The 72,089-nt window shown below is 38.9% G+C and overlaps 1 pseudogene; it reads right to left on the bottom strand.

Annotated features, from left to right (window-relative positions):
* Positions 1-42,890: 42,890 nt before the first annotated feature.
* Positions 42,891-46,886, bottom strand: LOC117407199 (uncharacterized protein K02A2.6-like; annotated as a pseudogene).
* Positions 46,887-72,089: the final 25,203 nt, after the last annotated feature.

Here is a 72,089-nt window from a genome sequence, read left to right as displayed (position 1 = left end):
TTCCTCAATGTTCCACAGACGATCTATTTATGAAAGGATTAGCTGAAACATCTAACCCGAGGTTTTAAAATCAGTTTTCTTACCACTCATTGGCTTTATCAGTATTATTAATACAAATGCTGAGTTTGGTTCTTCATTTGTTTTTTAATGCTATTCAGGATATGCAAATATTTCACATAGAATGACCCTGGTACCTGTTCTGTGCATCTGATAGCAGCTGGACCACTCGAAGGAGTTTAAACAAGAAGTGATTGGGAATTGTAAACTTGGTTGTATTTCCGGAAGGAGAATCTGGCCAATAATCCATGCAACAGGGCAGCAGTGTGGAGTAGTGGTTAGGGCTCTGGACTCTTGACCGGAGGGTCGTGGGTTCAATCCCAGGTGGGGGACACTGCTGCTGTACCCTTGAGCAAGGTACTTTACCTAGATTGCTCCAGTAAAAACCCAACTGTATCTATGGGTAATTGTATGTAATAGTAATGTGTAAAAAGGATGTAATTGTATGTAATAATAATGTGTAAAAAGAATGTAATTGTATGTCAAAATAATGTGATATCTTGTAACAATTGTATGTCGCCCTGGATAAGGACGTCTGCTTAGAAATAAATAATAATAATAATTTCCAAGCGTCAGCATAAACACTCTTTGTGGCTTGCATTCATGTTGCTTCTTTTTGTTTTGGCCTCTCAATCACTAGGGACACATAGGCGCGCGGAGAGGTCAAAATGGGGAGACGACCATTTTAGAGCCTGGAGGAAGGGCTACCCTCAGCCATGGATTCCCTAAGGTTTCCTCCTACCATCGCAATTCAAAGTAAGTAGGGTTTTTTTTCCTTACCTGAGTGCTGAGGCTTTCATTTTAGTCTGCAGGGTACCTGGTCAGGCTGGAGAGACTGGGCTCGTCTTTCGGTGCAGTCGTGCTCCGGGGCCGGGCCCTGTGTTGCTTACCTTCACTATCATTTCATATTGCCAATGTGCTCTCGGCCGTTGTTTATCATTCATTTTAATCCATGTACCACTCATGGCTCGACAGCTTCGTCTTTTGGGGGAGGGTGGCCCATAGCCACTCTCTATCTGTGGCACCAGGATTGCATGATATCGTTTGTGTATTCGCCTGGTCGGCCAGCATTGCGGGTAGCTGTCGAGCTCCCAGGGATGGGGCCTCAGGCCAAATCTATTCTCCATGGTTGTTGTGTTAGCTATTCGAATATGGTTCATTGTAGCCACTCATGGTTTGGTGGCTTTGTCTTTTTGGGGAAAGGTGGCCCATAGCCACTTTCTATCCACGGCACCAGGATTGCATGATAACGTTTGTGTATTCGCTTGGCTGGCCATTAGAGCATTTTTTCTGAATGGAAAAAACACCAATTAACCACCCAAAACAATAAGAAACAACCTAATACTGCATTCATGTGGATTCCCCTGCCGACCTGTTATGTCGCAATCCTAAAATTGTAGGTCATGCTAAACTTTTGGCTAGAGCTGTACAGTATTCCGGATACAGCCTGGCTACCGTAGCTAATGTTGACTGAAATTGCTAGAAGAATTGTATCCTTAACATTTAGTTTTTCCACAATTGCCCTTAATAGATTTATAAGTCTAGTTGCTTCTGATAGGATCCAATGGGAATATTACTTATAATAATATTATGAATGATTATTATCCAGATAAGATTAAAATCCCCAAATCCCATTGCCTATTCTTCTCCACTTCAAATCTCAATAACTCTGCACCATATTTTTAATTTAATTGGATGTGCTGTACAGTAAACATATTTGCATTTTACTGCTTCTTTTCTGAACCTGTCTAAACCAGGGGTGTTAAACCCCCAGTCATTATCCATCCCCAGTTGTTCTGCTTGTATTAAGATGTCCCAATCTACAGTAGTGTAGTGCAGTTTTTTAGATTGGCTGTACACTGTAACATAGAGTACGACACAATAGGCTTACAATAAAGTTAAACAGCTCTAATGTGGTCTTATAAAGTCAACTTTCACATGAACACCTTGGCATCAAAAAAACTGCATTAAGCCGTCTTAAAGTCTGCTAAAAAAAATCCCTCCAGAGGGCCTCAGAAGGCTCTTGATGAGCAACGAGCCTTGGTGTGGATCGCTGCCAAGAACTTATGCAATCCATATGCTCCAGACTGCAGGAAAAGACTGAGGCCAAATGAGGACACACAAGATATTCGGAGTTCACACAAGGGTTCACTGTAGACTCATGAGGAACTATTTAAATATCATTTAGAAAAGAACAAAATGACAAATGATTGATATAGTATTTCCTCAGTCTTGATTCTATATGAGTTAGTTTAAAATCTATGTGAGTTAGTCATCTATTGTCTATTGTTTGATTGTCACGGTACATATGAGTCGAGTTTTGAAACACGCAATAACCCTGTCTTGCAGTCAGTTAAGGTAAGGTTAAGGTTGCTTTTTATTTAGATCATTGTATTGTTTGTTACTCTATATATATTTCCTTTTTTGACAAAAAATGCAATAAAGGCAGTAGGTTTGCTGTATTAGTTTTGAAGTTTGCAGGATAATATCATTTTAGCAGCACAAAAATAGCAAGAAACCACTCAGATCAATAATGTAGCGTCATGCAACTATGACGCTAAGTTATTTTGTCCTAGTTTTATACCATTACAATTATTCCTTTGAGAACATTTGCCTTAGCATTTGCACTACAAAGTCCCCATAGTCCCTACTTTATGGATCAACAACATAGGGGACAAAAAAAGATCCAATTTATTCAAAGAAGAGGTACAGCACAATTACACAGCAAGTTGAGCTTCCCCTTATAATAATGTCCTACCATTTGCCATTAGCAAACACATTACATTATATCAACAGTATCTATATTAACCATCATTTTGTTTATTTCTGTCTATGTGTACATCCTTCATGTCTACTCTTCTGGGCATGAGAGTGACGTGTGGGAAGACTGCAGGTGGCTTTGTCAGCACCAGTGCAACAGCTGTGTGTGGGGAGCGCATCAGGATTTTCAGCACCCACTGTAGAATATCTATTATATTTGGATATCTCCCCCACTTTGTATTCTGTTTCTGTTTGGTCTAATGAAATTAATTTTGGACTTATGCCAAACAAAAACAGCAGCCCAATTACCCCCTGTGTTTCTTCCCAATTTAGAAACTCCAGTTATGTTCCTCACTGGAGGAACTGGACAGTGGATGCTATCAAGCTACTGGCCCCTAGAAGACCCTTGCTAGCCCTGAAGGTGTACACAAATATATTTAAACTGTATACAACCAGCCACTTAGGTGCAGGATGGAGAAGATAAATGATTGTTACTTTGACATTTCAGTATTTGTATGGATTGGAAATGATTTCCAATGAATAGATGAAAAAATAGCCTTTTGCTCATTATTGTAGTATTCATAGGATCCTGTTGTCTGTATACTCTTTCTTTTGAAGTTACACTAATCTGCATCTTTCCATACACTCTCTGTAGATGACTGCTGCACCATGAAAGTATTCTATTTGTGTGCCACACAACCCTGCAGGATAAATACTAAATACCTTTTTTTCACAGTGATTTTCTAAAAAGGAAATGAATACCAAAAAAAGAGGCTATTTCACATGACATGTTGTTTAATATCGTGCTTTTGCCTTTTTTTCTAATATGTTTAATGTCCTATTTTGTGCCTTCATCATTAGTCTCTATTGATGAAAACTGTGATGGGAGTTGTAGGTATCTCCAAACTGCACTGTTAGTTATAAAAGATAGTTCCCATTTTCTATACAAATATTTTGGTTGCTATCTGTATTCAGTGTTTTGAATACAGGGGTTTATTGTAATGATCGAAACATTTTGCTGTTTGTAGTACCGTTAATAAGAGTTAATAAGAGGGTCAACATATCCCTCCTGGGGGAAAACAGTTGAATGGTGATTGTATATAGAACAGACACTGTTTAAAATAGACCTCTGATTTGAATAATATTGCCTCATGGTGTGCCTGCTTTCATAATAGTTTAGTGTTCACACCCTGCATAAACAATGCTGTCTGCAGCAGGGTGATGTTCTTCCAAGTTTCTTGTTGTTCTGCACAACCACATGAGACATCTGCACTGGGGTTAAAAGGAAATCTTTAAAGTAAATTAGAAATCCATGCCACAACACGGTCAAAAGGATGTTAGACCAAGATACGTGATGTGAAGTGAGGAGGGTGCAAATTGTTTAGATTGAGCTGGACAGATATGTGACCATTCCTCAAGAATTACCCCCTCTACTTACTTCTGGAAAGTCGTGTGTGGACATCCAGTAAGGTCCATTAACCAGTATGGCCCACTTACCAGTTACCACTTTTGAAAATGACAGGGGATAGCACTCTGTGGCAGCGATTGGGGGCCCTAAGCAAGCATATAACTCCTGTTAGGTCATCCTTGCATTGGCTGCCTGTCAATGGATTCTGGTCTTTTAATTATTCCATAAACAAGGCTACATTCAACGGGTGACAAAGCATTCTGCAGTTATGCACCAAGATTGTGGAATGGTCTTCCTGGGGTGATCAAACACTCTGAGACTTTGGATATTTTTAAATCACGTCTTAAAACGTACTATTATATACTAGCAATTCCTAATGTTTCCAAACAGTTTTGGAAAATTATCTGGAGTTTATTTGCAGTTAGAAAAGGTGGAGCAAATTTTGCACTAGAGGTAAAAGCTCCTGTATATCTTTCTCTACTTAATAACATTATTCTGACTGTGTTCTTATACAGAGCAGAACTGCAACAACACTTCCAACTGATTTGTTGTACTATACTACTAATCAGATATATGGAAACCTCCTTTCAACAGCAGAGAATTTCCATTTAAAGACAAGTCTAACTTGCTTTCTGTATTCAGCTTGCTTACATTTAGATAGGCTATCAAAATAGGTTGAATACACCGAGTTCAATTGTTATTCATAGTCCCACGAGTTACACAGAGATCTCAGTTTTTCCATATCAGTGCAATGAAACATCATTTTTATGATTTTAATTTATTAATAGTCAGACATCTGGAGAGTTAATATTACTCGCGGCCAATCCTGTTAAAACAGAAAAAAGCAAGAAAGAACCCAATGGGAAGATTCACATTGAGACTATAAAATTCCTGTTTTATTAGAACGCTCGCTGTGTCTCCCTAGAAAGTCTGACGCCCCAGGTTAAGAAACTCTGATGTACAAAAAAATACATAGCCTATTTTTAAATGAGTACAACAATAACAAATGCAAAGTTCTGTTTATAAAATAAAAAAATAAATCTCCCTGACTCTGGGCCCTCTTGAACGTCCTGAGGCCCAAAGCAATTGCTTAGTCTGCTTATGCCTAGCACCACCACTGACAGCACTGCCTGTTTTACTCTTCTATGGTTCTCTGAGAACCAATGTAACAAGGGCATTGTCTGGGCATGCACACCGCACCACTGCATCATACAACACTGCCTGTTACACAAGGGACAGTGTATTTCACATGTTGAACGTCTTTCTAATGTTTGGTCCACCCCCTTTATATTCTCTGGTACAGTATTTTCTACTATGAAGCAACATTATATCTGTCATTGGATATAATACATGGGCTGATTAATGGATTTTACTATTACCTTTCAATTAGTCTTGTTAAACAAAGAACCTCCTTTAGGTATTAGGTACTGCTTATTGAGAAGCTGAAATGTGTTCTGTCTGCTACCATGGAAACATAGCCGCTAACAATCACAGATTTAGATTTATTTTGTCCAAACTTGTTCACTTCACAACCAGATAAAACAAAACCAAATGCATCAAGTGGTTTTGAGCTTATGTATGGAGCAGACAGAAGTGGAATGACTCAACCAATCCCTTTCCCATGCTACTGTACCAGAAAAAAAAACAAAAAAAAATATCAACAACAACACAGATTGTAGGTCTTTAGTGTGAAATGCAGAGTTTTCATTTAGGATATAACAGCAGGCAATTTTCTCTGCATCCCCACAGTCTGCTGAGGTGCCATGTTTCTAAATATATGAGGCATTAAGGGGGAATTGAGGAAGAGATACAAGGCAGATTGTAGCAGGACCGAAGCCCTGCACATGAAAAGTGAGCTTTTGTGTGTGCTTTTGTAAATAATTGTTGTGTATATTTGTGTAAATATTTAATGGAGAACCTGATTCTCCGTCTGGAGATCCTACCTGCTGTGTTTGGTTGCTGGGAAAAGCAACTGGTGATTGACCAGCTCCCATCACTAACCAGCAGGTGGGTGTGTTCCAGCGGAGAATCAGGTATCAAAGGGCCCCGGTTGTACACCTCAGGGCTGCTGCAAGGCCATGCCAAACACCTAAAGATCAACCACGCTACCCAGACTATGCTAAGATCTTCAACAGCGAAAGTCCTCTGATCACTGCGTGATTAACCAGGATTGGAGCTTTGCAAAAGAAGCCAACTCCTTCAACCACAGTGTGTTTAACCAGGATTGAAGGTATGGTGAAAGAGGGAACCGACACCGCTGATCACTGGGTGTGGGGCTTGTTTATTAATAAGGATTAGTTCGGGGATGATAGAGCCTGTTTAAAAGTATAGTGGTGTACAAGCGGGACCTCCATTTATTAGCGGAGTAGCGCTAGCCATATTGACGGCAACTTTTATTTCATAGTTTGTTTTTGTACAGGTCTCTGTGTGTATGTAAATAAAACCTAGGTGTCTGTCTGCAGGGTGTGTCAAGAAAAAACAATCTTGCTCCAGTCTGTCTCCTGTCAATCAGCGAATACCCACACCCCTCTTTCACTGTTAGACAGACCTTCAAATAGGACAGGTGCAAATGGAGCCTTAGGGAATGGCAGATGGGGAGAGCATATGTGGGAGACAAGTTGGCATAGATAGCGGTGACCAAACAGGAACAGCCAGATTTTGTTTCTCTAGCAGCACTTAAAAACATAAGAACATAAGAAAGTTTACAAACGAGAGGAGGCCATTCAGCCCATCTTGCTCGTTTGGTTGTTAGTAGCTTATTGATCCCAGAATATTGATCCCTTGCATACACAGACACTTGTACTATATTCTGTACCCTTTCTGCTTTTGTTACATCTGCCATTAGCTGCTCACAGACAGAATCTTAACCAGAAGGCAATAGCCAAAAAAAGTGCACAAGTTATATCATTCTTGAAAAGCAAATTATGGACTTCAAAGCTCAAAACAAGAATTGGTTGTTCCTCCTACTAACACAATCCACCAGTTTGGGAAAGCATTTTTCAATATAGTACATGGAAAGTCAACATTCAGTATGATTTATGAAATGTACTTAGTTGTGCAAAGCTTGTGCAAATGTTAATTTAACATAATCAGTTTTGCATGTGCAGTTTTCTTCCTCATCAGTACATGCTTGTTTTTTGATTTGTAAAAGTACCTGACTGAAAGGCGTGCATAAAACAAGTTTGGAAGCATTTATTGTTGTTGTAAAAATGTGTTAATAGCGTGATTTTTAAAGGCAGTCTCTAGTTTGTTTGAATAGTTTTTGTGAATGACATGTGAATTGGAAATCAATAAGGCGATGCCTTGACACCTAAACAGGTGTACATTGTATTAAAATATGCCAATTTATTTTGTCAATACCTTTGTGAATTACCACTGCCCACAACTATTAACTATCTATACATCTTGCCCAAAGTGTTTAGACCAGTCTAATTTATTTCAATTGTTTGAAAGAAAAAAAACGTTTATATCACAACCATCTGCAAAAGACTAATTAAACATTTGTGACAGGTTGGCCGAGTAGTGATGATGACGTTCCCAGACCAGACAGCCTGACACACCTTTTTTATTCAGAAAAATAATGAAATAGAAAGATTGTACACAAACACAGCTCACAGAGCCAAAAATAAAAGTTAAAACAAAAACAGGTCACAAACTCAAAACTGACACGCAAACAAATACTGTGCTGGTCTGCCCAGCACAAATAGAAATTACTTTTCTTTTTACTTTATTTTTAATTTTTTCCCGTCTTTCTCACACACACGTTCCACGTGAGGAATAGTTGGCATCCTGCAAATTTTGGGACAGTATTGGGACACCCTTTTTTGGAGGGAAATGTATAGAAGTGTTGATAGTTAGATACTGTACATTTTATTCTAATCAGCCTATTCTTTTAAAACAAAATTTTGAAGAAAAAAAATACCTTGATAGGATAGGTTTCTATGTGAGTCAATTGAACTTTGATATTAATTACTGCTTAGATTTCTGATGATGACATATAACAACATATGCGACTGACTTTTGTAAATTACCTTTTGTGTCAGTGTTTAGGAAATATTGAAAAAAGAAATCCTGCTAAATCCAGAATACAGTACTAACCTTGACACACCTGTCTGCATTACAACATATACAGTGGAAATAAAGTCTGATAAATAAGATTGGCTCAAAACTGACAAGATTTTGCCTTTCTTCTTTATCAGTCAGCACATTAAATCTAATTTTCTATATAAAGTATGCAAGTGGGATCAATCTATTACTTGAAAGCCTTCTTTTTTGTATAATAGTAATTTCCTGAGGAAGTTGTGGAATAATCAAAGTTCATTAAAGGCTCTGCGTGGAAGCCGAACTGTCTGCAGTCTGGACAAGCACTGGAATACAGAAAACTTTAATGATAGATAATAAATGTAATTTTGGTCATATTTTATTTATAACACCCTTATAAACAATAAATAATATTTGAATTCAAAGTATGAGTTATATCTTTGAAGTTGTTAATGCAGTTTGATATTTGGTTGTTTTTGGTTTTGTAAAAAACGTAAGCGGTCTGTTCCATTACGAGAATCTTAACTAGCTGCCCAGCTGCATTAGGAGGGCTGATGGGACAAAGGGATTATTTGGATCAGAAATTCTTGGAATATTGATTTCCAGGACAGAGGTGTATTGTCCAAAACAGAGGATACTTGTCCATGCTGGGATTTGGAGACCTTCTGGAGTGATGTGTACCAATTATTTTTCTTGGCTGGCTTATGGTTATTTCTTAAAACCCTTTTATGTTAAAATAAAGTTGCTGTTTTAAAAAGCTTGTTTGAAAGCATGTGAGGATATTGAAATGAAGCAACTTTGTTCTTAAGGGAAGGAATTCAGATAAGCCCTGAGCCATATGTTTTATAGTATTTCCTCTCATGGCTTTTTTCCCCTGGCATCATTATTTGTGCTTTAAAGATAGGGAAGGATGAATGCTCAACATATCTGTTTGTAAAATTATCAATTAACTTATAGTATATACATTTTAGCTATCACCTTTATTACATAAGTGTATTTCTGCTTCTGAAACCAAAGACAATCAGTATTAGGGGAAATACTGATTATTGGGGGATATCCCACCATTAAAAAATTATAATGTTTTTATTGTATTGAGGTGTTTTCATTTACTGCTCCCTGGTTAGAAGTACAAAGGCAAAACTTAAATTTCTGAGAGGGGAAAAAACTATTTTAACAATATAAAACTAGCAAGAAACTTCAAATCAATATAACAACTGCTAATATATGCTGCTATGTTGTTTTGTTTTGGTTAATTCTGAAATCAATATTTAGCTTTCAAAACAGGGGCTTAATTGTGTTTAGTGTTTGTAAAAGGATAAAACAAAGATTAAGAAAATTAATACTCTGTACAGCAGAGTATTATTTACAGTGCGTAGTATTAAAAAAGGTTATGAGCTAAAAGAAAAAAAGACGACCCCTATAGACAAAAGACATGTAGCGTACAAGATGAGCTCAACAAGCCCAGCCTGTAACTGTATGTCAAACAGTCCTGCTCTGATCACTCCGTATTGGATTTCAGCTTGACTCATGTAGGCTGGAATCAACAAGACCTGGAGCCGGATCTTGGTGGTTCTTACTGACTCACACACTCATCAGGAAGATGCAATGACGTCTAGAATTAAAGTTCTCACAAGTCACATTGTGACTAATGCAGAGAAAAGTGTTCCAATTATTTTTAATTTGTACTGAATATTTGAGGTGGTGAGTGTTATCCATTACCTGCCAAAACAAATATAACATCAGAGACTCTTCTGTGGCTTTGTACTGTAGGCAGAAAGTATTCACTTTTAAAGAATAGTTATCAACTTTTGACTATTTTTCCTTTGACACCTTTTCTAAATATTATATATATATATATATATATATATATATATATATATATATATATATATATATATATATATATATATTCAACTTGTAGATTTGGTTAGTGTCCCAGAGTCACATACTGTAGAAAACAGAAAACCGGTTTAAACTTGCATTCATGAACTGCAAATTTTGAAAAATAAAAAGAGGCAGCATTTTCATAAAATAAGTTGAAACTATTTTGTATTTATTTAAACCGTTTGCCTTGCAGGGTCAACATGACAGCTTAGCAACATGTGCCAGGCATCCCTATTGTTGGTGTAAGTAAATATAGTGATTTATCTGACAACTTCTAATGGTGATGGTTCAACGTTATTTTTTTATACAACAAAGAGCTAACTCTTTGTACAGCAGAGTACAGTATACTACACAACACACCCATAAGTCAAAAAAACCTATAAGAAAGTAGAAAAATGTTTCAGCTTGTGCCTGCAACACAGGTGATATTTTACAATACATACAGTATATTATAGTTTAAAACATGTCCTTGGAATAACATTCAGTTATTCCAACAGACTAATGTAGGTGTATTTCCCTTGTGATGCAATAATAGTAATAACCTTGATTACCTCTTTTAGACATTTTTCAATTTTGATGGTTTATACAACAAGCCTAAATGGGTTATGGGAAGTCAATAGACCACTCTCTCAATTTTCTCTCCCTTCTGGCACACAGGCTCTCTCAGGCTCTTTCCCTTTTAAAAATTGACCCAAACACAGGAACTTGAATTTTTACAGCGCGGTCGCGCTAATTTTCTTTTATTATTAAACACACACAAAAAATAAACAAATGTAAACAAAAACTTAGCTCCACTTCGGAGTGCTAACTAAACTTCAGGAACACCCTGTCTAACACGGGACAGCTAAGCTGTTTCCCTGTCCTTACACAAAAAACACAGTTTAGCCAAAATCGTACACACAGTACCTTTTTTTTTTCCTTCCTTTTACCGACAGAATCGGGCTCTTCACACAGCAGCAGCCCTGAGCAGACTGACTGCTCTCCTTAAGTACCCTGCACCTGGCTCTAATTTACAATGATAGCCAGGTGCAGGTGATAATTAACAACAATTAACAATTAACTTAGGGTTTTTCAGTCCATGTCCTTCTGGGAGGTGTAGTCCTGTTTTCTCCACGGACTACACTTTCTTTCAATATATAAATATACTGTATATAAATTTAGTAGTCAGAAATTGTTTTGATCATTTTCTCTCAAATTTGGAATTATTTTTAGGCTCAGCTCACCGCTACCACCCCCCACGTTGACACGGGAGCGGCAAAGACGAACACACTCTGTCCTCCAAAGCGTGTGCCATCAGCCGACCGCTTCTTTTACACACTGCAGGACCATCATGCAGCCACCTCAGAGCTACAGCGTTGGAGGACAACGCAGCTCTGGGCAGCTTACAGGCGCCCGGCCAGACCACAGGGGTCGCTGGTGCGCAGTGAGCCAAGGACACCCTGGCCGACCTAAGCTCCCCCCCCCCCCAACCGGCGGCACTCGGCTAATCGTGCACCACCCCCTGGGAACTCCTGTCCACGGTTGGCAGGGGAATAGCCTGGACTCGAATCGGCGACATCCAGGCTATAGGGCGCATCCTGCACTCCACACAGAGCGTCTTTACCGGATGCGCCACGTGGGAGCCCTGAAAATATATTTGAATTTTTTTTTTAAACTATGTTAAAACTAAAGTAGACATTGAATCATGTTGACAGTCTTGTTGACAGCTATTATTATTATTATTATTATTATTATTTATTTCTTAGCAGACGCCCTTATCCAGGGCGACTTACAATCGTAGGCAAAAACATTTCAAGCGTTACAATACAAGTAATACAATAAGAGCAAGAAATACAATAATTTTTGTTCAAGTAAAGTACAAGTTTGACAAACCACAATTCAATAATACAGCAGGTAATAGTGATAGTTACATCAGGATATGATTAAATAGTGATAGTTACATCAGGATGTGATTAAATACAAAGTACTACAGGTTAAAAACTTGGCAGATTACAGTATTCTGAAGTACAGGAGTAAATGCAGTAAAATAGGGGCTGATAAGAGCAAAATAAAGCACATTTACATGAAGGGTGATAGTGTCCCAGGATACAAACAGAGGAGTTCTACAGGTGCTCTTTGAAGAGGTGAGTCTTAAGGAGGCGCCGGAATGTGGTCAGGGACTGGGCAGTCCTGACATCTGTAGGAAGGTCATTCCACCACTGCGGAGCAAGGGTGGAGAAGGAGCGGGCTTTGGAGGCAGGGGAGCGTAGCGGTGGTAGAGCTAGTCTTCTAGTGCAGGCGGAGCGGAGAGGTCGAGTGGGGGTGTAGGGAGAGATGAGGGTCTGGAGGTAGCTGGGTGCAGACTGGTCAAGGCATCTGTAGGCTAGTACAAGAGTCTTGAACTGGATGCGAGCGGTGATCGGGAGCCAGTGGAGCGAGTAGTGGAGTAGCGTGGGCGAAGCGAGGCAGAGAGAACACCAGGCGGGCAGCAGAGTTCTGGATGAGCTGGAGCGGACGAGTAGATTATACTCTCGTATTCTGTAATGAGCTCAGCTCAAGTAGAAGTGCTTTACAATGGTATATACTTGGTCAAAAGAAAAGTTATTTTAATTGTTAATGGGTACTACACAGACCCTTACCTTGAATTATCAACAGTCTTGTGACATTCGCTTGCATTTCTGAAGCTGTAGGCGTTTGGTGCTTTTCAGATATCTCTGCCTGTCTCAAGTTCATCCTTCAGGTGACATTTAGAAACAGACACATCAAATGTCAAGTGAGCCCCTTGAAAGGGGTTTTGAGTTCAGTAGCTTTGGTCATTTCTCTCTGTGAAAGTTATTGAGCTAGTCAAATGAAACATAGGCCTAAGACTTACTGAAAAACATGGTCTAGTTGAGAAGACTAGCCGACTATATAACAAAATATATCAATATTCTACTTATAAATATGTCTCCAGTTGTGTTGTGTTACACAGAACTCCACATTGCATAATCATTTGAGCCAGTTCTAGGAACACTGGACCCATATAGATATATTTTAAAATTATGACTAGAGGCTGTAATTAGGGTGTTGTAAATATGGGGTTTAAAAATACCAAGAGTAATCATATGAAACTCATAGTAAATTTGAATTCTGTGAAACTTCCAAATTTGTAAGGGGTCACAATTTTATATAGTTTTAAAAATGTATAATTTGCGTCAGAACCCTCCATCTTACTAAGTGAAAATGCTGATGGTGCTATGAGCAAACATTGTACGAAACATTACTGTATCCTAGGTATCTGTTGCAAAGCTGTTTTAACATATTTTACATTGAATGTAAGTTAAAAAAAATCTGTTCCATTTACGTTTCTGCTGTCAAGTTACCCTTAACGTCTACACCCCCAAATACTCTTATAGGCCCTAAACTGCTTCAAAGGCAAATTGCGCATGTGACACAATGAAAAGGTATAGATAAAAGGACAGTAGTTGAGCACAGAAGTTAATAATGCCTTCAGAAGCCCGACAATGATTTTGCAATGTTAAAACACGGTCTGGCTCATTCATAATAAGTTTTGCTGTAGTATCAAATTATTCCAAAACAAAACAATATGCATGTAACAGAGAAAGAATGAATCTTGGTTATAAATCTCCCTCCCGAGCTGTGAGGGCGCTGTGTAAAGGGAACAGTGTGCCCCGGACCGGATGGTCTGACAATTCATTCCAGGGAAAGGTGGAAGTCGGCCATCTAGAAAGGAGGCGGAGTCACAGTACACCAAGTCATCGCCCCAGACGGGAGGCGATGTGGCAATCGCGGATTGGAGGGAAAGTGATTGCACTCGCTAACCAATGGGGCGTGGCGGAAGGTACAAAAGGGGATGTGGCCGAGCGAACTGCTCCTTTGTTATGGTTGCGAGAGAACCGCTGAAGGACTGTGATACAACCTTGAGTGTTTAGTGTTTGTTTGTTTTGTCGTACTAATTGTAAACGTTTATTCTTGTTAGACAGCTAACACGTACCGGGAGCGGCTGCTTAAGGCCAGCACCAACCTGGACAACACTGCACTACTGTTCATAAATAAATGTATTTCACCACTCACACGTTAGCACTTACTCTGGACTGATCGTGTTGTGTGTGTTTATACTCTGTTTATTATTTCGGGCCTGAATGTGTATTGCCAGGGATTATTATTTATGGTCGCCAAGCGACCAGGATTATAAAAACAAATACAAGGATCGTTTGGACCGTGAACTTTGTTGTCTGTCATCTGTTTAAGCATTGCATCACATCTACACTTGTGCACTGCACAATACAACACTAAAAATAAACAACAAGAAGGCTGGTGTATATGCTGATGTATACACAAATTAAACCAAAGGTGCTTCTAGTTTTGGAGCACTGACAGATTTTTTTCACTCAATATTAAAGACTCAAAAAGTCCCTAGTTCTCATTTTAAGAATAACAGCTACTGAAAAACAAGGTTCATTTTAACCTTTTTTTCTTTGAGATGAATATTTGAATGCAACCTGTTAGAATGTAACAGGAGACCAAGCTGTGCTGTTTAAAACCAGTCAGGTTGTGTGGTAAAAGCCGTGTGGTCATGCATATAATTAATCTTGATGGAGGGATCAGGTAACCCTCTAGGAATCGGATCAATGTTTAGAGCCCAGGATAACATTGCTACTACTACGACTACTACTGCCTGAAAACACAATAACAACAAGCAGCAGAAATCAATACCATTCCACGTCAACTAGCTATATTAATGACTGTGGGAGATTAGGGTTTATTTTCAGCTAGGACAGACAGATAAGAGAGATTTGTCCTCCTGTCACTCAGACCAGAATGCCCCAGTGTCTAATTTTACCTGCCTTTCCTAACTTCATGGCTGGCTTTAAAACCCCAGCAGGCTCTGCTTTGCCAGTTCAGATGGTTACTATAAAAACCATCAAAAAAGAAATATACATAAAATAGTAACATTTGTTGATGATTATTATTCATGAATCACACGGCAATACGCATTGGAATAAATAAATATAGTTTACATGGGAAAAATATGCATTGCCTTGAAGTAGGTTTACAGCTAAGGAATTAACAGGCCTAGTTGTTATTATTATTTATTTCTTAGCAGATGCCCTTATACAGGGCAACCTTACAGTTGTTACAAGATATCACATTATTTTTACATACAATTACCCATTTATACAGTTGGGTTTATACTGGAGCAATCTAGGTAAAGTACTTTGCTCAAGGGTACAGCAACAGTGTCCCCCACCTGGGATTGAACCCACAACCCTCCGGTCAAGAGTCCAGTGCCCTAACCACTACTCCACACTGCCGCCAGTTGTGTTGAGACCACTGATGCGGGTCTGTACTGTAGGTTAGTGTTGTAACGTTGGCAGTCTCAATCAAAATGATATATTGGGTTTGGGACCCCTGCTAAATATGCACCTGTATATATAGTTATGCTTAATTTGGTAGGCATAGGGGTTGGTTACCAATTGGCAAAGCAGAGCTTGCTGAGATTTTAAAGCCAGCCATGAAGTTAGGAAGGGCAGGTAAAATCAGGCATTGACTGAGTTTTGGGGCGTTCTGGTCTGAGTGACTGTGTTCCAGAAAGAGAGCTACATACATCAGTAACAAGGGAAGAGCAGAGTTGTGCCCCTTAATTGGGCCTAATTAAAAGACTCACCTGACCGCCTGAAGGGTTTTTGAAAACACCACACAGACACTTGGATTGCATCAATATGTTTAATATAAAATAACCCATACATACTTGTACAAAAGGGTATAATTCATATAAGGCAAGATATATGACTTGCAGTATATGCATTTAACATATATGCAACTTTTTATATGCCATTGGTTTTCCTCGTGGGTAAACAAATTCCCCAGGAAGTGGTTAGTCAGGATCAAGCCTGGATTGTGGGCTACCCCCTTACTGATTTCTGTGTGGGATAAAAGATCTGCACACCAGAAAAACTCTTACAGAAAAGTTCAAAACCATTGGGATATCATTATTAAAGCAGTGGTTTCCCCTTTAAGAAACCCAAGCAGAACCAATTAGCAGACCACAGCATTACCAGCAATGGCAGCACAAAGGATATTGCACAGTGATCCTAGTACAGTACCACATACTGTACAGTGGTGCTGATATTAATACCTTTTGTCTGTATTAGTATGTACAATTGTAGGCTATAAATAAATACGTTTCAAGTGCCCTTTGTGTTTGTAGTTGTTATCTGTATTATACATGTATACCATGTATGTAACACTTAATTATATATTTATTAAGCTTTTAAAATTACGATAGAACTCCCTACCCAATAAACAATTTGTGTATAATTAATTGCTTGTTGAATTCCTCTAATCGTGCATTGTCTCTGGTACTCTTAATAAACTCAACATGATTAGAAGTAGCCACCGAACACTTACAGTATTATAAGATAATTGTATATGCATACAAACGTGTGAAGTTGAAAATGTACATTGTACATAAAGTGATCACATTCCTAGGGATCTGTGTGCCCTTGTACGCCTGTTCTTCATTCTTGTGTGGAATTCAAATAAAATCTACAGAAGCCAACTGTCATATAATGTACATATATAGAATTAAAATAGGCTAGTTGCAGAGATAATTTCTTGGTAGTAACATTACACTTCATGTAAATAACAGTATCTCATTTTAGCAATACAACAAATGTTCCGTAAGGTTACAAATTGCTAAACAAGTGAATAAATCTCCTTCATAACCACAAGTTTAATAACTACAAATATTGAATTAACTCTGGTCCTGTCTCTCTCTCTATATCATCAGCCGCGGTCTGTTAAATTTCTGTTGAAGGTGACTTATGTACTGCTTCGTTAATTAAAACCCTCCTTTTCCAAGTGCAAATTAACTCCTGATAAATTATGACAATTAACATGGATTTGCTTTTAAATTACTGCTCGTTAAGATATTAACATTATTTCGTAAATCAACATAATGTAGCGTTCTGTGCAGGTAGGCAGCAAAGGAGGGAGACAACACCCTGAAATAAGCCCAGAAGGCTTTTTTTATTTTGTACTCTAGCCCCATGCACCCTCTCAGAGTCTACTGCTCTCTAACTGCTCTCCGGATCCACACACACTACATTGACGGCGCAGCGCCTTTTTTATAGCGTAGCTCCGCCCCTTTATGGTAATCGGGTACCGGAGTTTACATACATTCCATTGGTCCTCAGCCGCACACTTGAACCAATGGGCACAGACGAACAACAACCAATCACAGGGGAGACCCAGTAAGCACCATGCACGCAGGCTGCTTTACACAGACAGGCACAGAGGCAAAGCTAAACAAGTAACTGCGGGAATACAGAGGGGAAAGGAACATAATACAGTACACAAAACACCATCACATAAATGCACGGATCACTACAATAATTTCGGAAATCACATTAGGACGATTATTTAATAACAAAATAGGCATAACGACCGCTTGAAAATGCCAAAATCAATGCTGCATACCGATTTCTTGATTAGCACTGGAGTTATCATTTATGACCTTTTCAAAATCCTGCCAATGGTGTCTGTCATAAACAATAAACCAGAGATATAATTATTTTAGTTTAACTTTTATTGAACACAAATAATACTGCTTAACAGCTCTCAGTCTCGTGGCAGAAACTCCCCCACTTCTGCTAGCCTCCTCAAGCCACACCCCCACATGGATATAGTTTCACTACAGTGTCTAAAGAGTATCGTATTTAAGGCATACAGTATTCAATAAACGCCACCTATGATCTTTGCTATCACAACGAACACTGAATTCCATTGTTAATGTTAACCTGCTGTCTTAAATAGTAAGTAGCGTGGTTCCAAAAATGCAGCGCTATACATCCCCACGTGTTGCTACAACTGTTTAAGTAACGGACCTGGCATTTTTCTTTTCATTGTTAACATCCTGACAACTTTTTACACTTATAACTTTATAATCTGTTTCAAACCTCTTTTCAAAATGGCTTCCTTAGGAATCATAGATGATAATAGTTTTTCATTGGGTCTGGACTACTCACATGACCCACCTACACTCATCCACATACACAGGAGAGAAGGTTTGTGTCGTGTGATAAATATTTACTGTAACATAAAACACTAAAAACTCATTGAAGAGCATGGGAGGAGGGGCTTGATTAAGACAGGGTTTGATAATTTAGCACCAGTAGGCTCTCTGGTGTTAAACTTTCAAAACAATTTAGCACCAATTTTCGAAACGATTTCCACCCCTGGTTAACAACATTGATGTGCCTACCCAGCAACTCCTTACAGATATTTGCAGATCTAAACAGCACTATGAGAAAGCAACTGGAGCTAGTATTTACCCCCATGGATGATTAATTGACACTCTTTATTAAGTAGCTTCAGATTATATTTTCATATTTTATTTTACTTTCCTTTTACTTTTTGTATGAGGTTTTCTGATTGTCTTTGTACAGTGCTTTGACTTGAGTTCAGAAGTTGCTCATCCATTCTGGATTCCAGCCGTAGAAACATAAAAGTCATCGCGCCGTTATGTTATTAGCCACCAGTGCCATCTCCTGAACACCTACTCTGGATTGCCATAGAAAAGGAAGCTCGATTCAGATACAGTGTTCAGCCTGGCTGATCTAGTCAATTTAATAGATGTATATGGCTGACAACAAGAACAGCTTCAGGTCAAGCACCTTATAAAAAGACAAAAAGATGAGAAAACCCTACTGTATTTTACTATTTTAATTAAAAAAAAAACACTTATGATTGCAAACATTATGGAAAGGTAAGAGTGCAGTAAAAACAATGAACATTTAAATTTAAGTTACTTAGCAGGGTTGTGAGTTTTGGGACATACATGTAAAGATCAGCCACTGTTTACATCATTAACGTAGATCATTAGTGTACGGTCACCTGTGTTTTTAACAGTATCCATTACACCCCCTTTAGCCCTTCTGCTTGTTCTTTTTAAGACCTTTCTTCACACTTCACAAAATGACAAGCCTGCTGGTTCATTCACCTCATCATAAATCCCTGAAACCACTTTGTTTTTGTTTTCAATAACTGAGAGCTCTGCTAAAGTGAGCTGAGGGAGTATGGCTTTGTCTGTTTAGTATTACCACAGCATCGTTTACTGGTAGTCTATTTATTAATGAGAGTATTAGCTTACTCAGTCCCTTACTGTGAAAAGGCTGCTTGTTTTCTAAGACTGTCACATGGAGGATATTTGAACTCTGTGTTACACCTCTTTGATTTAATATTAAACTACAAAACTCATTAGTAATAACAAACAAATGCTTACTACGTCATCCACATATAATCTTTTCTGCACAGTTTTAATTTATTTATGTATTAGATACCGTGCAGAATCAATAAACATCCTAATATGTTTAAGCTCTAATGGTTTTACAGCAATAGAAAAACACTTTATCATAATGATTCCACTCAAAATCTAAACAAGTCCAGCAGTTATGTTTAATGGAACCAGTTCTTTTTTAAAAAAAACACAAAAAAAACATTTTTTATCAAAAAGAAACCAATAAAAATAGACCAGAACATTCTGAACATTTAATTAAGTTTTTTGGAACATTGACCTGTTTTCATGTCACATAATCAACAATAAAAATAAAATCATGCTCTTTAAATTTCTGTGTGCCAGTTTTGTCCTAATTTACTGAATTGGTGTATTTGTGCTTCTTAAATATTATACAGGTTCATATAAAAAGTCTGAAGAGAAAGTGAGATATAAGTCATTGTATTTATCTTGCTCTTAATTGTATTATTACTTGTACTGTGATTCTTGAAATGTATTTTTGTTTACGACTGTAAGTCGCCCTGCATAAGGGCGTCTAAGAAATAAATAATAATAATAATAATAATAATAATAATAATAATAATAATAATAATAATAATAATAATAATAATATACACACCGGAATATATTATGAACTAACTAAAATAGTCAACTCTCATTAATACAAATTTCAAGGGACCATCAACACAATTCATCTTATCAGTAATTCCTATTATCAGGTGTCTAAGCCAAATGCATACTGTCAGTTTTTATTGAAGTTACAGTACCACTGAAATCAAAATTCAATTAGAGTACAATGACAAGTATTATACATTTGAAAGTACTGTGCATTTTATTGAAAATACAATTGTAAGTGAACTTTTAAACATTGCAAATGAACTGCACTTGAAATCTGCATGTCCCATTCTGATCCCATTCTGGCATTTTTAAACCACAAAAGCAAGGCATCCTCAACATGAGGTATTGAACAAATCCGACACGCTGACGACTTGCTTCCAAAGGCCTGAGTTATTGTATCACAGGTTCCAGAATGGTTGACAAAGTGTTTGCGGGAATTAAATCTTTTTTCTTGTACAGTGGAGGATTATCTCCCGCTTCTAGTACCTCCACTTTTGTCTGCAAGGATAATGCACATTTTTTGTGCTGCTTCATGGAAAATGAATTGATGTGAGAGTACTATTGCTACTCGAAAAACTGTGTCTATGGCAACTCAAAATGCATCACAGGATCAGTAGTCCCAAAGCAGCACTAAAATACAGTAAAGAGGCACTCATCTGAAGTTAATACATTTCTCAATATCCTTTACACTCAGCTGTTCGAACTACATTTGAGGGGCTCCAAAATAATTCACACAACAGGAAATTCATGTTAAGTGAATTCATATTATGAGAACTAATTTGATAGGGAATATGTAAAAAGTGTGTAGTATCAGGAAATGAGTTTAATCTGAGTTTGTTTTAATGAGAATTGACTTTATACCTGTTCTGTAAGGGTTGCCATTATACCAGTACCATAATGGAATAGCATTATATAGCAATGACAAGACAATGGATTTGGAACAAATATTTTATATAATCTGATATTTTAAACCTTTAAAATTTTAGAGGAATAAAAGAACAAAACAAAAAATGGCTACATCCAGGACAACTGATTCTGATACTGTAGTTGTATTGCTTTGAGAGACCATATGTGCCAACAGTCCCTATATGGTCGGCACAGTCCCGATTTCCTAGCAAATGTCCCGCGTCCCGATGCATAGGAAGAAAGTCCCGATATCTACCCATAAAAAAAAAAAAATAATCATTTATTCTACAGAGAGTTAGTGAAAACCACATGCTGTGCTCCTCGTGCAGCTGACACATATGCTATCAATAACTTATACCACAGGTAATAAGATGTTGTCAAATATGAAAGACTAATATAAAATTACCGGATAAATAAAGCAACAAATAAAATGAATAAAAACTGATATTATTTTAAATGTGTAAAACATTTTGAAAGAGTACAATAATGCAAACTGTTTAACTGAGAGATTACATAAATAAATGAAAGAAATAAACTGGCTAACCATGTGCATTTTTATAATTAAAATGTTGAATTTATTTTTAACCAAGAAAAGACATTTAAGGGTTCCAGTTCAGCTTTAATGTGGTATATAAAAGGTCTATTTCTGAGCTTTTTAAGTCATTAATGGTTTTATACTATTCTATATACAGTACAATGCAACATCTCACTGAAGATCAACATGACCAATATAAATGAAAATCCTTTAACTGGATCATAAAATATTAGTTCTTTCATGTGTTTTCATGTTTATGTTTTGTTGTCATTCCCAAATAGTAAAGTAAAAGCCAGGCTGGGAATTCTGATTTTTATTAATGCCACACGCGGATCTTGAAGCACACAGAGCTAACACAATAACTGCAGTAAATACGTAACTTGATATATACTTATCACTTCATAGAGCTCACATGTTCCTCTATAAAATACATTATTTGTATAATTTTTTTTCACTTTTTCACTATTTTCCATTGTGCACTTTCTGTTGAAGGCACACATTAACATTGTTCCAAGTTCTTTTAGGAAAAACAATTTGGAACATTTAGATTTTTTAGACAATTATACTTCCATTTCTCGAGAAGAAAAAAACAAAAACAGTATTTTCTTTTAAAGCATCCTGACTCCCAGAAGCTTCACTGGCTTGCCGTCTGAGTACCAATTGCTGCTACTGGTCTATAAGATGGAATTTTGTCTCATTATAATGCTCACAATGCTAAACCAGGGGTGTAGCCGCCTCGGTAAAAATCGGATAGGTACATTTTTGAAAAAGTACAAAAATATATCTACATTTTATTTTTTAATAATGTGCCCACTCTCATTTTTAAGTGTGGCCTAAACTACCTGTTTTTATATTATTCTTTTTTTATTTGCTATTTCTTTGTAAACATTACTGTGATCTCAGGCTGTATACACATTTATCAGTCGGGCCACACAGACATGACTGCTTCTCACTGGTCAGTTTCCCTAGTTACGGCACGTGTAGCTCCAGAATAGGATCAAGATTACGGATCAGTGGAGCCTGATCCAGATCCGCTTAGTACAACACCTTCTTGTTATGATCCGACTCCAGTGAATTCGGATCTGATCCCATTTTTTGTTCTCGTTAGTACAACCGGCCCCTGGAGCAGCGAGTAGTCCTGTATATTATTTAGTGGACGGGTCGGTACTGTACATACTCAAAGATGAAACGAAAAAAACAATCTATAATGCATTTCTTTCAGAAGAAGCCAACTCTATGTAACAATGTTTAGTGATTTTATTTCTTCTTATATCAATATTGTTTTTATGCTGTGTGATGTTTAGCTATATATATGATAAATGTTTTTTTGTGCACAATGGCAACGCCTTCCCCCTCTCCCTCTCCCGATATAACGATCAGGCCTAATAGCTGTTAGTTTTGAGTACTTTTCATGTATTTTATTTTTGAGCGATGGCCCCAATGCAAAGGGCTAGAAAAATTGGAGGTAATTCTATTCATACATTCACTATTTGGCGACAGCATTTTTTTTAAATATATACATGTATATTATTATTTAGAGAAAAAAAAAATCCAAGGAAGTACTGTTTTTAAAACTGATGTGTTGTATAAAATGTGTAAACCGGGCAGCTGAGTTTGCTTATGGTTTTATTAATTTCTCGTCACTTTAACTGCACACTGTGCTCTGTCCAAGTATTGCCCTACCTGGCGTATGTTTATAGCATTATACAGTACTGTCTACTGGCTAATGTATCGGGCCATGTGTATTTAGCGCACCGACTCGCTAAAGCACTGGGACCGCTGCGACCTTTCCCCTACTTGGCACTGTGCCAGCCCGCCCTGGAAACCGGAACTGTAGCTGGCAGTGCGCCAGCCCGCCTTTTGGGGGGTTTCAGTTGGTCCGCTTTGTGTAAATATCTGTGAGTGCCGCAGCGCTTGGTGGGTAGTTGGTTGCTGTCTAGTGTGTGTTACTGTGCTGTTTGTGGTGCTGCACCAGCTGTGCTTTTAAATAAAAGAGCGTGTTGTTGGCGTCCTCTTGCAATCCCCTACAGTAACTGACTTCAGTCGTAGCACCTTCATTCACCTCAGTTTTATTCAGTTTCATTCAGTTTGACGCTGATTACGTGACTACTTACATTATTTACTGTTGTCTTCATAAGAAATTGTGACACTATAAGAGAAAGAAAATCAGGCATAACTGAGTAATTATTGTGCTTCATAACGTAAAAAGAGTTTAACTGAGTGCATCGATTCAATATGTTTGATTGGTCTCGTAGCAGTATGGGTGAAAATAGACTGAATGGCCTTGCCCTGCTATATGTCCACAGAGACAAGGGGGTGACCCAGCAGGAAGTGTTACAGTGTTTCGATAGATCAGGCCATAGGAGGATTGGCAAATTTTATATTTAAAGTAAAGCTTTCTAAATCAGTGTTTTTGATCATGGCATCATACAATCCCAGCAGTCCTATCAGTCTTAGTACTAGAATCAGCAATCTTACTAGTCTCAGCAGTGTCAGCACTAGTCTTACCAGTTCCAGCAGTGTCAGCACCAGTCTTAGCAGTCCCAGCAGTGTCAGCACCAGTCTTACCAGTTCCAGCAGTGGCAGCACCATTCTTACCATTTCCATCTGTAGCATCAGTGTCACCAGTCTCAGCATTAACTTCAGTAGCAGTGAACCAAATGCATGTCTCAATGAAGGTATAAACCCATCTACTTATTCATATTTATGAGTTATATTTTTGTTGTCCTTTTAATATCACCTGTTTCTGACTCTGTATTTAGAGTGTGTCACGTTACATGAAGTGTCTGAAAACCAGGACATTTTAAAGATTTTGAGCAGAATGTCAGTTTTGATAGAAAACCAGGAACATCCCGGATAAACCGGGACGCCTGGTCACCCTACCCTTTCAATAAAAAAATGGATGCAAAGTACGCCTACATAGGTTATGATACATAGAAAAATAAGGTAGTGGCAAAAATACATTTTTGCAAACACAACCAATGATAATTCCATTAAATGTGAAACAATTTCTAGAGCAAATTCCATTTTTTCATTTGCAGGCAAATTTCCCATCTTATAATCGCTGTCTTTTCTCTCAGCAACAGTTTTGAAGAAAAAGAGGATTTGTTGTTTGAACACTTTGGCTTTCCCGATCAGTCCTCCCTCTTGCAACAACACTGCTGGTTTTCTGTTCCCACTTCTGGGGGATTATTTGGATACACTGATGCCGTTGCTACAAATCCTGTTTTCTCTTGGAGAACGCTGATAAGATCATTAAGTTTCATTCCAGGATGTGTGAATAAAAATATCAAAACAATCAGGCTTAAGCTTAGTGTCAGTATGAGCCCATGAGGGGTGCGTTCAATAAGCACAGTGCTCTCTTGTGGCGACCCGTATCATACGTTAGCAGTTATAACACGGTCTGTTAGGAGTGAGCAGTTTCACCACAGCAGGCAAGGTATCACTGTGTATTAAAACAATTGCTTTAAGCGAGTTTTGCAATTTTTGTATAAATGCGCTACTAGTGTATTTTTTGTAATAAAGTTACTGACACTTTTTTGGTTTAGCATCTTAAATAGTCCATGTTTCCTTTTCTAATACAGTCGTCACTTTAAAAAAATAAAAATAAAAATCATAACCAGTTTTAAAAAGCCAAAATGACAACAAAAATATTACTTATCACACATGTGTTGGTCATGCAAATCCATATTTGAAAAAAATCAATTTGCAGCCACCCCACTGATAATGCAGGTCAGCCATTTTGAACCTCAGGTGAGGCAGCTCAGAGCTTGTCTCGCGACTGTTAGGAAGCGCTCGTGGCCTGCACATCATTCAATAGGAAAAGCCATGTAACACCCTGGGGCGCTCTGCTCATTGAACACTGCAGGTTTCCATAGCGATCAGGGTAAATTGCCCTTTACACCTGTCATCCTATTTGAAAAGGACCAAAGGCGCACAAATTTATACATTTCATCAAATATCCATGTGTCTATATCTATATAAACATTACTTTGTATGTAACAGCATGGGTATTATTACTGAATAGGGCCCTTGTTTCCTCTATTCTTTAATGAACTCCTATTTTCCTAAAAAATCAAGTAATGTTACAAAATAAGTAGCAAAACATCTTGAGAGTTTTTAACTTCACATATAGTATATAACTCAGTTGTTTGGTTCTATTTTTGTAAAATTAACAGGTTTTTCCCCTCTTTTTTAAAAAAATAGGTGTTAATTAAAGACTGGAGTAAATACTTTTCAAAATATGGCCCAACATGTTTAAATGTTTGAAGTTCCCAACCTAATTAAAATCACTAGGCTGATCTTGAACTTTGACTTTCTATCAAGCCATATATTCCAATATAGGTTGGAATTAACTTTGCTGCATTGCTGTTAGTTTGACCCAAATGATTATCAATAAGCTAACTTAAATCCTTAATTTGATTGAGCTTTATGTTGACGTAGTAACCGAGACTGCCAGGGAAATCTAATTACCAATGAAAACCAAGGTAAGGTAATAATATTACAGCGATTTTGCCCATGCATTTAAGTTCAAAGCACCAGTCAATAGCTGTTAGACAGTGAGCCGGAATCTGCTGGTGTAAACCGGCTTTCGTTATCTGTTTTATTATTGCACTTGGTCAATTTTTATTTGTGGAAAGTAAAATATGTTTGCACATACTTTTAAATTCAACAATGTATATGGAAAAAGCTAAGAACTACTATAATGTTGCAATAAATGATATTATGTTTGTTGGCTTCAGGTGTGAAAAAAACCCCAGATAATGACAGCTGGTTTGCACCAGCAGATTCGGGCTCACTGTGCCTAATAAACTGCTTCACAGATGCTACTGGTTTTACACTTAATTAATCTCAGTTAAATTGATCATTCAACTGTGGGGGAACCCATTTAGCTGCAAAGAGAAATTTGACAATAAACCTGGTAATTGGTTGCTGTTTTCATGCAGGCGCTAAGCTTATGTCTATGATTGGCCATGGCCGCTTTGAGAAACAGCTACTTGCCTTGTGTTTTAAGGCTTCTTCTTCTTTCTGTGCTTTGGAAATGATCTTATGGTAATCTGCACTGCCAGCTGCACTATCTAGAGGCAGCAAAATTGTATTAGGATTCCATACGTTTAACATGTATGAGGCTACTATATAATGTAATAAAACAGACCTATAATTAATCTCTTCATGGCAACTGGTGGAAATGAACCTGTGAGGGCTGAGGAAAGAAAGGCAGAAGAGATTGAATCACAGAAATATGCTTTGTTTGGTCCAGTACTGTACATCTGTTGCACATGCAATTGCTGCCTCAGCAGTTTCAGAGTGAGAACACCAGCTGTTGCAGGGTTTTTTTTTCTGCCTTCAACAGCATAAAAATATAAATGGGGGTGTTTTGTTCAGAATTTTCTTTTACCTATACAGTTGTAGGGAGATATTACATTCCATCTAAGTAAAACAAATATACCGACTCTTTTGTTATTGTTCTTCTTCAGCAGACTTTTGTGTGAATCGGCATATCGGACAGACTTTTAAATATAGGCTCATAGTAGGTGCACAATTGGCCCCCACGGGTCTTCCCGCGTCCTCTACAAATAAGCCCACTGTACAGGAATGCTTAATTAGGTAATGCAAGGAAGAAACAATTATTTACTTCTTCAAAATGATACCCTAAATAGGATTATATCATTAAAAAAACATTAATTGCAATATATCTTAACCAATCGTGCAATAAGTGGGCCCTGCACCCTCAAAGATTTTTTTTTTTGTCCGACCCCTGTACTGCATGTAGTCCCCTTCTAAGTTGGTGACTTGTAAACTATTTTCTTATGCCAGCTGAAGCTGTTTCAGGTGTAACTGCATTACTTTTCGTTTTGTTTTCTGAAACTACAAAACTTACATAGACTTTAATGCAGCCTCGTGTTGAGTGAACTACAATTCCCCTGAGCCAGCGTTTTAAGTGGATGCTGGGAGAAAGAAAAAAAATAAATGAAAGTGGAGGGTGAGGTGGTTAACTGCGAAGCTACAAAGGAGAATTATCCGTTGGCGTATCCAGACCAAAAGCAGCGTAATCCCAGTACAGTTAAAGGAAGAAGTAATGATTAGAAATAAAATAGAGAGACTGTGTTTCAGTTCAGTATTAAAGTTACAGCAATAGAAAAACACTTTATCATAATGACTGCAGTTAATCGCCAAGACTTGTTCCCCATGCGGTTATTGTGCACTCTGCAATATTGTGACCGTACAGTACAGCAGAGACTGAATCGCAGAGAATTCCATCTTAAAATTCAGATACTGTTTTCCTGGATTAAAGACAGTGAGTAAAAAGGATCCTGTGGATTCATTATTTTCTTATTATTCAGCACAAGGCTTCTGAACTTAGTATTTCCGTGCTTTATCTGTTTCAGTTAATACCATATACAAAAATTACTGAAATCCGAGACGTTGTTGTGTTTATTTTTATTCCTCCCGTCTGTTCTGCTCAAACAGTGTCTGCACTGCCAGTGACACGGAAACAATACTAACTCAGTGCCATCTCAACTCCGTCCCCTGGTGTATCTTTTTAATGGCAATGTCCACAGTGTCAAATATACAGATGTACAGTGCACTCCGTTTATAAGAATTACTGATATAAGAATCAACCGCATATAGTGATCAAAACCACTGGGACAAAATCATTCCTATACTAACCATGCTAAAATACTCTGCTTGTAAGAATCAAGCAATCCGCTTATAAGAATCATTTCAGGGCAAACTTACTGCATGGAATACGATAATGTATCATGTGCAATGATGTGACAACCAATAAAGCTGTTTTTGAATTTGAATTTGATCACATCTCATGTGATTAGGCACGTACACAGCGTGTGCAGTATAATCCCTGGTCCACAGTGACTCCCAGTAGAAAAAAAGCAAGTCGTGCATTTTATTTGTTTTGATATGACAGGAAAAAGAAAGACGCACGACTGCATTGTACAGGTATTTTTTGTGTTCTCTGTTAGTGAAAATTTGTTTTAATGAAGTGAATACACACTCATTGAATACATACTGAGTACAGCAGTGTTATTGTGTGATATGCATGTAGAGGAAGGGGGATTGTGTAGCGGGGTGGGGGAGGGGGCGGTGCGGAGCTTTGCATCTCCGCTTAGTGAAAAACTGAGATTTGCATCGCAACTGAAAAAAACAAGCCACAAATGCTTAAATGCAGTGGTAGTCATGATAGTAAAATACTGTACTGTAATGTTATTTCAATTCAAAGGCTATTACATGTAACACGACACTGCAGTTAAACTAGGCACCCTCACGAGATGATCGCTTCTCAAGTATACTCTAGTAAAATAGGATTCTGCAGCCGAGTAAACATAATCGTGATCATATAACATATATATATATATCATATAATATAAGTTGCTTTACCACAAGAACTTGTTTTGATTGTTTTGATGTATTGTCCTCAGTGATTGAGCACCATTGACATTTGTATAGTGTATTTAACCCTTTGTGGTCCTTTGTCGGACCAGGTCCGACATTACAATTTTCCCTTTCCGGTCCAATGTCGGACCCTGTCTGACACCATCAAAAAGATGTAAAAGCAGAGACAACCATTCAATGGCCGATTGAGACCGATAAGGGCCGAGAAAAGCTGAAAAAAAAGGATCTGAGCAATACACATAGCCCCGGCACCACAGAGATAACACGGCCATAAACAAACAAGATAGCTGCTTCCGCATACAGCACTCAAAGAATATCACAGACATTTTCAGAGCTTTTTGAGATGTTATAGTAATAAAATAATGACTTGGATCGCATTATTGAGGAGTTTGGTGATAAAACGAGTGATCAGGAGATGATTTATCAGTATGCACGACTATGAAGAGGTATGTAAAAAATACAGAGAACAAGGGGTGGGGCGGGGCTGGAGATGCAGTACTGAGTGTCCTGTTGATATGCAGTGCCTTTTAAACATGTTTTACTGTGAAAAAATACTTTTAAACAGCATGTATAAAATAAACTGCGCATGTGAAAATAAATTGGACCTGACGTGCCTGAGATGCGCTGAATAAATGGACCGTTAAGGGTTAAACTGCTGATGCGGGGAGGCATGCTTTTGCTAATTGTAATCATATCGGTCCGCTTTTAAGAATCTGCCTCTTATAAGAATCAAATCATCCGGGACGGAGTACACTGCAATTTATTTTGCATGTTCCAATAAAATTAATTTACTTATCTTAACTTGTGTAGTTCAAAGTTATAAATGGGACTACTTTATTGGCATAAGGATATTTAATAAATAAAACTAATACTTTTTTGCTAAACATGATTTATGTTTTTTTTTTTCTCCAAATCCACTGCTTTGCCTGGATTATAAATGCAATAAGGCCGTTCAGGGTGTCCGTATACGTTGAATATACAAATTTCGTTTTGTGCCTCACAACGCCACGAGGCATCCGTATATTCGACGTATACGGACACCCTGTCGGGCCTTATTGCATATATATATATATATATACAGTATATTATAAAAAATACTGAGTTTAAAACGTGGCGCCCACAATGTGAAGGCAGGAACATTTAAAGTAGTGTTTATTTAGAACTGTTCTTTTCAACATTTTTTTGCACTGACTTTACTGACGTCAACTCATCCGAGGTTGTAATTCAATTCTGTGTTCATCACTCTGCATTACTGGGTCGCTCCCACAACAGCAAAAAGCATGCCATCTTAAAAAACAGAGGGAATGCACTTGATTGAATGTATTACTGGTCTTTAAAGTTATTTTGTAAATTTTCTTATTGTTTATTTCTGTATTATATACAATTATAATTGGCATTACAAGGTTTCATAGAGGATCTTGTTATTTATCTGTATTACAAATACTGTTTGCATGATTGTATTTCTGACACAGTTTTTATGTGCTGTTAAAACTTTATTTGTGATATTTTTATATATAGTCAATATCACTGAAATTGTCATTCGGTGAAGCATAGTTTTTTTTCTTTTTCTGCCGTTAGGACAGTGTTTTAAAATCACTTGAGTGTTATTAATTGCACACTGCATGATTAGTTATGGAGCCACCTAGTGATATGCATCTTAGTATGGCAGTCTGCACATAAGCAATGCAAATAAAAGTAGTTGATTAAATGTGTATTCTTGAATCTATTTATACTGAGTTTTGATTGCATTCCTGGGTTTTATATGGGTCATTCCTTACCAATTCAACCAGAGCCATTGCCCGACCGTCACAGATTTTGCTAGAGAAATTCACCTGGGGGTTTTCGGGCCCACTGAGTTCACAAATGCTAATCTTTTTTTTAATATAATTTCCACTTCAAGCTGTGACATGGCAAAGGTCAACCTAAAGTGAAAAAGTGACCCTGACCAGAAAAATCACCTAGGGCTCAGCTTAGACGCTACAATAAATGTGTCACTGTACGAAAGAACCACACCCAAGTTCATAACCCCTCAGCTCCAAGCTAGTGCCACTGGAAGAACACCCAGTCCCCTTTTACTCAAGATCTAACCTCAGACAATGCAAAATTGAAGAATAACGCCAGTTCGGTTCAGACTATGTGGTACTTTAGCCTCACCAAAGTGGCCATAAGCAATGCTCGAATGCATGACACATGCAACTTCAAAAACCTGCCCAAAATCCACGGATACCAAAATGTCTTGCTTGATTCTTGTAGATCTCATCAATATCAATCTAAAAATATCTTTGGGTGATTTTTTGAAACCACCCTCACGAGTTATTTAACCTTTTTTTGAAATACCAAAAATTCAAATTTCAGAGGGGGTTAATGACCAGTGGGGGGGGGGGGGGGGGGGGCTTCACAAAATTTGGAAGAGTGGTCCCTAATGTTCTTAAAGCAATACTAACATTTTATAATCCGCAACCCCTACAGGGTAAAGGGTTGGGCTGAAATTCGAATAAAACCCGTCACTTACCCCTCGTCTGGCAACTTGCCAAAAGTGAGTTAGGTGCACCTGGTATTTTTTTCTTGAAGGCCCTATTCATTACTAGTCGAACGAGGAGCTACACATGATGGTAGCGTCTAAGTTGAGCCCAGGGTGATTCTTCTGGTCAGGGTCACTTTTTCACCAGGTGGACCACAACATCTGCTACCATTGTACAAACACCCCCTGGAAGATCAGACACCACGCAACTTCTGTACTGAAGAAGGTATGCACATGCATTTAAATGGATAATCCAGGTAGGGGTTACAAGTATATTTGTGAACATCGACCTCAACTCCTGAATCTTTAGCTGTGAGTGCCTGCTGTCTAAAGGAAGTGATGGGGTGGGGAGAAAAGGGAAAATTGTAGCACAATGGAGTTGTGCTGTTATCTATACAAACAGCTTGATCCAAATCTGATTTTACAGAACTTGTGGCAAAATATTTTCGTAGTATACTGTATACTGTATCTGTTTTCACACACCACCGTATTGTAAGAATATGATAACTGTGACGCTACAGTCAGAACCTACTTCCTTTGACTGTTTGAACAAATGTCACCTTTCAGAACACTGTTTGTGGTGCCAGATTACAAATGTTTCTGAAGTTTTATCTTTAGATTTTTCCAGTCCTTCACTCCATATTCAGTGAAAGCGGGGTCTTTTAACTTCTGAAAAAGTGTCTGCAAGGAAAGCAGAAAACCTGTTGCATTATCATCAAGGTCCAAAATACAGGATTTCTTTGCATTTCAATGTCATTCGAGGAGACAATGCTTGGCAGGTTTAACATCCATTCTTCCCGTCGAAAGTTTACGGTAAGAGTGCATTTTTTTTTTTTGCAAATGTACCTTATGAAATGCTTTGAATGCCCCTTGATTATAAGTATGATAGTAAGTGCATGTTTAGAAAAAAATAATATATGTAGCATCCCTGAGTGGTTTCAAGGTCTGTTTTGTGCTATAAATTATTATACAGTACAAGTTCTCAAAAAGACGCAGGAGAATGAATCCGGTTTACAGCTTTTATTTGTGTCCGTCAGTCCGACTATTTTTCACTCAACACAATGAATGAAACTTAGTATTCAGACTCACTAGTAACAGTAATACAAAAAAGATGGCAGTCTTAATTTTATATATATATATATAAATAAGCACTGTGTGTTTATTTTTATGTCTGTCACTAGAACAGTGGTATTAGTTAATAGCTTGGCAAACAAATCTTAATTTGTGCTACAGTATGACGTGCAAAGACAGGTTCTCCAATTAAGTAGGTTCACGCCAGTCTTTTTACTTTATTATAAGCAAGCTTGTTCTTGCATGAAACCCACATTTCAGTGATTTCATGGAATCATTTCCCAAAATCCAACAGAAAATGAAGGAGCATCACTGTAAATTAATCCATACTAACCTAAATGGAATTCTGAATGGAAAATACTCTTTCAGATGCCATGTATTCTGGTCATTTGCTAAGCCTACAGTAACTATCACAACTTACTGTACTAAAAATACTGCCAAACTGAGAGCTGGAAACTGTATTGTAACATTTTGTACTTCAAAATTAAAATGATGACAACTAGAATCAATGAGGCTGACCAACTTAGCTCCAATATTTATCATTCCCTGTCTCCCACCCCTTTGACTGACGTCACTGCTCAGCCACCAATGGTGCTTGGTCCTTACTCTGGCATTTAGAAATGTAACTTTACCTTACCACCCCTTGTAAACAGATTAAATTATAATATATAATAACACAAATACAGTCTATTATATTAATTAATTTAACGGTATGTCATATTAAAAAGTGTTATTATTTATGTCTGTAGCGTACATTAAATATTTTTTCACCTAAAATTTAGCTTTTAATAAAGATTCTGACAAACTGTTTAAAGCTTAAAACAGTTTGCTATATTTTACATGGCGATATAAAGGGTGCTCAACGATTAAAGTTCACAGATAGAAAATGCCAACTGGGGTGAACCCTCCCTTTAATTTCAAAACCTCTATCCTGCCCATGGCTTCCCTAAAATCAGCCTCTCTACTATCAGCAAACTAAATTATGGACAGAGATGTAATGAAAATATGCATTACGCAGTATTTGTTATCTAAGCTTTAATAAATATTGTTCTCTATTGAATCAGTTTTCCTGACTGAAACTCAGCAAAGCGATGGTTCAGGCAGGGAACTTACTTTTAAGCTAGATTAAAGACGTTACCATCAAGCGTATTAGGCACCCTCATTAAAACGTTGTCAGTCAAATGGCAAGTATCTCATTTGTCATTCAATAAACAACTTGTCCAATGATCAGCTAGAAAGGGTTTTAAATATTACCTCAATCCATTCGCCCCTGCTGTATGCCAGAGTTCGCCTTCTCCTTCCCAGCCTCCACCTGTTTTTCAGATTCATCTAAGGGGGAGGGCAGCTATCCTACCCCCTCTGCCCATGGCTTCCCTACAGTCAGCCTCCACTATCAGCAAACTAAATTATGGACAGTAGTACCTGGAAGGGCGAGGCCAGAGGCCAAACATGTAATGACAATATGTATAAGGTAGTATTTGTTGTCTAAGCTTGAATAAATATTATTCTCTATCGAATGAGTTTTCCTGACTGAATTACGGTTCTTGTCGAAATTCCAGATTTTGCTCCCTTATCACATTCTGTAATAAAATCTGTGAAACCCACTAAATAGCCAAAAACAATATTTCTTACATAGCATCCTGTCAGACAGTAACACAAAGTTATTATCAGTGTAAGAATGTCTCTCTTATTGTAGAAAGAGCAATGTCAAAGGAAGTGACATGAGAACAGGAGTTTATTGGATAACAGGGAAACACACCAAAACAATGGAACAGAGTTATTTTTAAGGAAGTGACACAACTGGAATTCTTTGGCTTGCACGTTTGCATCTTTTTTTAAAGGTACACTTCAATTGCTATACTTGAAGATTCATTACCATTATTACCAGGGTGACAGTATTTTGCAAACAAATCAATTATAACGCACTTAAAGCAGTAGTTAACAAAACACGTTCATAAATTGTACCTGTTATGTGCTTCAATTCACTTTATAGATTAAAAGAAACATGTTTCGAAGGAACATGATATCACAAATATGCAATTCTATGGCTTCTGGTACCACACTAGGTATAAGAAAGGTCTCAATTTGCTTGTCTTGCCTTTTAGGAAATCTGTTATGCTTGCACTTCCTAGTTTATTCAAATCAGCAGTGTATTCTTATTGGTTGTAAGCATGTTAGTCAATAGGCTGCTTGGTTACTGACAGGAAAAAAGGACTCTCCAGGTGCAATGACCATGTAAGTGCAAGATTATCTGAAAGCAAGGCCTTCATATCCTAGTGTAGTAATATGTTTTAAAACGAAAATACATGTCTGCTAAAACAAAGATTTATTTAAAAACTACACATTTGAGTCCTATGTAGTAAACGGTAGATATGTGGTTTTGGCACATTTTTATGAATGTTTAAATGCTATGCATGTCATTTAAACAATATCTACATACACACACACTCTTTATATTACATTCTGATGTATACCGACAGCTCTGGTTTGTATTGTCTAAGCAAAGAAACCCTAAATAAGCAAATAGCGTTTTCACATCGCAAAGACTTAACTACACATGTACACACCAAAGTATTGAAATTTGGGCTGTCACTCGATTCAAATTTTTGATTGGTTAATTTATGGGCATTAGTTAATTAACCAGTAGATTCATCCGTGCACATTTTTAATGCAACACTTGTCTCACTTACCCCTACACAAATAGGCCTTGCACCTAACAGTAAGGGCCCTGGATTCTTATCTATTATCCCAGAACCAATGGTCCTTTTGTTTTTGCACACTGTTACCAGACATAAACTATCACACTTACTTTTCTTCTTTAGCGATGCCTCCACCTGATGGTCACGTGGTTTCCCTATTATTGGCACGCGCCCACAGGAACTTATATTCAACCATATAACAAATGCAAATTAAGCAAGAGCAATATACAACTAATAAAATCACACTCACACATAGTACTGAATTTTATATAAAAATTATCTTTATAAATGGGGATTCAAGTTAAACTAATATAATGAACTGCAGGTAAGTAAATTGTACATACAATATAAACAATTCCAACCACAAAATACTTTCCCCAAAATGTAACTTCTCTTAAGTCACTAAACTGTAACTAAAAGCTCTATGCTTCAGTTGTATTTAACTCAAATGTACTCTTCTAATATATTAAATTCAAAATAAACGCTAGTCGAGTGCACTCCGGCCCCACGTGTAACACACATGTAGACAGACGAACAAACAAACACTGTTGCAGGCCTGAATCGTGGCTCGGGCACGTTGTGGCCTAGAAATAAAACAAAATGGCCGCTTTGCAAGCTTTATTGAGAACCCACCGTTACGCTTGCTATTTTAAAACAAAACACTATGTGGAAACTCACAATTCTGAAAGGCTTCTCCCAGTTGTAGCTCTCGGTTGCTTGCGGTCTCTGGATCACGGCAAACCTCTCTGTCGCTGCAGTCTACCTCGCGCTCTCTATCTGGAACGTGGTCCTTCTCAAACACTGTCCAGCTGCCTCTCAATTGCTTTGTTTATTTTACGATCTAGTCACTGTCTCTTTACTTTCATTTCAAGCACGTATTAACGGTACATGAACTTAAACTTTGCCATACAATATGTTGTTTTAACAAGACTGTACAGTACTGTGCAAAAGTTTTAGGCAGGTGTGAAAAAATGCTAAAACAAAGATTTATTTAAAAACTACACATTTGAGTCCTATGTAGTAAACGGTAGATATGTAGATATTTCAAAAATAGACATGTTAATAGATTATATTTATCAATTAACTAAATGCAAAGTGAGTGAACAGAAGAAAAATCTAAATCAAATCCATATTTGGTGTGACCACCCTTTGCCTTCAAAACAGCATCAATTCTTCTAGGTACACTTGCACAAAGTCAGGGATTTTGTAGGCATATAGTCAGGTGTATGATTAAACAATTATACCAAACAGGTGCTAATGATCATCAATTCAATATGTAGGTTGAAACACAATCATTAACTGAAACAGAAACAGCTGTGTAGGAGGAGTAAAACTGGGTGAGGAACAGCCAAACTCAGCTAACAAGGTGAGGTTGCTGAAGACAGTTTACTGTCAAAAGTCATACACCATGGCAAGACTGAGCACAGCAACAAGACACAAGGTAGTTATACTGCATCAGCAAGGTCTCTCCCAGGCAGAAATTTCAAGGCAGACAGGGGTTTCCAGATGTGCTGTCCAAGCTCTTTTGAAGAAGCACAAAGAAACGGGCAACGTTGAGGACCGTAGATGCAGTGGTCGGCCAAGGAAACTTACTGCAGCAGATGAAAGACACATCATGCTTACTTCCCTTCGCAATCGGAAGATGTCCAGCAGTGCCATCAGCTCAAAATTGGCAGAAAACAGTGGGACCCTGGTACACCCATCTACTGTCCGGAGAAGTCTGGTCAGAAGTGGCCTTCATGGGCCTTCCGACGTGGAAACAAGGCCAAGCGACTCAACTATGCACGAAACCACAGGAACTGGGATGCAGAAAAATGGCAGCAGGTGCTCTGGACTGATGAGTCAAAATTTGAAATATTTGGCTGTAGCAGAAGGCAGTTTGTTCGCCGAAGGGCTGGAGAGCGGTACACGAATGAGTGTCTGCAGGCAACAGTGAAGCATGGTGGAGGTTCCTTGCAAGTTTGGGGCTGCATTTCTGCAAATGGAGTTGGGGATTTGGTCAGAATTAATGGTCTCCTGAATGTTGAGAAGTACAGGCAGATACTTATCCATCATGCAATACCATCAGTGAGGCATCTGATTGGCCCCAAATTTATTCTGCAGCATGACAACGACCCCAAACATACAGCAAAAGTCATTAAGAACTATCTTCAGCGTAAAGAAGAACAATGAGTCCTGGAAGTGATGGTATGGCCCCCACAGAGCCCTGATCTCAACATCATCGAGTCTGTCTGGGATTACATGAAGAGAGAGAAGCAACTGAGGCTGCCTAAATCCACAGAGGAACTGTGGTTAGTTCTCCAAGATGTTTGGGCCAACCTACCTGCCGAGTTCCTTCAAAAACTGTGTGCAAGTGTACCTAGAAGAATTGATGCTGTTTTGAAGGCAAAGGGTGGTCACACCAAATATTGATTTGATGTAGATTTTTCTTCTGTTCACTCACTTTGCATTTTGTTAATTGATAAATATAAACTATTAACATGTCTATTTTTGAAAGCATTCTTACTTTACAGCATTTTTTCACACCTGCCTAAAACTTTTGCACAGTACTGTATATAACAATGCCTAAAGAAAATAACTCGTAATGAGTGACTACGTAACCTGACAGACCTACGCTGCTTAAAATAAACACGAGCTTGGTACGTGAACTCAAAAGAAATAAAAGTAGAAGTAACAGAATACTCTTCTGAAATTTGTTTAAACTGAAGTACAGTCTACTAAAGTAGAAATCCTCACTTTTACTCTGCTGAATCACTTACTCAGACTCCCATCTATTCTCTTTTTTTTTCCAAAACTTTTCCCCGAGACTCCCTCCCACTCTTGCAGGGACGATTTCTATTGGCTCTCGGGAGATCAGTTTAACACATGACGCCTCATTGGCCATGAGAACACCTCTCCTCCCTCTGAGTCTGCTCTGCTGAAAACAGGTCCTAAAGCCATCCATGATTTCCATTACACGAGAGTAGATGTTAAAACTTCATGCTGATTTGAACTCGGCTCTCGCCAAGATAAGCACCAACTAAGACGTAGCTTTACAGTAAACTAATGTGATCCATATGTGTCTCCATCCATTTACGTTTCCTTCCATATGATGATGTAGATATCCTTCTGTCTGGTGTTAATGGCTGAAGTGTAATGCTGGCTCCAGGGATCAGCTTATTTTGCCTCCCTGGCGCATCAGCACACACAATGGCTGCGATGCTGGCTCCGGGGATCAACCAAAGTGCAGCCTCCCCAGCGCATCAGCATGACAACCGTCTGGATTGAGCTAAGTAGGGTACATCTCTGGGGTTTTCAAGTGGGCACCTTCCATCCTCAGTGTTTCGTCGACTAGCCCACGACACCTCAAGAGGGCTCGACGGTGATTCTGGCGTCCCAGCATCACCCCCCTCCGTCCCCCACTCAACTCAGCCCAGCTTACTTACCTGTCCCCAGCCAGAATCTTTCCGTCTCAACCACAGCCAGTTGCTGCTCCTCTCTGCTGCTTCAGATAAGTTCTTCACTGTGCGACGCAACTCTTGGCCACTGAATCCGACGTCTCTGAGAAAACGGGTTGTAGAGTGTGCCACAAATCCTCGACAACCCACTTCCACTGGGTAAACCCGAACTCTCCATCCTCGCTGTTCCGCTTCAGTGGCTAGTTGAGCATACCGCAGTTTCTTCCTCTCATACGCCTCATCTACAGCATCCTCCCATGGCACTGTTAACTCTACCAGGTGAACAAGGCGTGCTGATCCAGACCACAAGACAATATCTGGTCGAAGGTTAGTGGTGGCAATCTCAGGTGGAAAAATAAGCCGTTGACCAACATCTGCCAGCATTTTCCAGTCTCTAGCAGCTTCCAGTTGTCCTGGGCGAGGATTGGTTTTAACACCTTTTCTTGGTGGTTGCTCTCCTGGGCGGAGGGATGTTGTCTTTTGTGTGTAATGTTTTGATGGAACAGGAGGCAACTTATTGGTCATGTTACGCTTGTCTTCCAATGCTAAGGCCAAACATCGCAGCACCTGGTCATGGCGCCAAGTAAACCGTCCTTGGCTAAGAGCCACCTTACATCCTGTCAAAATGTGCCTTAATGTTGCAGGTGATGAACACAAAGGACATGAGGGATCCTCTCCTACCCAGAGGTTTAGGTTCTGTGGTGATGGGAGAACATCATATGTTGACCTGATGAGGAAACTGATCCTGCTCTGTTCCATTGACCATAGGTCTTGCCAGCCAATCTTGCGTTGTTCCACACTCTCCCATCTCATCCATTCTCCCTGCTTGGCCTGGGAAATGGCCTTTATACACCTCATCCTCTCCTCCTGCTTTTGCACCTCGTTGACTACCAGCTTCCTCCTTTGAGCTGGGGCTGCCTTGTGCCATGTAGGAGGAGTTGAACTGAAACCAAGACCCCCTCTTCCATGCTGAACTTGCCCCATGGTATCACCAATTCGAAGGGCAGCCTTTGCATCTTCCACAGCTTTCTTTGCCGCCCACTTTCTTCCAGTTTTCAACACAGGTGCTGCCTCCCTTACGCATTTATCGCGTGACTCTACTAATGTCATTTCCAGTCTGACCTTGGCGCACTTAAACTCCTCGGTTAGAGCAGAGACTGGTAGCTGCAGTATTCCTTTACCATAAAGTCCCACTCTGCTGAGGCAGCGTGGAACTCCCAACCATTTCCTGATGTATGAACTGATTAAAGCTTCCAGCTTCTCTACTGTTGTCAAAGAAACCTCGTACACAGTCAGTGGCCACAGCAACCTCGGCAGTAGACCAAACTGAAAGCACCAGAGTTTTAGTTTACCTGGTAGAGCGCAGCTGTCTATGCTCTTCAACCCTTCCACTGCTTGTTGTCTAACTTCTCCCACACGAACTGTGTCCTTTAGATCCCCGTCGTACCATCTCCCAAGACTCTTCACTGGCTTCTCAGACACTGTTGGTATTGCCTCACCATTAATGAAGAATATTTTATCTACTACTTTGCCTTTAATTATAGAGATGCTCCTTGATTTAGTGGGCTTGAATTGCATTCGTGCCCATTCAATGTTATTGGTTAATTTGCCCAATAATCGATTAGTGCAGGCTACTGTTGTCATGGTTGTCATGTCATCCATGTATGCTCGAATTGGTGGTAGTCGCATTCCAGAAGCCAAGCGCTCTCCTCCTACTACCCATTTTGATGCCCTAATGATTACTTAAATTGCCATGGTAAAAGCCAGTGGAGAAATGGTGCATCCTGCCGTTATTCCAACCTCTAGGCATTGCCATGTAGTGCTGAATTCTGAAGTTGAAAAACTGAATTGCAAATCTCCAAAATAGGCTTTCACTAAATTTGTTATTGTCATCGGTACACTGAAAAAATCAAATGCTGCCCAAAGTAGTTCATGTGGCACTGAACCATATGCATTAGCCAAATCCAGGAATGTCACATGGAGCTCCTTCCTCTCCTTTTTAGCTGATTGAATTTGTTGCCAGATCACATTGATGTGTTCTAAGCAACCTGGGAAACCTGGAATGCCCGCTTTTTATATTGAAGTGTCAATGAAGCAGTTCTTTAATAGGTAAGCTGACAATCTCTGAGCAATAATGCTGAAGAAAATCTTGCCTTCTACGTTTAATAGGGAAATGGGACGAAACTGACTGATGCTTGTAGAATCTTTTTCTTTAGGTATAAAGACTCCACCTGCTCGGCGCCATGCTCTTGGTACAACCTGTTTTTCCCATGCCACTTTCATCAATTTCCACAGAATTCGTAGAACTCCTGAAGCACTCTTGTACACTCTGTACGGAACTCCATTAGGCCCTGGAGATGATGAAGCCCTTGTTTTTTTCACAGCTTGCTCTATTTCTTTCCACTTAGGTGCACAGTCCTCCATTTGGTATTCTGGTGGATTGATAGGTGGGATGTCTGACGGAACTGACATAGGCTCCTGCCTTTTTGAATCTGTATGTGTTTCCTCCAAATATCTCTCCAGCTCAACCTTAGATGCTTTTAGTGTGCCATTCTTCTCACTGGTGAATAACTTCTTTACAGATTTGAATGGGTCTTTATAAAAGTTAGCTCTCGCACGCTCCTTCTTTTAGTAGCGTTTCCGTAGGCGCTCAGCTCTGCGCAATGTTGCAAGCTTATCTTTTATGACCCTTTGTAAGAGATTGAGTCCCTCCTTCTGACTTTGTTCTGCTCTTCTCCATTGGTTCCTCAGCTGTCTCCTTTCTCTAACTAAGCGTTCAATCTCCTGCTGCCGTCTAGACTTTCCAGGAATAGTTTGTACTTTTTCCTTCCTTTTTTCAACTCCAAACCTCTCACTTCCATATGCGTAGATGATGTCCCCAAATTTATCCAGCTTCTTTTCAACTGTTCCACTTAATCTTTCCAATGCAACGCAGAGATCTGTGTTTACTGTGTCCCATGCAGTTTTCTCACAAGCTCTTGGCCATTTAACTCCAGGCTTGTGCCCGTTGAGTTTCCTTTCTCTCTTATGCTCTTATATAGTCTATACAGAATTTCTGTATATACGTTAGTAGTATTTTACCACTGGGCTACATCAATAAAGCTAACGATCTTATAGTGGCTGTCCTGCATGTAATACTAAAAAATCGATAGAAAAAAAAGCCCAATGGGAATTTAGTCTTTTTAAAAGCATTTGTAATATTATTTTGATCTTAGTAAATGTCTGTCTTTGTTTTTGTACTGCACTATTGAGATGTGTAGGTGCTGGTGGATCACCTGGATTTTGTCGGGGAGGGGGGGGGGGGGGGGGTGGAGGGTTGACTTGTTTGTCCCGCCTAGTTGAATAATACATTTTGTGGGTGTTCAAACCCCTAAAACCACCCCCCTAGCTACACCACTGCCATCCACTGTAAATACAGTAATTTTCCATGTTTTCATGACTGTAACCAGGTAGCTATAAATCGAGCATACCTACTAGACACACCTACAGTAGTTAAGACCTAAGCAATTCTCCAAGGCAACTGAGACCCACAATTGTATTTTAAGTTGAAGGCTTTTTTTAAGCCTTGTTTCAGTTTTTGATTTTCCAGACTACTGACACGGAATTGGTTTTGAACATATTTTGTTTTCTGTTTACAGTACATAAGGGGAATTCACTCTTCAGGTAAAATGGCAAAGAAAGTGCAAGGCATGCAAACATGAATATTTATTGAATTATGTTGTTAGATACTGCGCTATCCTCTTTCGTATCTCAGTCTTTATGGTTAATTCATTGATGTTCCTTGTTGTAACTTGACAAGGAATGTCCACACACATTTCAGTATTAATTTCCTTTACTTTCAAACTAAGAAATAAAAGGTGTACAGCCATGTACAAACGGTACAAATACAGAAGGGCAATACAGCCAACTCAACATGTGGTAGTGTCACATTGTACAGATCCGACTCTGGGTGATGACATCATCAAAGGGGAAAGGTCACGGTCAATGCCAATAATAACAATGCACACATGAATAGTAATCATACTATACTGCAGGTAAGTACAATACATATTCAATGTAATTATTTATACAGTGTCCACACCATAACACGTCTCCCCCCTTAATTTCAATCCCCCTCTAAGGAAAAAACATAAGGTTAACAAGTAAACCACATCAGTGTTTTCTCTTCTTTTCTTCACAACACTTTAGAACTTGTGCTAGTGTTACTGTAAATGTAACAAACAAAAATGACAGTACTTATTTCTTTTCAACTAGGTCTGCTGTTCCAAATAAACACTAACATAAACACTAACACCATGAGTCTCTCAGTCTCAACTACAGAGTTAGTCTTTCAGGAGGCTTGTGACTACGCTGTGACCTGCGCAGTACTCCTGGTGTGCCACTAGACACAGGTGAGGCGTGTCCCAGTGGAGCTGGGTCTGAGGGCACAGGAGTGGGTTGGGTGTTTGTGAGAGAAAGTCCATCACCCTCTCCTGGAACCACTGAATGCCCCTGTTCCTCAGATACTGTTTCCTGTGGGGTTTCAACTTGCGTACTACCACCCGCAGCTGTTCCGTCTGAAAACATTGTCTTTTCTTTGTCATAGCGCAGGCGGATGTGGTCCTGGTGTCTACGCATGACTCGACCATCAGTCAGTTTGACCACAAAGGAGACTGGACCACTCTGACTCAGAATGATACCTGGCAACCAGCGTTGGCTGCTTGTGAAGTTGCGGACGTAGACAGTGTCATTGGGTTTTAACTGTCTCTCCCTCGCGTGGTGGTCATGTCTCTCTTTTTGTTTCTCCTGCTTCCGTTCCACTCGTGCTTTGATGTCCAGATGCAGTAGATCCAGGTGAGCTTTTGGCTTTCTGCCCATCAGCATCTCAGCTGGAGTCTGTCCTGTTGTTGTTTGTGGCGTGATGCGGTACTGGAACAAGAACCGAGAGAGCTTGGTTGTGATGGTTCCCCCAGTCATCCTTTTGAGCCCCTCTTTCAGTGTCTGCACAGCCCGCTTTACTAAGCCGTTTGAGGCCGGGTGAAACGGAGCACTGCAGACATGGCAAATTCCGTTTCTCTGCATGAATTCTTGGAACAAGTCACAGGTAAAGGTTGTCGCGTTGTCGGACACAAGAGAGTCAGGCAGACCATGGGTTGCAAACACCTGCCGAAGCTTTTCGATGGTTGTTGTCGCTGTGATGTTGCTCATGATGTGAGCCTCCAGCCACTTGGAGTGCGCGTCCACCATGACAAGGAACATGTGGCCCATGAAAGGGCCTGCAAAGTCTATGTGCAGCCTGGACCATGGGCGGTCAGGCCACTCCCACGGATGTAGTGGCGCGGGCGGCGCCATCTTCTGGTTGATCTGGCACTCAGAACATGATTTCACTTTGTTTTCTATGTCCTGATCCATGTTAGGCCACCAGATGTAAGATCTGGCTAAACTTTTCATTCGGGAGGCACCCGGGTGAGCCTCATGGACCTAGTCCATGACTTGTGAACGGCCAGGGGGCGGAACAACCACTCTGGACCCCCAAGGTATGCAGCCATCCTGCACACTCAGCTCAGTTTTGCTCTTTGCATAAGGTCTCAGTCCATTATCCTCAATGACAGGAGGCCAACCCTGCAGAAGGAATCTATTCACTTGGGACAGGATAGGATCCTGGTCTGTCCACTGTTTGATCTGTTTGGCATTCACAGGTGAGTTTGACAGTCTCTCCATTAGGAAAATTGTCTCGGGAGGCACCAGAGTTTAGGGGGGATCTCTGGTAGCGGGAGGCGGCTGAGCGCGTCTGCGTTTGCATTGTCCTTCCCCGATCTGTACACGATAGTGTACTGGTAAGCTGACAGTGTGAGGGCCCAGCGCTGTATCCTTGCTGAAGCCATTGGAGGAATGCATCTTGATTCACTGAAAAGGCTCATCAGTGGTTTGTGGTCAGTGCATATGGTGAAATGATGACCGTAGAGGTACTGATGAAAACGTTTCACAGCAAAGACTATGGCTAGACCTTCCTTGTCTAACTGTGAATATCCCTTCTCAGCACTCGTCAGCATGCGTGATGCGAATCCAGTGGGTTACTCTGACCCGTCCGCCATCTGATGAGAGAGTACTGCCCCGACGCCATAGGGCGAGGCGTCACATGACAGGATGATCTCTTTGTCTTGGTCGAAATGAACCAGCAGTTGTGCTGATTGTAGTAGTGCTTTCACTTCCTTGAAGGCTTTCTCTTGTGCTGGCCCCCACTTTCATTTACAGTCTTTGTGGAGCAGCTGATACAGTGGAGCCAACACTGTTGACAACTCAAGGAGGAACTTACCATAGTAGTTCACCATGCCCAGGAATGACCTGAGCTCGGACACGTTCTTGGGGTTTGGAGCATCCTTGATTGCCCTGACTTTGTCCTCCACAGGACACAGACCCTGTGCTGTGATTTTGTGACCTAGGTATGTCACACTCTGTGCTTGGAAGGTGCACTTGAGGGATCCCCTGCAACACATTGTCCATTGTCCTCTGGAAAATGGCAGGACTACATGCCACTCCGAAAACCAAGCGGTTGTACTTGAGCAAGCCTTTGTGCGTGTTAACTGTGACATACTCTTTTGAGTCCTCGTCCAGGAGGAGCTGTTGGTAGGCATTACTCATGTCAAGCTTTGAGAACGTCTTGCCTCCTGCAAGCGTTGCGAACAGGTCCTCCACCCGCGGCAGTGGGTAAGCGTCCAGTTTAGAGGCCCTGTTGATGGTGAGTTTGTAGTCCCCACATATACACACAGTGCCGTCACTTTTCAGAACGGGAATGATTGGAGCTGCCCAGCGGGAGAACTGAATGGAAGTAATGATGTTTGTTTCCTGCAGCCGCTCCAACTCATCCTCCACTTTCTTTTTCATGGCATGGGGGACTGTCCTGGGCTTGAAAAAGCGAGGCTCAGCCTGAGGATCCACGAACAGCTTAACTGCAGTGCACTGCAGCGTGCCCAGTTCATCTTTGAAAACCTCAGGGTACTTTTGAATGACATCCTCAGTCACTCATGTGTGTTTTATCTCACCCCAGTTCAGTTGTATTTTGGTGAGCCAGTCACGCCCTAATAAACTCGGCCCATTCCCTTTCACCACCAGGAACCGTGCTCTCGCTTCCTAGCTGTTGTATGAGCCCCCCTGTAGAGCCCCCAGCAATGGTATGGTCTCCCCGGTGTACGTACACAGTCTGATCCCTGCCGGTGTGAGGGCGGGAGCCTGTTTTGAGCCCCACATTTTTTTGTAGGTCTCCTCACTGATGACAGATGCAGAGGCCCCCGTGTCAACCTCCATCTTCATCTCCTTTCCATCTACCTCCACTGTAGCATAGCTCTGCGCACTGCTCACTCTCATTAAACATGTTGTAGGAACAATGCCTTCCTCCTCCTCTGTGCTCTCTAGGTGGTGCGCTGCTGACTGCAGCTTCTTTGCTGTGAACTTGCCCTGCCCAGTCTGCCCACCCTCTGGCTTGCTCCTAGCACCCCTGCACTTTTTAGCTAAATGTCCCTTTTTGTTGCAATTGTGACAGACATTGTCCTTGAACTTACAGTTGTTTGCATAATGTGTTCCCCCACATCTGAAACATTCCACTGCTTTTCCCTTTTCCTGCTGCCTCTTTTATCACCTGATGCACTGCACAACTTCCACTGTTGGCCCTTTGAATGTATTTAGCATTACTAGCTGCCATCTCCATCCCTTGAGATATTTCCAGTGCTCTCTTGAAAGTCAGTGTAGCTTCCCCCAGCAAACGGCGCTGTATGATATCCTCATTAATGCCACAGACTAATCTGTCATGGAGCTCTAACACAGCCCAAAACTCACAATGTTCAGAGAGTTGATGTAACAAAGTTAGCAACAGACTGACCTGTTTTCCGAAAATGGCAGTTAAACTTGAACCTCTGGACAATCACTGAAGGCTTTGGGTTGTGGTGAGTCTGAACGAGAGCAACTAGATCCACAAAAGGAATTTCTCCCGGTCTCCGTGGTGTATCCAAATTCCTCATTAGCTTGATAGGTTTTAGCCCCAAACACACTCAAGAGAATAAAGCGCTGTTTAGCCTCATCTGTAATTCCATTTGCCAAGAAAAAGTGTCCCAATCTTTCCACATATTCCGTCCAGTCCTCGTTCTCTTCCACAAACTCAGTGATAGTCTCAAACATTGCCATTGTAACACCAACTTGTCCTTGATCCTCGTTAGCGATTTCCACTTGCTGCTGATTCTCACCATCGGCGTTTCCCTCCAGTGGCTGCTGCTCTCCGTCGCTCATTAAGCTAGGTAGCTAACTGGCTAACTGTTTCTTAGCTAGCTAGCGCATCGTCCTGTACACGCTGATCAAGTTTTATTCTCGTCGCCATAAAGATGTTGTAACTTGACAAGGAATGTCCACACGCGTTTCAGTATTAATTTCCTTTACTTTCAAACTAAGAAATAAAAGCCATGTACAAATGGTACAAATACAGAAGGGCGATACAGCCAACTTAACATGTGGTAGTGTCACATTGTACAGATCCGACTCTGGGTGATGACATCATCAAAGGGGAAAGGTCACGGTCAATGCCAATGCCAATAATAACAATGCACACATGAATAGTAATCATACTATACTGCAGGTAAGTACAATACATATTCAATGTAATTATTTATATAGTGTCCACACTATAACATTCTTTATATTCAGTTCATGGGGTATTCTTTCGTTCTCTTTGCCATGATCCGCTTGCTGCAGTGTTACTTTGTGCAAAATAACATAAAAGGCATTTTCTTTGTGTTTTTCTCACAGTGAAAACCTGCCTGAGTGCAGAGTCAGGACATTCCTCCTGTCTTACCCAATCAGTTCAACAGTTCTCTTTTTCAATGGAGTCATCATTTGCTATGACTTTGTATTTAATGGTTTTTATGCTGTTTGGGCAAGGAGGCCAATAAAACCAGGAACTGATTTTTAGAAAATGCTAAAACTCTGGTACCAGCAACTGTTTCAGTTTTTGAATTATAACCCTACATTTGTGTGGTTGAAATCATTCTTTTACACTTACCTTTTGCTTCAAAAATGTTGTTCCTATCATACTGTAACTAAGCAAGTGTTTATGTAGGCTTCCTTACTAAACGTAAGCACGTTAAATTTGCACATTACTTTTTCAGTTGTTCTCCAATGCATTTACTATGTTTTTAATATGCTGTACCACACCTCACTGCTTCACTATGCAGCATTAAGTTTGCAGTACATTTTTCTATAGTAAATGTTTGTAAATATTTTAGTAAATATTTTCGATTGCTCTAAAATGACCTAGGAAATGTTTGTTTTTTTGTTTCACTGTTTTATACCATGGTAATGTAATGCTGGAGACAGCACAGCAGGGAATCTTTGTAAATTAGGACAGCATAAAGTACATTTTGAACTCCCTCACTGAAAAATAATGCTTGCATCTCTACAAGTTTGACACTGCAAAGAAAATGAGAAAGATTTCTGAAGAACACCAGTGGCTTTGTAACCCTAACTAAGTAATACCAATGTGTCCAGCGTCACATTTCTATAAAAAGTAGAGTGAGATTTGGGACAACTCCAATACATGCATTGCCGTTTCCTTACTTCTTTCTTTTAGGAGTGAGTCTGCTGAAAGGAGTGCGTCTCAGTTCTAATTAGTGAGTCTTGATATGTCTTATTGTGCCTGTTTACTGCATTGCAATTGCAAACTACTAAAGAATTGATCAACTTTAGGAAAATAATTACATTTATAAGGGGTAGGCCACAGATCATTTCCTGGTGAAGCAAGGGACAGTCGGCTGTTATCAAAGACAGGGATGTACCAGGCTGCACTTATTACACATAACATGACAATACTATATGAAATCCATTATCGGTTATGGAAAGGTATATTCTACCTGGGTTTTACATTTACTTGGTTAGGACAAAGTTACAGAAAGCGTTATTTATTTCAGACCATTGTTAGATTTTTAAACAAGCTTTGATCACATGCCACACAACTGGCCTGGAGTTACAACAATCCTTGCAGTTCTTTAAAAGAGCTGGGAACTGGTAAAGAGACCTTGTGCTTAAATATAGGCTTGTCGAGGGCAGCACTGTTTAAGGTGTTGAAACTCTGGCTCAGTCTTTAACAGTCAAGGCCATTGTACACTGGATCCATTTCTTTATCGGATTTTAAAGTACCGGAATGAAATTGTTATACAAAATGTATATAACATACATGTACATTTGCTGTCGTAACTCGTGCACACATGTCTGTAATTGCCACACAAGAGTGATGTGTTGATTTTGGTATTGACAATTTTAGATTTGATCAGATGTTACGTGCAATAAAAACACATTGACCAATCATATTTACTGTAAGAGACAGCTGACCTTGATGTACTGTGTGACTGTGGAGTAACCAAGATCCAACATGAGGAAAAACTTGACTGTTGCTGAGCAATTATATGGACTACAAGAACCAAAAAAAGAAAATATATGGCAAGCCATTGCTGTGGAGTTGAACGTGAATAGTATGCTTAATAAATGTTAACCTATTTGTGGGGTTCAGGGGGCGGAGCTAGGCACCAACAACCTATCATCTGCTGTCATCAATTAAATCTACCTTATTTAAACATTAGTCACCTCTACCTCGCTGTCTTGTGTTTTTTCGTTTCCTCCTCCTCTAGCATCTCAACCGCCTTTGCATCGGTCTCCTCTGGGGGGTTAGTAATTCCACTTTCTCCAACCCTTTGTTAAGCTCCGCTTCATTTACCTCATAGAGGAGGGTTCTCCATGAGTCAGAGGGGACCCCCGGCCAAACCCTTCCATCTGCATGTATGTTTCTTTTGGGATTCTTCTTTCAGGTCTGATGCCTCTATGTGAGGGTCCCCAAGCGGTGGCATCCCTCGTGTTTGTCAGGTTTCCTCAAACACGGTGGCCCCTCTCCTGTCGCTGAGGAGACCCGACAAACAGAACCCCCCTTCTATTATGTTGGGCTTCAAAGAGGTGGAACACCACACATTATATGTTTTAACAAATACTAACTTTATGTTTTCCTTCCAGTTCGCGAGCCTCTTCGTATGTCGGGTAACCTCAGAGACGGTGCCCCTCTCTTATGTCAGGTCACCTCAAAGACGGTGGCCCCCCTCCTGTTTATCGTGTCTATCGATCAAGTAAATGTTGGGCCTTGAAGAGGCGGAGCCCCTCTCTCCATGTGTATATGTTTACTAACTCTGTCAATAAACACTATCAGGTGGCATAGCTCCGCCCCGTGAACAATGCATTATAAACCAACAGGAACATATGCAAATACATAGCTCTGCCTCTTAAAAAAATGTAATATTACACACCATATAGCTTGCTTACCGGGTAATATATTATTTCTTCTGTATTATGTTTATTTTTCCTAGTAACAGGATATAAAATATTTAATTTGCTTTTATCTGGTAAACAAATTGAAAGTTTAAATATTGTACTACCCTCCAGTGAGTGTTTTAAAATGGACACATGCCAAGCTTCCTACGCACCTTCACAAACGGGTCAAGTTTTGTTTAACACCCTATATAACAGAGCTAAAATAATGACCTTTAATTACATATAGTTACATACTAAGTAATCGTGTAGCAATGACTACAGTATGTATTTTTATGATCTGTAAATTGAAACCCTAAATAAGTTCATTTAAAATATAGACTTATGTATAGCCACCACCACCAACATATCTCTGGGGATAGCAATGCCCAATCACAACTTCTACATTGTAGTCCAAAGCCTCCACCCATCACATTGACACAGCATTTAAAAATAAATCATGATACAGAACGACAGGTTAGGAAAACTCCCAGAAATAGAAATGCCATTTTCTCTGCTCTCCGCCCTTTTCAAACGCTGTGTATACAATAGTACTTGCCCCTGATAGCTCAATGTACAATGAACCAAACCCAATCTTTTCCTAGGTACAATGAACCAAACCCAATCTTTTCCTAGCAAAATCAATTGAACAAAAAAGCTTTTTAATATATCCTGTTAGTTTGTTATTTAAATAAAGCAACCTAAAATATAAGTTTAGAGGGCTTGGCTATTAGCAGGCAGCTATTTTATATTCATTTTCAGTAGAGCTGGAGTGTAATTGACCACCATGTAAAAAGGAATCGGTACACACACATGAGTTTTTTTTTTCTTTCTTTGTAGGCTTTATAAAGTAACAGGAGTCCCATAGCTAATGAGGCATTGGAAAGAGAGCTGGCCCATTCTGCGTTGCTAAAGACTTAATTCCCAGGAGTCTAATCAATGATTTGTACATCTAATTGCTGTCAAGTCAGCTCTTGCCACTTACCATTTCTGCCACACCTGAGCTCTCCATTTTGCTGCGAGTGATTCCAAATAAATCTATCATCATTTCTGAAGGAAAAAAACCCACTGCCGAGCAACCTTTAATCTGTGCTTAACCAACTGAGCAAAGATCAAATACACTATGCTGCAATTGCAAAAAAGCCGACGTCATTGGAACTTAATATGTTTCTGTTAATATTTGAGTCACGTCTATCCTTTTCTTTTCTGTTGATACAGTTGCTACTTTTTCTAAGTTATCACACGTTTTAGTATCAGCTGTTTCAATGGCTGTGTCAGTCTCCATTGATGATACCGTATCAGCAAATTGTATGACATGTTGTTGTAAACCATTTAAAAAATATATATATACAGTATATACCTAAATAGGCTAGCTGATAACATCGAACATCACCTAGCAAGGTATTTAAACTAGGGACTGGGGAGGGGAGGGAATCTAAAGAGGCATGTAAAATTCAGGTTAACATTCCCGCTACCCGCTGATTAAACACAGAGGTGTGTGCTACAGTAACCTTTGTCAAATTCCTATTACCCCTGCTCAATTACAACATTAATATTCTCCCTTTAACTGAAACATTGGGCTTGGACCGAATCACAATGTCTCACTGATTGAGGCTTCTCCACTTAACTATTCTTTTTTCCAGAAAGCTCGCTCTGCTGGGCAGGGAGGCTACTGTTTTGCGTAGTGAACTATATTGACAGTCAAATGTGATAGGATTCTATTATTGGGTGATTTTAACCTTCATGTTGACATTGATTCTGATTCTAACGCCTTGGACTTTTTGAGACTATCCTGCATGTCAAAGGTCTTATGCATAATCGTGGCCATACTTTAGATCTGGTAATTTCATAACCCTAGATCTTACTATTTATGATCATGTTGCCATTCTTTTTGAGGTGAATCTGCCAATATCTACAAAGACTGTGGACTGTACATTAAAATCCCAGGTAATTAATTCTTCAACTGCGTTAAGCTTTCTGATGTCTTGACCTCATTACCACTCTGAGTCCTCATCAGTAGATGAGCTGGTTAATACCTACAACGCCACCGTGACTTGTATCTTAGATACTGTAGCGCCAATCAAAACTCAGAGAGTGTCTTTTAAAAAAAGCTCACCGTGGTTCGATGATACAACTTGTAAGATGAAATATGAGGGTCATAAAATAGAGTGGAGATGGCGGGAATCTAAATTGCATGTTCATTACATCGCATGGAAGGGCCACCTGGTTCAATATAGGAAGGCTCTGGCATTGTGGTTCACTTTCCTCCGGTATAGTTCCCTCAGCACTTAAGGTAGCTGTTGTAAAGCCTATGCTTAAGAAACACAATTTGGACCCTAAATCCCTCAATAACTGTAGGCCTGTGGCAATGCGCCCCGCCCCTGTGTGCATTTGTGTGTTATGTGTTGTATGGTGCGTGTGTTAATGTTGGTGTATAGTCATTGGTACACGGGATATAAACGGGTCTGTGTTTCACGTGTATTTAAAAATGTATAATTGTATTTAGGCACTTGCACATCACTGCACGTGCATTTAAAGTAAGTAATATGCGCGCACGAGGTTGCACGTAATTAATTCACGTGCTGGGATTCAAGTGAATAATTAATTAGTAATTGAATCCCAGCACAACAGTATAAATAGATGCACGTTTCATTCACTCGGGGTTGGGTGTTCAGTGAGTGGAGAACGGGATTGGAGACTGAGGTAATAATAATAATAATAATAGTTAAAAATAGAAGCTCACTGTGTTTTGTCTGTCTGTTTACTGTATAGTCCGTTTTGTTTTGTCTCTTTATTTTGGCGTGAAGTGCCGTGTCCTGTTTTTCTGTTTTGTTCAACCTTTTTATTTTGCAATAAACCTTCTGAACGCTACCATTGCGTCTCAGTTTCACTCACCACTACTGTCTGTCTGTGTTTCTTCCGGGTCTGACGTGTCACCACTCAGCCAGCCTTGTGACAAGGCCCGTCTCCAACCTACCATTCTTAGATAAGGTTCTAGAGAGAGTTGTTGCAATTTAATTATAAACATTTCTAACTCTTTATGGTATATTCTAGAAGTTTCAGTCTGGTTTTCGTGCTGCACATAGTGTTGTGTTTGACAAACAACTCAGACACTACGTTTTGATGTTGTGCTGTTTATTAACACTCCACACACTCAGGCCGAACTCCTACCTACTGTCGTAACCCTTCATGCAAAACTATCTCACGTAAAATCCAGTTCCTTCACGCTTTACGGTACCTACCCCAAGTTCCCTTGTTTTTTAAAACCAGAATGCAATATTAACTGTCGTAATGAACTATAACCTATACATAACACATAGCACCGGGACGGCCCTTGTCAGAGTTGTGAATGATCTGCTGATAAGCTCTGACTCTGGCTTTTACAGTACGGTATATACTGTTGTCGTCTTTATAGAGTTTCATAGCTCTCAAATTGCTCTTCATTTTGAAGTCCGTTCTTAATTCTTAAAACAAGTTAATACAAGTCATTTATAGTCTGACATTGTTAACACACATTATGTTAATGTAACCCAATTGCCTTGGTCTGTCTAGTTTTTTTCTGGCATATGGTAATATATATATATTTTTTTATTAGAACACGGAAAATCAGAAGAACACAATGTTAAAAAACGCTGTGTAACAGGATGTAGCCTAGGGGTGAACCGTTGACCACACCTCATCATCTCACATGCAGGGGTCAGAACCAGTTATGACAGTGCACCACACAGCACTGCCTGTTACTCTGGTGCATTTTTGGTCTATAATTTTACCAGAATCCCTGCTTATCTTCTGAGCTCACAATTCAAGGTGGGTGTGGCTACATGTCTGGTGACATCAAAATGTGTTCAAGAGAGTTACCTTGAGAAACAAAAAAAGCCCTGAAGATGTTTTCTCACGCTACATTTCACAAGCTTCGGTTTCCATGAAGACATGCTGGAAACCCTAGCGCTCCCCTCCTTTTTCACACTCCTCCCCTCTTGTACACCATCACAGAGAACATCCCACTGATGCGTGGGGCACTCCTGTGCTAACAGTTACTGTGATGGGAAGGGATCCCATGTAACAGATACAGTTATATTTTAATCAAGGTTAGACTGAGAAAACCATCTTTAGTAACTTTATAAGTCCTGCGCATTTACTTTCTTTGGATGTTTCTTAATTGATCATTTTCTACTACGAACTAACATTGAGCATCTGCAAGTCTGTATAATTTTTCCCTTATTTGTTTTTGAATTGTGTTAGCATCACATATTGACTCAATGACTTTGCAGTCCGTTTTCAAACAACTTAGCCTTGTATGAATACATATGAGAAGTGTTTTTTTTTTTTTTTTACAAAACCTTCCTAGCATATTGTACATCATTTGTTCACCTTATATTTACATGCAAACATTTTTTAACCAAAATATCTCCGTGTTAACCAGCTTTTTGCAAAATAATGACATTTGTTAAGACTACAATATTTATTTTTTTAATAAGTCCAGATGTATACCCTTTCTTTTGCAAACGAATTGTCTTGTTTTTGCAGAACTTTCCTGGAAACCCAATTTTTGCTTTACAGTAGCCTACTGTGACACGGGTGGCTTGAGGGTGACGTCAGAACAGGAAGAGACAGGACACAGTACTGTAAGTGAAGCTCTGCTGCACGTATTTATTATAAATAAAAAGATTAAACAATACAAAACACTTCTCACAAAACAAAAGGCACGATGGCCAAAACAAACCGGTGTCCCAGGAAATAAGTTGATCGGGAAATAAGTTGATCAAGCTCTAGAATTTAAAGGGGAGGTTCCATTGTTTGTAATGTAAACGAGCCTAGGCTAGGAAATAAGTAGATCGAGCCAGGAAATAAGTTGATCGGATATATTAATGAACAATAAATAATTTAAAATTAATTTTGTAAGTATAATTTATCAATTAGTAGATCGGATTTATTCGGCAGTACGCTGATAGATAAGATGATGTGAATATCGCGTTAGATCCGATATATTAGCCTAACAAAAATGCATAATTTAAAATGACTTTTGTAGATCAGATATATTCAACAGTATTACGCTAGATAAGGGAATATGAATATCACTGTAATATATATTAGCAGCAAATAAATAATTTAAAATGAATTGTATGATTGTACATTTCTGATTGTGTATTTCTGTTTGTGTAACAAACGTTAACTAGCAAGATGTGTTACGTATTAACGTTATTTTGCATTTCTGGAGGTGTTTTTGTTTTGGGAAGCATGGGCAGCAGGTATGTGAGTGATTGTCCAAAAGTTAAAGCATGAGTTTCAATCATGGAAAAAATGAAGCTCCATTCTGCGATTACTAACTAGGCATGGTGCACATCAATCACACGATGTACTAGAAAAACGTTGCTTATACAGTACAGTATTATTATTTTATATTTGTTCTTTCATTTATTTTTGCATACAGTACTTAATTATATAATTAGGACAGAAAACGAACAGGAGACTGGTTATCATACTCCATGTATTTCAATTACAAGTTTGGGAAGAAACAATACATGAATTAATTAAAAACTAAAGAGTTAACATCTTTGCTAAACCGTGGTAAATACCTGTAGTTCAATACCAACCAAGATTTTGTGTTGTGAGAGAGATCATACAATATATGTAGGCTACTGTATATCAGCATCATTTTAAAATGGTAAATCCCTGTAGTGCAACAACCAATAAGACATATAACGAGAACGAGATACAGTATATTGAATTAAAGTGAATTATCACTATTTAAAATCATGTAAATATACACATATATACAGTATCTCTCTTCCTCATTATATATGTCTTTTTTATATATCTCTATTCCTTATTATGAATTCCTATTATGAAATCTTATCCCTTAGTAATACTATATATTACTGCAAGGAATACAATTGTCACGTTTACGAAGAATATGGCATTTATATTAATGTATTGTGTGCAGACGACATGAGATTTTTTAAAATTCCCAACCTGAGTACACGACAAAATTCCTTTCTAAAAAAAACTTTCGTCTGGCTATTTGTGGTTAACAACATTTTAATTTTGATTAAAGATTGACAACATTTGTAAAATACACCAATAATACACCCTATACACCAATACATACATATAAACAAGAACACACCACATAAAACATACAATACGCACGGGTCTGGTGAACCCCGTCACACCTACTTAAAAACACCAGCATCCAAGAGAAATGTAGTACATTTCTTTAAGGTAGACATTAATGGGAAATGTTACCAATGCAAAGTGAAAGTGCAGATTATCCAGGGCAATGGGAAGAATTTATTTACAATAGGAAATGTTTATGTTACCCAGGTAAAAAGTTTATGCTTCCAGGAAAAGGGAAACATATCTCTGTAGCCCAGGTAAAGAGGAAGTACCGATTACTCACATAAAGGGCGAATATTTCTCCATGTTACCCAGGGAAATGGAAATCTTTCTCTAGCGTAAAAAAATTACGGGTTAGCCAGGTTAAGGGAAACGTCAGCTTTCCCCCAGTCAGGAGGGTAATGTTTTTATCAAATTTAAGAAAAGTTTTCAGTGCATGAGTTAGTACTGTAAGTACTTGAACATACTTTTCTTAGAACTCATTGTGCACAAGAGGTTAAGTCCTGTGACTTGATTTTTCACATGAGTAGCATAGTAACCATACCAGCTGCATGGAACACTGCCATAATATGTCTTGAATAATAAGTTCACACGTTTATCACATTTGTAGACAAGTCATTTAAGGACAATGCTTTTAATTAATACTGTACAGCTGTCTCTGAAGCATATGGTATAGTGTCATACTATATGTACCGGTAAGTTACAGTAAATTAGCAATGTAGAGTGTCAAATGTTAAGTCAATAAATAGAAATACTAATTGCTTGATTGATTTATAATAAAAGTTATTGTATTTCTTGCTCTTATTGTATTACTTGTATTGTAACGCTTGAAATGTTTTTGCCTACGATTGTAAGTCGCCCTGGATAAGGGCGTCTGCTAAGAAATAAATAATAATAATAATAATAATAATAAACAGGTGTGAGGAATATGTACAAGGTTATTCACATCACAACTGTAGCTTGTTATAAATACATCAATCTTACCCATTTTGCATTTCGATTAGATATAGGTTTAACAAATTTTAAAATTAGACATCTGGTACTACATGTAACTCAGAGCATATACTGGACTTAGTGATTGTGATTACACATGGGCTGCTAGTCCTTTATGGGGAGGCACTGTATAGTGCTAGGTCCTCTTACTCTTCAAATCTGATTGAGATCAACAGAGGAAATGCCAGATTTTTATTTCTGCTGTAACTGACTTGGTAAAACAAACAAGTGCCGTTTTTGAAAACAAGACTAATTCGGATAGATGTAATGAGTGCCTCCTCTACTTTCAAGAACAAAAAAAATCATACATTTAAGGATGTGGGTCTCCCATCCGTCATCTACTTCAGTTGATTATATGTGTCCTGAAACTATTAGACCTGATTTTAAGACAGAGTTATTTAATCCAGTCTCTCAGAGCTAGTCATTAAAAAGAAATCTACCACCTGTATCCTGGATCTCATTCCAACTTAATACTTTTTTTGTAACATTGGCCCAGTTATTCTTAAAATCATTAAAACCTTGAAACCTCAACCAAACAAATCTTGATCCTCATGTCTTGAAAAACTACAGACCAATTTCAAAACTGGCATTTGTACCTAAAGTCCTGGAGCGTACTGTAGCCCAACAATTACACGACTTTCTTGATGATGGTAAGTTGCATGAAAAGTTCCAGTCAGGTTTTTGATCAGCACATAGTACTGAAACAGCCCTTATCAGAGTTATTAATGACATATTGGCAGCCACTGATTCAGGATCTCCATCAGTTCTTGTTCCATTAGATCTGAGTGCTGTTTTTGTAACTGTGGATCATTCTTTTTTCCTTTACCACCTTGAAGACTGCGTGGGCTTATCTGTTACTGTTTTGAACTGGTTCTCTTCATATCTTTCCAGCAGGAAACATTGTTTCATTAGGGGGTTCAGTATCATCTATGTTTGAAGTTGCTTCTGGCTTTCCGCAGGGCTCAATGTTAGGTCCCCCGCTCTTCTCTATTTATATGTTGTCTTTGGACAATATCATTTGGCGCCATGGAGTTAACTTTCTCTGTTATGGTGACGACACTTAGCTCTATCTGTCTGTCGAACCTGATTCCACTCTGGTTGTGGCTGTGCTGTCTGCTTGGATGCACCAAAATGTTCTTGTTCTGAAATCAGATAAAACAGAGATAATGTCTATGGGTTCCCATCATCAGCATAACAGTTTACCAGGCTTTGTCGTCAATGGTTTTGCTCTGGAACAAAAATCTGAAATATGGAACTTGGTGGTAATTTTTTATCCTGAGCTGTCTTTTGAGACCCTGTGGCAATGTGGCCACGCCCTTGTGCGTAGTTTGTTTATATGTTACGTGTTGTGTGTAAATGTTGGTGTATAGTCATTGGTACACGGGATATAAATGGGTCTGTGTAACACGAGTGATTTAAAAATGTAGATTTGTATTTAGGCACGAGGATGGCACAAATCACTTCACGTGCTGGTTAAAATGTAATGTGTGGTCATGGGAGTACACTTAATTAATTCACGTGCAGTTGTACCGAGATTCCAATTGAATGATTGACTAGCAATCGAGTCTCGGTACAGCTGCATAAAAGCAGCATGTTTTCACTCACTTGGGGTTGGGTGTTCAGGGCGAAAGAACGGGAGAGAGAGAGAAGGTAAAGAGAAGAATAAGAATAATAATAATAAGTGTTTCTCACCGTGTTTGTTCGTCCCTGTTTGTTAGTGTCTGTCCGTTTTGTTTGTCTCTTTATTTTGGCGTGAAGTGCCGTGTCCTGTTTTGTGTTACAACCTTTTTATTTTCTGTTCTGTTTGTTTAATTATTAAATGCTGAGCGCGATCACGCACTCAGCTTCATCAAAACCCCAAGTCTCTGTGTGTTACTTCCTGTTTCTGACATCTGACGTCACCCATTGCAGCTGTGTTTGTGACAGACCCATATTCAGAACATCACTAAATTCTGTTTTTTTCATTTTAGAAATATAGCCAAGCTCAGGTCTTGTCTATCTTTGCCTGATGCTAAGAGATTTATGCAGGCTTTAGTTTCTTCTTGGATTGATTACTGCAATGCGCTCTTTGCTGGCCTTCCTGCAAAAGCTTTATTACATGTTCAGATTATTCAAAGTGCTGCCGCAAGAGTGTTAACTAATTCTAGGAAATATGATCGTATCATCCCAGTTTTGACCTCGTTACATTGGCTTCTGGTACAATTTGGAGCTGATTTTAAGATTCTACTCCTTACCTATAAGGGGTTACATAGTCTTGCTCCATTATATCTCACCGAATTATTATCTCAATACATCCCTGGCTGTACATTATGCTAACAAATGCCAGATGTGTTGCGACTACCAAGGATTAAAATGGGTACCAAGGGTGAAAGGATATTCCCTTACCTCGCCAAGCAGTCTGTCCCTATTTTTAGATCTCATTAAAAAACATATCTGTTTAAAAAGGCATTTATTGGTACATTGCCTTTTTTAAATTGATTTTTTTTTTAAATTTGACTAACAAAATGTTACTTATTCATTTTAAACTATTAGTTTGTAATCACATTGCTCTGCTAAAATGTGTTCAGCACTTTGAGAGGACCTGGTCTTGAAAGACACTATGAAGTGCAATTTTGTTGTTGCTGTTATCAGTTTGCTTGCCTGGCCTTCCAGGAAATCTGTTAGTCCAGTCTGGACCAGGATTTGGGTGGAGTACGTAGTGATAAAAGGAGGGATTCGGTAGATGTTGCCAAAAAAGAAGTGGCAAGTGCATGACAGGGAGGTGTTGAGAGAAGGAGAGGCAGGGGTCAAGAATAGCACCTAGGTTCTTAGCAGGAGATAGAAGGATAGAGAGTGATAGTCAAGGGATACTGAGATGGAGAGGTCAGAGGAGGGAAAGGAAGTAGAAGGAAAGTAGAGGAGGTCAGATTTAGAGAGGCTGAGACATTCTGAGATGCGGGAGGAGATGTGGAAGTCAAAGGATGGAATGGAGAGGAAGACCTGGGCATCATCTGTGTAAAGGTAGTAGGAGAAGCAAAAGAGGGGATGAGAGTGCATAGTGAGCGGGTGTGGAGTGAGAAGAGGAGGGGTCCCAAGACAGATCCTTGAGGTACACTTGTAGAGAGATGAGGATGAGGAGAAGAGAGAGAGCCATGCCAGAAAACCTAGAAAGAGCGGTTAAAAATATAGGAGGAAAACCAGACAAGAGCAGTGCCTGAGAGCCCCAGGTCAGAGAGAGAGGCGAGGAGAATAGCAGGATCAACAGTGTCAAAGGCAGAGGATAGGTCAAGGACAATTAGAATGGACGCGAGGAACGCAGCCCAACCAGAGAGGAGAGGCGATTTCCGTGGAATGAATAGGACGGAAACCAGACTGAAGAGGGTTAAGCAGAGAGTGCTCGGTGAGGAAGGATGCCAGCTGGTGGTGGAGAGCTCACTCGAGAGTTTTAGAGAGGAACGGGAGGAGAAAGATGGGGCAATAGTTCTGCGCAGAGGAAGGGTCAAGAGAAGGTTTCTCAAGAATGGGGGAGACGTGAGAAGTTTTGAAGGCTGTAGGAAAGGAGTCAGAGAGCAAAGATGTGTTAATGAGGGAGGAGATAAAAGGAAGCAGAGATTGGAAGAAGTGAGTAGGGAAGAGGATCCAGGGTGCGAGTAGTTGGCTTGAAATCCAGAAGCAAGCAGATTGAGACACAACTTTGATAGACTCAATGCAGAATGGTTAGATGGTTATGGTTTGCCCTACGATTTCGCGTTCAGGTCTGGGAGGAACTTCCCTCAGTTGAGGTGCGACCAGCCACATCAGTCAGAGGTCCACTAGGGTCAATAATGGAGGATCTTCGCTCTCTCGACCGAGTGTGGTGTCACCCCATTGTGAATGAAGATGATTTGGTACGAGAGATAAAAAATAAGGTCAGGTTGTTTTAAAGACAAGCAAAGACATTTAACAACTTGCAGGTTTAAGTTAAGCAGGTTGAATATTTGTTAATGAGCACAAAGGTGATGTAAATTAATTGGAGTTGCAGTAAGTAGCAAATAACATTCATCAGGGTTCCTTGCAGGCCTGTTCTACATGAACCTTGGGATGTGAACAATTGACATGCAACAAGAAACATTTCCCAGGTTGTCAAGACTAAACCTGGAGGGAAAACAATCTCTAACATGCTACACGGGTAACAGTTGCACAGTAACACACAAGGATACTACCTAGGCTTTGGCACCAGCTGGTCCCTTTAATAATGATTATATTTAAGCTACAGTACACCAAGGTTAAAATAAACAACGGTTACCTAGGGAGCCAATTTCACCTGGGCATGCCCAAACTGGCCTTTCTCAAATCCGAGCGTGATATAACACATACTTTTCTAGTGTCTCGAGGGGGGGTGAAGTGTGAAATTTGGAGGTTTTGTTCAGCGCTTAGAGGCTTGTCAGCTCTGGAGTTAGTTAATAAGGGCAGTTCTATCTGGTACAGACTGCTTTCCAAGTGAGTGGGACTAATGAGTTTTCTATTAAAACTTGTAAAAGGACAGGGAAGACAAAAGTCCCAGCCTTGGCATTCTTTCTGGTGGGTATTGAGGTTTTCTCATTCTGATCACAGAATAAGTAAAATGTTCAGGCTCTTAAAACTGAAAACATAATATTACCGTTAACAGTTACAGATGGTAGACAATCTGCTCTGAAGGTGTATACAGATACTAACCATCTGGTTTTTTTTTTATTAATTATATGAAAAAATACTAATTTTCCTCCGGTACTGGAATAAATCACTATAATTCCTCTAATAACAAAGATAGATCAATACTATACTGACTGACCAAAACATTTATAAATGGCCTTAACAGAGATACAAGCTTTGTCCTAAAACACAGCTTCACAGTGTGGCATGTATTTCCCAATATGCCTCAAGACATCCTGTGGTTTTTGCAACCATTCATCCATGAATAGAGAGGAAGGTACAGTAGCCGTGGATTGGACGTGTTGCATCATCCCAACTGTATGATATTTAATAATGCTGTTGTATACCAGTACAATTGAAGGTAGTTCTTTAAAATAAGTTTCATTGGTGATAGAAAACACCCTTAGTCAGTACATTTATGGTGCTGCAGGGTCTCAAAAGCACTATCAAACAAGTTAAACCCTGTAAAAGAGGCTTTTCTCACAGTCAGCTGGCAGCAATAATGTCTCATCCTGTGATTAATCGTTTCAGCAAGTTCTTTACATCCTGTCTGCCTGCACTATAAGCGGGAGCATGTGAACGATGCAAATTAAATGTGCTGTATGCAACGTTATTGTATGCTGATTTGTTACCACCATGGAGCATGCATCTCAGATTTGGCTAAAAGATATACCCAGTATTTTAATGATTACATTTATTTATCAAATTGTAGAGTGAATGGTAAATACATTTTAATGCATTAAACCAAATAGCATTAATTTGACAAATGCACATGTTTTATGTAATAGCAATGGTTTCAGCATATTTTTGTATCGGAGACATATAGGTGCAGAACTTACAAGTGAAAACTTTCTATTTATGATTACACATAGTTCATCTGTAACCACAACCATACGAAGCCATGCAATACAAATGTAACTTATATTTCTTTTCATAGAGCATTATTTGACAACAGTGATTGCAATCATAACATGTTTTTATCTTAACATTTCCCTGTCATTATTTATTGCATAATTCTGTCTTGCAAGTTGTCAAATGCAAAGTATTGTAGCCCAGATGCTGGTGTGACTACTGGTATGTGGTTGTGGCGTGTTCAGTTATCAGCTCGTCCATTTGTAAGAGCCTCAATTAGTTACACATGGTTGAGCAAATGCCTGTGATGCAAGGGTATATGTTAACCCTTGCTGAACAGATCTGAACATCAGAGCAATCATATCAAATTCATTAGTTCATTATTCAGCATAAAATCATGTGGACCTACTGAAACTTATTTTAAGACAATGTTAATGCCCAACTTCTACAGTACTGGGAAAATCAATTAGTACATTTATTAAATATTTTCTTCAGTGCAATGTTTGCAGAAATGATTGTTACTAAACAAACCACAACCCTTCTGAAAGAACATTATGCTTTAGTTAGCTTTTAGTTTTATTAATTTGCTTGCAGTAGAAACTTGCACATCATATTTTTATATAAATACATTAAAGTGGGTTGTAGAGACTACTTGTATCTTAAAATGTAGATCCACAGACAAGTACACTTGTTATAAGACTCAGGCGAAGCATACATTTTTTTTTTTTTTTTTTTGCTTTTCAGACATTTTCCATGGAAACCAAGTAGAAGTTAAAGAAACTTGTATTTCTTAAATCTTCAGGCATACATTATAACATGATAGGAATGAAGCAGTATAACACATATCAGGTGAGAAGTTCAAGAAAACCAAGACAATGCCTGTGTTCTGAAGGCGAATGATTGAAAAGCTATAATGAAAATCCCTGATGAATGTACAGCAAGAAGTAATGATCAAATAGGGAAGCTGCTTTTCAGTGAAATCCATCAACTTAATCCTTTGGTAAGAAAGAAAATAAGAAAGCCCCACTGGAGCCTGGAGCACTACACTCCAACATGTATTCAAACGCTATACACTTGTATTTTTAATACATCAATGTGTCTAAGTTCTTTTGATACTACTGTATCAGTGACAAGGCAACCTTTAATAAACAGAAAATAGACAGACATAACTAGAATATGGATGAAGAGAAACATTTGAAACTGAGCAGAGTTTACATTTCTTATGTGATAAGATTCACCCTACACAGAATGAAATATCGTATAATATAACAGGGTGCAATATAGTGGTATTTGTAGATTTGCACTGTAATTCTTATGTTAAACATAATTTGTATAGTTTACCATCATATTCAACATTCAATTATATGACAAAGACAAAATGTTTATCTAAATTGTATGTGTTTTTTTTTTACTTCTACTGCCTATGTTGTGATTGAAAAAAGGAATCATGGATCAAGGTGTCAACATTCAAAACATGTAAAATGTAAATCACAAAAAGGTGTCATCACAACGGGATAAGTGATTTTCCAGATATATGGAAACGTGTAAAGTGTGCCACCACTACTGTACTGGTGGGAGATAATAAATCTGACCTGCGGTTATATTATAAAACTAGTGATGAACCAATCAGAACACTAGTTTATTTCTAGTTTATACTGCACAGTACTAATCTCCATACATGTAGTGTTGCTGTAACTTCTGAGGACAGTATCGCCCCTTTAGGATTTGTAAAGGCTACTGTATGTGGACTGGTTTCAGTTTTGCTATTCAAGTGGTGGAAATTCTCTTGTGCTTTTATGATACATCTATGTGATTTTGGAGAATAAAGTGTCAACGGAAATGCACAATGTAATTTTCAAATGTGTATCTTGAAATGTATCTAATAGGGTAACAGTGCCACATACTGTAGAAACCTGTAGGTATGAACAGGATGCCTGTACTGTATGAGGAAATTACAAATGTTCACTTAAAAACAGCTGAAAAAGGTCAATACCTTTCAAAGCTTTCAAATACCACAGCCTATATAGTCTCAACCCCAAGGGAAAGTATGCATACAGCAAACTTGTAATGTTTGTTATTGTAACACCTAAAGGGAGTGCTCAATTACATTTGACTGCTAACCTACTTGATTATTATGTAGTCTCGGGTGACTAATATAACTTTAGAGGCCACTCAGCAGAAGAAACTGCAAGCTCTTGCTATCTTTCAGACCTTTTTAAAGCTAGGTCAGTTCCTGAAAGTAGACAGTGCATTATTATTTTTTATAATTGTCTGTAACACATGTACACAACCCTCAAACAAGTACTGGTGCCGTGTTAGGACCAAACTAATAATACAATTCAAGATCTCTTAAGCTCTCTCAAGTTACTTGTTTCCCATGTTGTAACCTTAACATACAGTAGCTTTTTCTCATTTAAAAATGTGACAGTTTGTTTACAGTTGACCTGCAGTGTTTTACAAAGCATTGCAAAATGTTTTAATAGATATGATGCAGCTTTTAACTGTAACTGGGTTTGATGTGACTTGTATTATATTACGTCTTTAGTAGGATTTAGACAAATAAGTTTCCAGAGGATAGAAAACTGATTTCAACATTTTACTTTTCTTGAGCAGGAAAATATGTCATTTCAATGCAAAATGATACTCTAGTAGTCAACTCTACCAATACGCTGCCTCCTGTGCCATGTTAAGCAAGATGATATGGTGTGGCCATTCCCAAACTGATTAACTGATTACCAATTTGGGGATGGTCACTTTAACAAAAGGAGAAAACAAGTAAAGTAAAGCAAAAGTGTTAATGTAGTATGAAAAGTGTATTTAGTTTGATTTAGAACACTGTCCCTTTAACAGTGGCCGGGTTTCCACGCAGCTTAGAAAGTCACTACTCTCTCTCCACCGTCATGATTTATGTGACACAGCCCGCACATACCACGCACATTCCACACGCTATAGGAATTGACCATCTAAAACACGACTTCAAAGGGTGGGTAAATCACCTTCTCATGCTGGAAGTAGCCCTAGCAAGCTTATTTGACCAAATAGGAAAACATAAGCATACGTGAGGGGTATTAGGGGTTTAGAGACCTCCTTTCAGTATGTTTTTTATTTATTTAATTTTTTTTTTAATTTATGTGACACCATTTATTCAACTTTTCAGATTATTGCCATTTGACTCATAAAAAGTGCTTTATAGTTAAATTGTTTTATAAGCAAGGTTATGAAAAATACTGAAGCTACTACAAATGAAATAAAATACATAAATAAATAAATAACAAAGTTCTTTGCAAAGCACAGAAAGGTATTTTTTTCATTTACACTTACTTTTATCTTCGTGATTGGTCATCGGTTAGCGATTGCTTTAAGCCTAGACTTTTCTGTCTCTTTAGCAATAAGATGCAATTAATTGTACACTAGCCTTAAATAGCATCTATCATAGGTACCTACCAAGGAGAACTAAAAGTCACGCTGTACTAAAATATGTATTAAATTAGCATAGCTGTATTCTTGATGTTGGCTACTGACAACCACATCACAAAAACAAATCAAACAGTATCACTACGTCAGTTTTATTTGTAACAAAATGTCATTTAAAGTAAATGTCAATCTTTTTAATAACATGTTAATCAAAGAATAGGTACTGAAAATAATACGAGCACCTCAGAGATGTCTACAGCTGCTGTAAGTAGTACAGAGACTTTGTCTCGGGTCCCATTACCCAAACAGTCCATAATGCTCTCTGTGTCAGGCCTTATTGCTTACGTAATGGCGTAGATAATTCAGTTTTAAAAACTGTTGACACCGAGTTTTGATATTCAGAGGTGATCCCCACTTCTGTTCTACAGTACATTATGTTAAGCTCTTTATCTGATTGGCTGGGAAGTGGCCATTAATGGACTGTTTTTTTCTTTAAAACCTGAACCACAGAACTATAAAATAAACCGTAATGGTGAACTAAGCAAACCACTCCAGTTAGATACGGGATCAAACAAGATAAAGTGAAATAAAAGCATACCGCTAGAGACAAAACAGCAATACATTTGCGACTGACTTTTAAGAAACAACTTCATATTTATATAAATATATATATTTCACCAAAAAATGAAGGGACTGTTTTCATTACATTCCAGCACATGGCATTCCAAAACAACAAGATGGCTTGAGAAGCTAAGTGATTAAGTGCTGTTTCTAACCTGGTGCTGACAGACTTTACAAACTGTCCTGTCTGGCCATGAAGACCCTATAGACTGTTATTCCAAGCATTCATTTTTATTTCATTTATGAAACTGGATTGTTTTCTCAGAATGGTTACATGATAGGACTATCCAGTTGCTGGTTTTCAAATTAGTGTATTTGTATACAATAGTTATAGAAGAGTAAACTTCTTATAATGGTTGAAATAGATTGGTCCACATCAACTATCAGCCACACTCATAATTGTAAGGCCCTCAGGTCAGCAGGAAGCCAGCTATGATGGCTCCAACCAGCACCATGCCTGCCTGTAGCCAGTCCGCACTTTTTATATGCATTAAATTCACAAAATTGGCCTGTGTGAAATAGTGGTGGAAATGTAAGTTTGGGGGTGAGTATTTATACTGTGTGTTGAACTTTATAGTGAAGGCGAATGCCCAGCCTCTATTGTATTGTTTGAACTTTTTATTTTGGCCCCTGTACCGATGTTTCTTTGGTTTTTTGTTTGTTAATAAAAGTGCTCATTGCACTTAACTGCAGCTTCTGTCTCAGGGTTTCCTTCCTGCCAGTTAACAAGCCTTGGACAACATGCTACCCTTTCACAGCTTGTTTTTAATCTTGCATTTACTTGGTTTAAATTTCTTATGGACCATTCATAAAATAGGGAATTCAGACAGAACTATTACATATAAAAAGTAATGCACATCCAGATGTAATTAAAATATAGGGGAAATACCAAGTGTTTATAACACTATATAGTATAATGTGTTTTGATCTAGTCAGTAGGATGGTGACTTGAGAATACCAGACTGCTTGAACTCTTGAGTGTTTTCTTAGAGGATGTTTATGATTTTGCTCAACAGGAAACTATGGAAACTTGCAAAGGTGCCTTGATGAGGTTGTGTGAAAGGTTTCTTTCTTGTACAGATCTAAGGTACCAGTACAGTATTTCAGTCAGGATAACTGAGAGGTGCCCTTGAAAAAGTTGACATGCTACAATTTAAAATTCACATCATAGTAACATCAAGAGGTATTTTCTGGAAAATAAAAAAAATTCAGAAAATAGTTTTAGGTTGGTAATTGGAAGCAAGGAGATGTTATCTAAAGATAATGACATTGTAAAGTTTTTGTAGGATATTTAAAATTAAGAACTATTTAATTACAGATGATTAGACATGAATCATTTGCATGTAATAGAGCATTTACTTGCTCTGTGTGATGTCTGGCCTTGTCTCGGAGATTAAAGTTTTGATTGTCATCTCTTCAAGTGGCCCATCCCCCAGTATAGGCTTTCTCTAGCATTACATTTTAATTATCGCACTGCTATCTTGTCAGAATGTGTGGTGCTGTAAGGATACAGTGTCCACAAAAGAGGGTGTATTCACAATATCGGTCCTGTTTTTATTTAACTGTCCCTCTCTATCAGCAATGGTATTGGAGATCAAACGGTGGGCTTGCAGCCCAAAACAATAAGGTTCCCGAAATAACACAACTGCAGTCGCAGTCCAAGGTGCAAGCACGGGGTGAGGGGGTGTGCAAGGGCAGGTGCTCAGAGCGCTGGAACAGGTTGAGGTGGTGTGGCAGTGCAGAGGCTCTGGGTGGTAGTGCTGGCTCCCAATCAGCACTTGCCTGTCAAAACAAAACAATTATTATTATTATTTATTTCTTAGCAGATGCCCTTATCCAGGACGACTTATAGTCATAAACAAAATACATTTCAAGAATCACAGTACAAGTATTAATACAATTAAGAGCAAGATAAAATACAATGACTTTGGTTCTAGCAAGTACAAGTATATGACAAAATACGATTCAATAACGGAGCAGATAACAGTGTCAGTGATAGTTACATCAGGATATAATTAAATACAAAATACTACAGATTAAATAACTTTCGGGGGGAGGGAGGGTTAGGTCAGCCAAGGTGTCCTCGGCTCACCGCGTACCAGCGACCCCTGTAGTCTGGCCAAGCACCTGCAGGCTTGCCTGTAAGCTGCCTGAGAGCTGCGTTGTCCTCCGACACTGTAGCTCTTGGGTGGCTGCATGGTGAGTCTGCAGTGAGAAAAAAAAGCGGTAGGCTGACGGCACACGCTTCGGAGGACAGTGTGTGTTCGTCTTCGCCCTCCCGAGTCAGCGCAGGGGTGGTAGCGATGAGCTGAGCCTAAAAATAATTGGCCATTTCCAAATTGGAGAGAAAATAATAAAAAAATAATTGGCAATGACTAAATAAAAAAAAAAAAAAAAAAAAGTGAATTTCTAATAATAATAATAATAATAATAATAATAATAATAATAATAATAATAATAGGATGAAAACCTGTAACTTAATTCCTGAGATAGAGCCATCTTCCGTTTAACAAAGAGAGAGCAGTACGGTGCTGTTGTAGGTAGTTCTTCCAATGAATTTCCTATCTGGACAATGGCTGATGGTATTTTTAGTGATAGCCTTGATGCATGCTGTCACAGTAGTCGGCCTGGTTTACTATGGTTGCCAGCCTCATGTGACGTGTGTAACCCACTCCACAAACTGCCACTTCAATCCCAAGTTCTTCTTGGCAGGTTCTGTTAGATGTGGTGCCAAGCTTAGATTTTCTTTTGGACACACAGCTTAGGCCTGACTGCACAGCATCGTCTGTCTGCCATTTTGACTGTGTGACAAAGGAATGTTGAGCATCTCTTCCTCCAGGGGGATATTTAGGAGGAAGGCCACTTCTGTCAGGCCAAATGAGCTGAACTGAATCCATTCACAGGAACACAAGAACGTTATACAAAAAAATTATATAACCAGCTAATATTTTGCTATGTCTTTCACAAAATGAATATGTGGGGAACAAAATGAAAAACAATAGAAACTAGGTACATTGAGATGTCTAGTCTGTACTTTATTGGGGTAAATTCCAAAGGGTCTGTCGGTCATTTTTTCAGTTTTCTCGCACAGTTTGATTTTTTTTACAAACAGTAGACACCATTATTTGAAATAATAACAATAATTATAAAAATAACTACCTTATATAAAAAGAAGATATAGTCTCTGAGGTACAATTTTTCAAACATTAGCTTCAGTACCAATTTACTTTTCCCATTATAAACATAGTTTAACTATCTGAATGTACAACACGATAGAGCAGCTCTGTCCTTCCTGTTGCTCTCACCCGGCTGTTGGATACTCCCATGCTTTCTCCGCTGGACAGGATGAGTCCCTTTCTAATTAGAACTATGCTGTGCCGTCCTGCTTTGCTAAAATGGTGAGAGATGTGAGTTACAGAGTTAAATATTTCCTCTGACCGTGACACATTGGTGGGCTCTAATGCCTGGAGTAGATTGTTCTAAATGACTATACCTTCAGATATGTTTCAAAGTTACTTCACTTCCTTTAAAAAAGGAAAATTAAACTACACAAGGGTAAAAGCATTGGTTCTGCAACCTCAGTTTGTACACAATTAGACCACAATAGAGATTTTTTTTTTTTTTTACGTTTCAATGTCATAAATTGACCTAGGGAGATTTTTTGAGTACAATTAATACAAATAGTTCTACTTACATGCTTTCTTTATATCTGTAAATAGGGAGCAAAACTGATAATGATTTATCAGTACAGGGCTTGTGGACAGTCCAAATGAGCTCATAGCTGTAATTATATTTTGACTTGCATGTCTGGATAACCTTCTCGCTGGGATTGTTTTGTCTGGTTTGGCAGATGGGAAGAGATCAAACAATATAGCATGTGACCATTACATTTCTAAGAATAGTGTATTGCTGTAAATGCAGTTTCAGTCAGTGACTCATCAGGTACATCCATTTAGTGTGGAGTAGATTCATGTGTGCAAGTTGTGGAGTAAATGAACACATCTGTCGGACTTAACTACATTACTTAACTCTAGTCATACAGGGCATTGGTCAAATAGAAATATCTGTCATAACAAGGTCAGTAGAGTGTAGGGCCAATCAAAAGTCCTGATTTAAAAAAGGCAAGACTGCAAGGAATTTAGATTGTCAATGAGGGATACATGACGAAGGGAATTCATTCTTCAAATCTCTTCAGGAAAGTAGATATTTAAATCTACACTGAAGGATGTTCTCCAGTACTGTCAAACATTAGTAATGTGGCCAACCGAGTACCTACTGCTATCATACTTTGATCAAAGTCTGTCAGATCTTGTGTCTATTTGTTTGTCCATTGCTGTTATAATTTGCAGTAAGACCTGTACCATAGGATAGAAGGCTCACTAACAAATATGATGGGATTCTTCGACAACCCTCCATTCAGCCAATCCAGTAAATGTACTGCCTACAGGAATGTTTCCTGATATTTATGTAAAAACCCCTCAGGCAGGGGATGTAGAAGATGGGTTAAAATGAAGACAATGGGTTTATTTTTAATATATAGCCAGATTACATCAGTTCAGTACACTAACAAAATAAAAAAATAATAATAAACCAAAAAGATTATGGGGTTGTTTTTATTCAGATAGCAAATGCTAAATACAGGGAGCAAGGTAAAACAAAACAAAACAAACAAAAAAAACAGGAACAAGTTATATATTGCACAAAGATTAAGATAGCAGCAGCAAATTGTTAGGGTCCTTATAAAAGACTACACTAATACAGTGCCTTGCATATTCACCCCCCTTGGACTTTTCCACATTTTGTAGTGTTACAACCTGGAATTAAAATGGATTTAATTGGGATTATTACCATTTGATTTAAACAACATACTTAACACTTTGAAGGTGCAAAATATTTTTTTTATTGTGACACAAAAGTTAATTAAACAAAAAAAAAGACATTTGTTGGTTGCATAAGTATTCACCCCCCTGAGTCAATACTTGGTAGAAGCACCTTTGGCAGCAATTACAACTGTGAGTCTTTTTGTCTAAGTCTCTACCAGCTTTGCACATCTGGATCCTGCAATTTTTGCCAATTCTTCTTGGCAAAATTGCTCAGGCTCTGTCAAGTTGGATGGGGACCGTTGGTGAACAGCAATTTTCAAGTCTTGCCACAGATTCTCAATCGGATTGAGGTCTGGGCTTTGACGGCCATTCTAAGACATTCAGGTTCTTGTTTTTAAACCACTCCAGTGTAGCTTTGGCTGTGTGTCTGCCCCAGTCCCAGGTCTCTTGCAGACTGAAACAGGATTTCCTCTAGAATTTCCCTGTATTTGGCTCCATCCATCTTGCCCTCAATCCTGACCAGTTTCCCAGTCCCTGCCAATGAAAAGCACCCCCATAACATGATGCTGCCACCACCATGCTTCACCGTGGGGATGGTGTTCTCAGGGTGATGAACAGTGTTGGCTTTGACCCCCACAGATAGCGTTTTGCGCTAATGCCAAAAAGTTCAATTTTGGTCTCA

Source organism: Acipenser ruthenus, chromosome 8 (genome assembly GCF_902713425.1).
Source record: "Acipenser ruthenus chromosome 8, fAciRut3.2 maternal haplotype, whole genome shotgun sequence".
In the NCBI taxonomy this organism is placed as follows: domain Eukaryota; kingdom Metazoa; phylum Chordata; class Actinopteri; order Acipenseriformes; family Acipenseridae; genus Acipenser; species Acipenser ruthenus.
The sequence above is the reverse complement of the archived record's forward strand: the minus strand, read 5'-3'. Positions and strand labels throughout refer to the sequence as shown.